Source organism: Borostomias antarcticus (genome assembly GCF_949987555.1).
Source record: "Borostomias antarcticus genome assembly, chromosome: 1".
NCBI lineage: Eukaryota > Metazoa > Chordata > Actinopteri > Stomiiformes > Stomiidae > Borostomias > Borostomias antarcticus.
The window spans coordinates 19265179-19337267 of NC_140234.1; the positions used below are offsets into that span (position 1 = coordinate 19265179).

Here is a 72089-nt window from a genome sequence, read left to right on the forward strand (position 1 = left end):
TAGGTTTGATAGTAGCATAGTTGGGATGTACAGTAGCTAGCACATTGGTTTATAGTAGCATAGTTGGGATGGACAGTAGCTAGCACATTGGTTTGATAGTAGCATAGTTGGGATGTACAGTAGCTAGCACATTGGTTTGATAGTAGCATAGTTGGGATGTACAGCAGCTAGCACATTGATTTGATAGTAGCATAGTTGGGATGTACAGTAGCTAGCACATTGGTTTCATAGTAGCATAGTTGGGATGTAGCTAGCACATAGGTTTGATAGTAGCATAGTTGGGATGTACAGCAGCTAGCACATTGGTTTGATAGTAGCATAGTTGGGATGTACAGTAGCTAGCACATATGTTTGATAGTAGCATAGTTGGGAAGTACAGCAGCTAGCACATTGATTTGATAGTAGCATAGTTGGGATGTAGCTAGCACATAGGTTTGATAGTAGCATAGTTGGGATGGACAGTAGCTAGCACATTGGTTTGATAGTAGCATAGTTGGGATGTAGCTAGCACATAGGTTTGATAGTAGCATAGTTGGGATGTACAGTAGCTAGCACATAGGTTTGATAGTAGCATAGTTGGGATGTACAGTAGCTAGCACATTGGATTTATAGTAGCATCTTTGGGATGTACAGAAGCTAGCACATAGGTTTGATAGTAGCATAGTTGGGATGTAGCTAGCACATAGGTTTGATAGTAGCATAGTTGGGATGTACAGTAGCTAGCACATAGGTTTGATAGTAGCATAGTTGGGATGTACAGCAGCTAGCACATTGATTTGATAGTAGCATAGTTGGGATGTAGCTAGCACATAGGTTTGATAGTAGCATAGTTGGGATGGACAGTAGCTAGCACATTGGTTTGATAGTAGCATAGTTGGGATGTAGCTAGCACATAGGTTTGATAGTAGCATAGTTGGGATGTACAGTAGCTAGCACATAGGTTTGATAGTAGCATAGTTGGGATGTACAGTAGCTAGCACATTGGATTTATAGTAGCATCTTTGGGATGTACAGAAGCTAGCACATAGGTTTGATAGTAGCATAGTTGGGATGTAGCTAGCACATAGGTTTGATAGTAGCATAGTTGGGATGCACAGTAGCTAGCACATAGGTTTGATAGTAGCATAGTTGGGATGTACAGTAGCTAGCACATATGTTTGATAGTAGCATAGTTGGGAAGTACAGCAGCTAGCACATTGATTTGATAGTAGCATAGTTGGGATGTAGCTAGCACATAGGTTTGATAGTAGCATAGTTGGGATGGACAGTAGCTAGCACATTGGTTTGAAAGTATCATAGTTGGGATGTAGCTAGCACATAGGTTTGATAGTAGCATAGTTGGGATGTACAGTAGCTAGCACATAGGTTTGATAGTAGCATAGTTGGGATGTACAGTAGCTAGCACATTGGATTTATAGTAGCATCTTTGGGATGTACAGAAGCTAGCACATAGGTTTGATAGTAGCATAGTTGGGATGTAGCTAGCACATAGGTTTGATAGTAGCATAGTTGGGATGTACAGTAGCTAGCACATATGTTTGATAGTAGCATAGTAGGGATGTACAGTAGCTAGCACATAGGTTTGATAGTAGCATAGTTGGGATGTACAGCAGCTAGCACATTGATTTGATAGTAGCATAGTTGGGATGTAGCTAGCACATAGGTTTGATAGTAGCATAGTTGGGATGGACAGTAGCTAGCACATTGGTTTGATAGTAGCATAGTTGGGATGTAGCTAGCACATAGGTTTGATAGTAGCATAGTTGGGATGGACAGTAGCTAGCACATTGGTTTGATAGTAGCATAGTTGGGATGTAGCTAGCACATAGGTTTGATAGTAGCATAGTTGGGATGTACAGTAGCTAGCACATAGGTGTGATAGTAGCATAGTTGGGATGTACAGTAGCTAGCACATTGGATTTATAGTAGCATCTTTGGGATGTACAGAAGCTAGCACATAGGTTTGATAGTAGCATAGTTGGGATGTACAGTAGCTAGCACATTGGTTTGACAGTAGTTGTGATGTACAGTAGCTAGCACATTGGTTTGATAGTAGCATAGTTGGGATGTACAGTAGCTAGCACATTGGTTTGATAGTAGCATAGTTGGGATGGACAGTAGCTAGCACATTGGTTTCATAGTAGCATAGTTGGGATGTACAGTAGCTAGCACATAGGTTTGATAGTAGCATAGTTGGGATGTAGCTAGCACATAGGTTTGATAGTAGCATAGTTGGGATGTACAGTAGCTAGCACATAGGTTTGATAGTAGCATAGTTGGGATGTACAGTAACTAGCATATTGGATTGATAGTAGCATAGTTGGGATGTACAGTAGCTAGCACATTGGTTTGATAGTAGCATAGTTGGGATGTAACTAGCACATAGGTTTGATAGTAGCATAGTTGGGATGTACAGTAGCTAGCACATTGGTTTATAGTAGCATAGTTGGGATGGACAGTAGCTAGCACATTGGTTTGATAGTAGCATAGTTGGGATGTACAGTAGCTAGCACATTGGTTTGATAGTAGCATAGTTGGGATGTACAGCAGCTAGCACATTGATTTGATAGTAGCATAGTTGGGATGTACAGTAGCTAGCACATTGGTTTCATAGTAGCATAGTTGGGATGTAGCTAGCACATAGGTTTGATAGTAGCATAGTTGGGATGTACAGCAGCTAGCACATTGGTTTGATAGTAGCATAGTTGGGATGTACAGTAGCTAGCACATATGTTTGATAGTAGCATAGTTGGGAAGTACAGCAGCTAGCACATTGATTTGATAGTAGCATAGTTGGGATGTAGCTAGCACATAGGTTTGATAGTAGCATAGTTGGGATGGACAGTAGCTAGCACATTGGATTTATAGTAGCATCTTTGGGATGTACAGAAGCTAGCACATAGGTTTGATAGTAGCATAGTTGGGATGTACAGAAGCTAGCACATAGGTTTGATAGTAGCATAGTTGGGATGTACAGTAGCTAGCACATAGGTTTGATAGTAGCATAGTTGGGATGTACAGCAGCTAGCACATTGATTTGATAGTAGCATAGTTGGGATGTAGCTAGCACATAGGTTTGATAGTAGCATAGTTGGGATGGACAGTAGCTAGCACATTGGTTTGATAGTAGCATAGTTGGGATGTAGCTAGCAGATAGGTTTGATAGTAGCATAGTTGGGATGTACAGTAGCTAGCACATAGGTTTGATAATAGCATAGTTGGGATGTACAGTAGCTAGCACATTGGATTTATAGTAGCATCTTTGGGATGTACAGAAGCTAGCACATAGGTTTGATAGTAGCATAGTTGGGATGTAGCTAGCACATAGGTTTGATAGTAGCATAGTTGGGATGTACAGTAGCTAGCACATAGGTTTGATAGTAGCATAGTTGGGATGTACAGTAGCTAGCACATAGGTTTGATAGTAGCATAGTTGGGAAGTACAGCAGCTAGCACATTGATTTGATAGTAGCATAGTTGGGATGTAGCTAGCACATAGGTTTGATAGTAGCATAGTTGGGATGGACAGTAGCTAGCACATTGGTTTGATAGTATCATAGTTGGGATGTAGCTAGCACATAGGTTTGATAGTAGCATAGTTGGGATGTACAGTAGCTAGCACATAGGTTTGATAGTAGCATAGTTGGGATGTACAGTAGCTAGCACATTGGATTTATAGTAGCATCTTTGGGATGTACAGAAGCTAGCACATAGGTTTGATAGTAGCATAGTTGGGATGTAGCTAGCACATAGGTTTGATAGTAGCATAGTTGGGATGTACAGTAGCTAGCACATAGGTTTGATAGTAGCATAGTTGGGATGTACAGTAGCTAGCACATAGGTTTGATAGTAGCATAGTTGGGATGTACAGCAGCTAGCACATTGATTTGATAGTAGCATAGTTGGGATGTACAGTAGCTAGCACATTGGTTTGATAGTAGCATAGTTGGGATGGACAGTAGCTAGCACATTGGTTTGATAGTAGCATAGTTGGGATGTAGCTAGCACATAGGTTTGATAGTAGCATAGTTGGGATGTAGCTAGCACATTGGTTTGATAGTAGCATAGTTGGGATGTAGCTAGCACATAGGTTTGATAGTAGCATAGTTGGGATGTACAGTAGCTAGCACATAGGTGTGATAGTAGCATAGTTGGGATGTACAGTAGCTAGCACATTGGATTTATAGTAGCATCTTTGGGATGTACAGAAGCTAGCACATAGGTTTGATAGTAGCATAGTTGGGATGTACAGTAGCTAGCACATTGGTTTGACAGTAGTTGGGATGTACAGTAGCTAGCACATTGGTTTGATAGTAGCATAGTTGGGATGTACAGTAGCTAGCACATTGGTTTGATAGTAGCATAGTTGGGATGGACAGTAGCTAGCACATTGGTTTCATAGTAGCATAGTTGGGATGTAGCTAGCACATATGTTTGATAGTAGCATAGTTGGGATGTAGCTAGCACATAGGTTTGATAGTAGCATAGTTGGGATGTACAGTAGCTAGCACATAGGTTTGATAGTAGCATAGTTGGGATGTACAGTAACTAGCATATTGGATTGATAGTAGCATAGTTGGGATGTACAGTAGCTAGCACATTGGTTTGATAGTAGCATAGTTGGGATGTAACTAGCACATAGGTTTGATAGTAGCATAGTTGGGATGTACAGTAGCTAGCACATTGGTTTGATAGTAGCATAGTTGGGATGGACAGTAGCTAGCACATTGGTTTGATAGTAGCATAGTTGGGATGTACAGTAGCTAGCACATTGGTTTGATAGTAGCATAGTTGGGATGTACAGCAGCTAGCACATTGATTTGATAGTAGCATAGTTGGGATGTAGCTAGCACATTGGTTTGATAGTAGCATAGTTGTGATGGACAGTAGCTAGCACATTGGTTTGATAGTAGCATAGTTGGGATGTAGCTAGCACATAGGTTTGATACTAGCATAGTTGGGATGTACAGTAGCTAGCACATAGGTTTGATAGTAGCATAGTTGGGATGTACAGCAGCTAGCACATTGGTTTAAAAGTAGCATAGTTGGGATGTAGCTAGCACATAGGTTTGATAGTAGCATAGTTGGGATGTACAGTAGCTAGCACATTGGTTTGATAGTAGCATAGTTGGGATGGACAGTAGCTAGCACATTGGTTTGATAGTAGCATAGTTGGGATGTACAGTAGCTAGCACATAGGTTTGATAGTAGCATAGTTGGGATGTACAGTAGCTAGCACATTGGTTTGACAGTAGCATAGTTGGAATGTACAGTAGCTAGCACATTGGATTGATAGTAGCATAGTTGGGATGTACAGTAGCCAGCACATTGGTTTGATAGTAGCATAGTTGGGATGTACAGTAGCTAGCACATAGGTTTGATAGAAGCATAGTTGGGATGTACAGTAGCTAGCACATTGATGTTTTAGAGGAATGGCTAGCCAGCTACTAGCTTGATGTTTTAGTAAAGAGGAATGGCTAGCCAGCTAGTAGCTTGATGTTTTAGTAAAGAGGAATGGCTAGCCAGCCACTAGCTTGATGTTTTAGTAAAGAGGAATGGCTAGCCAGCCATTCGCTTGATGTTTTAGTAAAGAGGAATGGCTAGCCAGCTACTAGCTTGGTGTTTTAGTAAAGAGGAATGGCTAGTCAGCCACTAGCTTGATGTTTTAGTGAAGCGGAATGGCTAGCCAGCTACTAGCTTGATGTCTAGCCAGTCACTAGCTTGATGTTTTGGTAAAGAGGAATGGCTAGCCAGCTACTAGCTTGATGTTTTAGTAAAGAGGAAAGGCTAGCCAGCCACTAGCTTGATGTCTTAGTAAAGAGGAATGGCTAGCCAGCCACTAGCTTGATGTTTTAGTAAAGAGGAATGGCTAGCCAGCTACTAGCTTTATGTTTTAGTAAAGAGGAATGGCTAGCCAGCTAGTAGCTTGATGTTTTAGTAAAGAGGAAAGGCTAGCCAGCCACTAGCTTGATGTTTTAGTAAAGAGGAATGGCTAGCCAGCTACTAGCTTGATGTTTTAGTAAAGAGGAATGGCTAGCCAGCTAGTAGCTTGATGTTTTAGTAAAGAGGAATGGCTAGCCAGCAACTAGCTTGATGTTTTACTAAAGAGGAATGGCTAGCCAGCTACTAGCTTGATGTTTTAGTTGAGAGGAATGGCTAGCCAGCCACTAGCTTGATGTTTTAGTGAAGAGGAATGGCTAGCCAGCCACTAGCTTGATGTTTGAGTGAAGAGGAATGGCTAGCCAGATAGTAGCTTGATGTTTTAGTAAAGAGGAAAGGCTAGCCAGCCACTAGCTTGATTTTTTAGTAAAGAGGAATGGCTAGCCAGCTACTAGCTTGATGTTTTAGTAAAGAGGAATGGTTAGCCAGCTAGTAGCTTGATGATTTAGTAAAGAGGAATGGCTAGTCAGCCACTAGCTTGATGTTTTATTAAAGAGGAATGGCTAGCCAGCTACTAGCTTGATGTCTAGCCAGTCACTGGATTGATGTTTTAGTAAAGAGGAATGGCTAGCCAACTACTAGCTTGATGTAAAGCCAGCCACTAGCTTGATGTTTTAGTAAAGAGGAATGGCTAGTCAGCCACTAGCTTGTTGTTTTAGTAAAGAGGAATGGCTAGCCAGCTACTAGCTTGATGTCTAGCCAGTCACTAGCTTGATGTTTTAGTAAAGAGGAATGGCTAACCAGCTACTAGCTTGATGTTTTAGTAAAGAGGAAAGGCTAGCCAGCCACTAGCTTGATGTTTTAGTAAAGACGAATGGCTAGCCAGCTAGTAGCTTGATGTTTTACTAAAGAGGAATGGCTAGCCAGCCACTAGCTTGATGTTTAAGTAAAGAGGAATGGCTAGACAGCTAGAAGCTTGATGTTTTAGTAAAGAGGAATGGCTAGCCAGCTACTAGCTTGATGTTTTAGTGAAGAGGAATGGCTAGCCAGCTACTAGCTTGATGATTTAGTAAAGAGGAATGGCTAGCCAGCTACTAGCTTGATGTTTTAGTGAAGACGAATGGCTAGTCAGCCACTAGCTTGATGTTTTAGTGAAGAGGAATGGCTAGCCAGCTACTAGCTTGATGTCTAGCCAGTCACTAGCTTGATGTTTTAGTAAAGAGGAATGGCTAGCCAGCTACTAGCTTGATGTTTCAGCGAAGAGTAAAGGCTAGCCAGCCACTAGCTTGATGTTTTAGTAAAGAGGAATGGCTAGCCAGCCACTAGCTTGATGTTTTAGTAAAGAGGAATGGCTAGCCAGCCACTAGCTTGATGTTTTAGTAAAGAGGAATGGCTAGCCAGCTACTAGCTTGATGTTTTAGTGAAGAGGAATGGCTAGCCAGCCACTAGCTTGATGTTTTAGTAAAGAGGAATGGCTAGCCAGCCACTAGCTTGATGTTTTAGTGAAGAGGAATGGCTAGCCAGCTACTAGCTCCATGTAAAGCCAGCCACTAGCTTGATGTTTTAGTAAAGAGGAATGGCTAGCCAGCTACTAGCTTGATGTTTTAGTAAAGAGGAATGGCTAGCCAGCTACTAGCTCCATGTAAAGCCAGCCACTAGCTTGATGTTTTAGTAAAGAGGAATGGCTAGCCAGCTACTAGCTTGATGTTTTAGTAAAGAGGAATAGCCAGCTACTAGCTTGATGTTTTAGTAAAGATGAATGGCTAGTCAGCCACTAGCTTGATGTTTTAGTGAAGAGGAATGGCTAGCCAGCTACTAGCTTGATGTTTTAGTGAAGAGGAAAGGCTAGCCAGCAACTAGCTTGATGTTTTAGTAAAGAGGAATGGCTAGCCAGCCACTAGCTTGATGTTTTAGTAAAGAGGAATGGCTAGCCAGCTACTAGCAGGAGGGAGCTTTTGACTGGACTTGTGCACTAGTTAGTACGTTGTGACCATTGGCCTCACTTTATTTTTCACAGTTTTTATAGGTGGAATTCTGATGGGACTTCTAATGGGAACCATTAGTCAGGGCTGTGATTATAAATCAGATTATCTATTCCCATCGCACAAAGTCACAATCCGCAGTTGGTGAAACAGCACTCCGTAGGCCCAGCTAACAGCTTCCAGAATGAGCAATGTCATGTGAGGGCATGTGTTGTTATTAGGTGTTAAAACTTGTGATATTCCCACTATTTCTTTCTTTCTTTCTTTCTTTCTTTCTTTCTTTCTTTCTTTCTTTCTTTATTATTATTCTCCCCACTTTTTTGAACCTTAACTAGTTCTTCATACTTTGTCCTAGAAACTTCATTCAAACTTTAAAATGTTCATAATGTTTAGCTCTTGAACGGATCCATTCAGATTTTTGATATTTGTTATAGTTTTTAAGAAATTTAACTTTTAAAACAATTTTTTGTCCCATTGAAATTGCTTGAAACTGCTTTTGGAATGTTCAGAAACTTTGTTTTTAGAGTGGTGGCAGCAGTTGCTTTGAAAATATTCACACATTTTGTAAACTGCTGGCACTCCTACAGTTTTGAAAGCTCACACACATATTATACATCAAAATGTTCACACAACTGTGCTGATTCGTACGATGTAAATATCTAAGCAGTGTGACTTATAGTTTTCGCTGTATGACGATTTGTTCGGCAACTGCGCTCCTCATTGAAACGTATGGCAACGCACTCTAGCTTTTGAGCTGCTAATTTTGCATTTTTACTCTTTTTCTAACTTGTCGCTATGCCTACAGTTTTAACATCTCATACACATATTATATATCGAAACATTCCCATAACTGTGCTGATTCGTACAATGTAAGTATCTAAGCCGTGTGACTTATAGTTTTCGCTGTATGACGATTTGTTCGGCAACTGCGCTCTCCATTGAAACGTATGGTCCCACGCTATACCTTTTGAGCTGCTAATTTTGCATTTTTACCCTTTTTCTAACTCGTCGCCATGCCTACAGTTTTTAAGCTACACGGACATATCATAGCCTAAAATGTTCAGCATTTTCTCAGGATTCCTACGGTGTCAATATCTAGGCTGTGACCTTTATACTTTTTGAGAGAGAGCTGTCTGAAGCCAACATGCCTTTCCATTGAAGTGAATGAGAGGATGCTCACAGTGTCAGTTGGGATTTGAATTTGGGGACACATGCAGGCTCTCTGTACAGGCACCCTTTTATGACTACTGTGGTAGCATTCATATTCATTCATTCATTCCTTCTATCTTTCCTTCCTTCCATCCATCTTTCCTTCCTTCCTTCTTTCCTTCCATCCTTACTTCCTTTCTTTCTTTCCTTCCTTCCTTCCTTCCTTCCTTCTTTCCATCCTTCCTTTCTTTCCTTCCTTCCATCCTTCTTTCCTTCCTTTCTTTTTCCTTCCTTCCTTCCTTCCTTCCTTCCTTCCATCCTTCCTTCCATCCTTCCTTCCTTCCTTCCTTCTTTCCTTCCATCCATCCTTACTTCCTTCCATTCTTCCATTCTTTCTTTCTTTCTTTCTTTCTCTTTCTTTCTCTTTCTTTCTTTCTTTCTTTCTTTCTTTCTTTCTTTCTTCCATCCATCCATCCATCCATCCATCTTTCTTTCTTTCTTTCTTTCTTTCTTTCTTTCTTTCTTTCTTTCTTTCTTTCTTTCTTTCTTTCATCCATCCATCCATCCATCCATCTTGGTCTCCAATGAGGGGTGCATGAGGATGGCCTGGCAATCACTGACCTGCCCCCCACAACCTCTGACCTGCCCCCCACAACCTCTGACCTGAGGGGGGCGGAGTCTCGCCAACACGCCACTATCCACGCCACCGTCCCCACATCTCAGACCCTGAGTTGGCTAAAGACGCAGTTTTCACGGTTGGGTGCATGTGGGTGGTCCGGGGAGCACTACACTGTCCTAGACCGGCTCTGACCCGAGGGGGCGTAGTCTCCTCACAACGCCACTATCCACGCCACTGTCCCCACATCTCAGCTCCTGAGTGAGCTACAGACACACGGTCTTCACTGTTGGGTGCATGGAGATTGCCCGGATGTCAGTACACTGCCCCCGACCTGCTCTGACCGGAGTGGGCGGAGTCTCGCCATCACGCCACTATCCACGCCACGGACCTCACAACACAGCCTCTGAGGTGGCTAGAGACACACAGTCTTCACTGGTGAAGGCAGGTGGGTAGCCCGGCATGGCCTACACTGTCCACGACCGGCTCTGACCCAAGGGGGCGGAGTCTCGCCACCACGCCACTGAACATGCTACGGACACCACAACTCAGCCCTTGAGTGGGCTGGAGACACACGGTCTTCACTGGTGAAGGAAGGTGGTTAGCCCGGTGCGGCCTACACTGTTCACACCTGGCTCTGAACCAAGCGTGCGGAGTCTCGCCACCATGCCACAGACCCCACAACTCAGCCCCTGATTGAGCTAGAGACACCAGTGGGTGCAAGGAGACTGCCCGGAGGTCTTCATGGTGGAGTCAGGTAGGTGGCCCGGAGAGGGGTACACTGTCCCCGACTGGCTCTGACCTGAGGGGGTGGAGTCTCACCACCACGCCACTATCCACGCCACGGGCCCCACAACTCAACCCCTGAGTGGGCTAGAGACACACAGTCTTCATTGGTGGATGCATGGAAATCACCCAGAGGTCACTGTACTGTCCCCGACTAGCTGTGACCCAAGGGGGCGGGGCCTAACCAGCACGCCACTATCCACGCCACGGGCCCCACAACTCAGCCCCTGAGTGGGCTAGAGACACACGGTCTTCACCGGTTGAGTCAGGTAGGTGGCCCAGAGAGGGGTACACTGTCCCTGACTGGCTCTGACCTGAGGGGGCGGAGTCTCACCCTCACGCCACTATCCACGCCACAGCCCCACAACTCAGCCCCTGAGTGGGCTAGAGTCACACGGTCTTCACCGGTGTGGGCGGATAGTTGGCCCAGAGAGAGGTGTACACTGTCCTCGACCAGCTCTGAACTGAGGGGGCGGAGTCTCACCACCATGCCACTATCTACGCCACGGGCCCCTCAACTCAGCCCGATTGGGCTAGAGACACATGGTCTTCACCGGTGCGGGCGGGTAGGTGGCCCGGAGAGGGGTACACTGTCCTCGACCAGCTCTGACCTGAGGGGGCGGAGTCTCACCACCATGCCACTGTCCACACCACAGACCCCACAACTCAGCCCCTGATTGGGCTAGAGACGCAGGGTCTTCGCCGGTGGGTGCATGGAGATTGCCTGGTCCGTAGTAGTTCTAGCAGTAGCTGTTACATACAACTACAGCAGCTAGCCCACCTCACATTTTCTCCAGGAAATGTACTTTCTAGTTGTTATTGTTGTTGTTGTTGCTGTGCTACTGGGATTGGGACAGTCATGCAAACTGCTGATAAAGACTAAGCAGCCTAAAGCTGTTTTTTTTAATCTATTTTTTTATTGACTAATTTCTCCTCCGGGATCAATAAAGTATGTATCTAATCTTTTGCTTCCATACCATTATAGAAAGCCCCCTGATGGCGAGCGTTTGGCGGAGCCTGCTTAGGGGGGTGGCAGAGGGCAGCGGAGGAACGGTAGCTGGAGATATGGAGAGGATAAGAGGGAGGTGTGTTATGTTGCACTTCTCAGATTCTTGCTTTGGAGAAGGAGGGAGCTGGATCTAGCTTTTTTGGGAACCTGAGCTGGTTGTCGAGGGTAACCAGATCCACTTGGGAAAGTGACTAGGATCCCTCTGAGGGAGCGAGACAATGAGGAAGAGAGGGGGGTTCTCTCTCTCTCCCTCCCCCTGACCCCCTTTCCTCGCCCTCCTTGCCTCTGCACACACACAACCTTGCCTTAGCCTGCCTCTCTCTCTCTACCAAGCCCACGCCATTCTCTCTCGTGTAACCAGGCCATCTCCTGCACACCCTGCTGGCGCTGTTCAGCGGTCTAGGGAAGGATAGGGGTGACCAGAGGTGAGCCAGGGGCTCCTGATATGCTCCAGTGTGGAATTTGGTGTGGCACCACCAATGCACGAGGCGCAGAGCTTTTTCTGCCGATGGAGCGTGCTGAGGTGGTACACACACACACACACACACACACACACACACACACTGCCTATGTTTACACATAAATGTGTGAAAATCAATGGCTGACTGAGTAATGTCCAGGCAGGAAAGAGAATCGCTGTTTCTGCTGAGCACATGGACTGCTTCCCAGACGTAACGCTGTCTCTTGAAACCGCATTGCGCATCAAGGCCGAGGAAGCGGGGCGATCGAGGGCGCAGCAGAGTGAGTGCGCTTGGAATGGGTTTTTTGGGACAGTATTTCTGGGGCTTTTTCGTGACATGCATATTATCTAATGTTCCATGCGGTTCTGCCAGGTATGGGAATATTTTGGCACACAGCGCAGCATGGCCGTAGATGGACCCTGGGACAAACAATCTCAAGATTCGTAAAAGGGATCGTATATAAGCCTGAACAATGGCTAAGGGTTAGATTGATTAACAAAAAGATTTGATTTTAGTTTTATTTCCCGTGTACTGAATAATGCGCAGTTCTGCATTGGGCCTTTAAAAGCCCATTAGCCTACTTGCTCCACACCTGCAGCCCCGATCCAGGTGAGCGTAAACACGAGTACTACAGTAGTGGGTGTGGTGTAGCTCTGGTATGGTCTGCTACATATAGGCTATGGCGAAGTGGTAAGGTAAGGAAGCTTTTCGTGTACACAAAGGTTGGAGCAGAAGTGGTACGGACCACAGTTTCCAGCGTCCCGCGTATCAGAAAGTGAGGGATAAAGGGCCGGCTCCTTATCGGAGAGGTGAGTTGGTATCCCAGTCATATCTTTATCAAGATATATCTCTCTCTAAGAGCTATGGCAAGACTTTAGGCCAGTATGGCAAAATATGGGAGACAGAATATTATGTTTTTCATTAATAGCTTCATTAGGCTATAATTATTGTTATTATTATTGTTATTATTATTATTAGGCTACTGAAATATCCTACTGGCACATTAATTATTATTGTGTAACAGACCACAAGCCTTCCTTAAACACTCAATTGGCTCCCATTTATCAGGTAGACTATACTGGGAATGATGTCTGTTATATTATAGGCTATAGACAAATTGGATAAAGTGGATGTTTTACATTATCATCTCAAAAGTTAAACATTAGATTCTTGGTTAATGGGCTTAAATGCCAAGAGTGTAGCATGCGAAAATACCATCATAGTTTCCATAGGTTTTTTGTCCACAAGCCATGTTTAGTGATAAACATGCCCCGTGCACCTCATGCATTTTCTGTGGTTGTCACTTTCAAGGTGCAAGAAGCAGGCATATGCACCTGCTCCTGTTAGCCCCGCCCACTGTCACAGCGCTACAGGAGCAGAGTCGTTCGACTTTAATCATACTGAATATGAAATACTGAAACGGCATAACAGATATTATATGTCGTTTTGAATTTAAAAAGAATCACATAATCAAGTATGTTTCATATCTATTGTACGGTGAGTTTTTGTGTGTATTGCATTGAGAAAAAAATAAAAAATGTGGATTTCTTTCTGTTTGTATGAGACTTTATTCAGTATTTCAGTGCAGGGTCATATGAACTTTGCACACGTGATGTTATTGTTGTTGTTGTGTGTGTGTGTGCGAGCACGTGTGTTTGTGCGTGTGTGTGTGTGTGTGTGTGTGTGTGTGTGTGTTTGACTGTATGTTAACAGTGTCACTCTGGCCCCTGGAGGCCCTTGGACGGGATGATTGCCCCCTCAGGGCTGCACCCTCAGCAGAGCTCAACTCTGCCCTTAATTCCCCATCAGACCTCCTCATTATAAACACAGGCCTATATCATTTTTTTTCTTCCTATGATCATTTTCCATGGTATAGATGATGTTATTCCCAGAGTCCTGGTGTCCAGTGGGTGTTTTCATGGTATAGATGCACTGAGAGCAGGTAATCAACCTGATGTAGTTGGGATTATGTATTAGTCTGAAACAGGATTGGTGGAAGATCTGGGCTTAAAGTCAACATAGTTCTGGCATTGCTTATTAGTAATGAGCCATGGACTGTTTCATGTTTTAGGATTTTTTCTAAAACAAACACGCACGCACGCACACACACACACAAACACACACACACACACACACACACACACACACACACACACACACAGGGTAGGTGCACTTCACACCTGTGTTTGCCCTGTTGGCAATGCTATTGCCTCTTGGGAAAATAGGGGTAGTCTAACTAGTGTGATCTTTTAGGCTTGTTTGTTTACCTAAACGTTAATCAGTTTGATTAAGAAAATGTACATGGCAGCTGTGCTATGCAGGCTTCCCGGAGTACAACATATCTCTTCACATGAGTGATTCTGTTGTCTGTTCGTGTGTGTGTCTGGTTTGTTGTTTGTGACCCTGACACATCACATCACCCCCCTGCTCTCTTTCTCCCTCTCTCTCTCTCTCTCTCTCTCTCTCTCCTCCCTCTCTCTATCCTCTGCCCTCCTGTCTCTCCTGCTATCCCTTCTCTACCCCCTCTCTTGTTCTGCTGCTCTGTCCATCTTTCTGATCCCCCACTGACCCCTGACCCCTGGGTGTTCCTCAGCTGCAGGATGTTCTTTAAGAGCCTGACGGCGTACCTGGGTTGGCTCTATTACCAGTACCTGCTCATCACTGGCATCTACGTGCTGGAACCCTGGGAGAAGTCCATCTTCAACTCTGTCCTGTTCTCCGCCATCGCCATGGTGATGTACACCTCCTACGTCTTCGTGCCCATCCACGTGCGCCTGGCACTGAAGTTCTTCTACGGGCTCTTTGGGGGCGAGCCGGAGAGCACCATGGCCCTCATGACCTAAAGAGAAAGGATGGATGGATGGATGGATGGATGGGGTATAGAGGAGAGGGAGGGTGGAGGGAGTAAACGGGGGAGCCTCAAGACCTTCAGCTGAGCTCTAAGCTGATTCTATGACCTCACCCCCCCCCAACCCCACCCCTACCCTCCTATCCCACACTCCCTCCAGAGTCAGGATGCTGTATCTATTGTGTGGTAGGAGACTCACCCTTCTGTCTCACCCGCTACCGTAGCCCCATCCCTACTACTCACCCTTCACTTTGATGTGAAACATCTTGCTGTTGTTTATGATATGATGACTGTGATTAACTGCAAAGTTGTGGGCTCCTGTGTGAGTGCATATCACTTCCTGTGTGAGTGTTCTGCATGATAGGACCTGTCTGTCCAAAAACAGCCTGTATATTTGTGTGCGGGTGTAAATCAAAGTGCTTTGCCAACCCTGTGTGTCCCTGTTCCCCGGAGCATGTGCGTGTGGCCGCGCAAGTGTGTGTGTGTGTGTGTGTGTGTGTGTGTGTGTGTGTATTTGCAGGTAATGCCAGTGATTATCCTTGGCTGTTGACGGCTGTCTGATAAACATGGAGGCACTACTGGTCCCAACACATTCACATGCACTTTACTTCACTGACTGAGCAATACATATGACTGACTGGCTGATTACTGCAGCGCAGTACAAACGCTGTCACACGGCTGATTACTGCAGCGCAGTACAAACGCTGTCACACAGTTAACCTCTCACAGAGTCTGACCCCAGCCATGCACATACATCTGTTCCAGCAACAATAACAGAGCTACAGTCTGTAATGTTCATCACATCCCTCATCTATCAGATTATTGCTCAATCCTTAGGATAAAATGAAACAATAGTATCTGTGTGTGCTCAGTCCTGTCTCTGACGTCTCCAGTTGGATCTATGGGCAGGGCAGGACGTTTCCCACCCTGAACCTGAGCAAATATTGATAGTCTTATTTTGAGTTTGCAGCTCAACTGAGTTCAACAGAATAGTTTGAAGCCCCTTACACTGAATCACTGAACTCAAAGTGGCCTGAATGAAAAGCGACGTCTTTGATTGGCTGAACACTCCCCTTCCCAGAGATCATTTATGATTATAACTTGTACCTGAGTCTGGGTTAAAGGGCTTCCTGATTTACGTTTTACATGATGATTTGTATGTAAACTTTATTTATATTGAGATATTATACAGTATATTTATACACAACTGGTAAAGCTTGGCTGGTTACAATGTCAATTACCAAAACTGTTAGCGTTTATTTATGTCTGTTTTCTCTTGTGGTCGTACGCAATATTGCATCTATTATTTTTCTCAGATTGAAAATGATTTAAAAAATATATAGATATCAACGTTGCCTAATCAACTGTTGACACATCTCAGCCTGAACTCTGATGGGGGCCCTGAGAGCTTCGTCAATGAATTTACCTCACGGTTTTTCCTCAGTCATGAATATGTATGGTTTATTTACATAATACCCATCACTGTATTCTTCATAAATAAAGTAATTTTACAAATATGACTGAAAGTTGTGTTCATGATAACTAGCCCGGCATGCAAAAATTTAGAAAATCATTCAGTGACTCAGAAAATCATTCAATTTCACAATCGATCAATGACTAAGCATTCATTAGTACTTGAATTTATTGTGTGTGTGTGTGTGTGTGTGTGTGTGCCTGCGTGCATGCGTGTGTTCCTGTGTGTGTACCAGCGAAAGCTTTTCTGTGACATCTTTCATTCATCTTTCAAGGCGCATACCAAGTCTTTCATGTGCAGTGGTGAAGCAGAGTGCATCAGAATCAGAATTGGATTCATTTTTACCAGGTAGGTTTTCACACAGACTAGGAATTTGTCCTGGACTGTTGGTGTGTAACGCCAATGAATAGACAACAATAGACTGGGTGCAAGGACCAAAGACGAGAGGAAACAGGATCCGGGCAGGGTGGCTCATTCTTGTCGCTACGTGCGGTCCACTGCATTTAGAGGCTGCACAATCAGAGATGGAGCCATCAAACCAGTTCTCCCATGTGAAGAGGAATAGGTGCCCTTTCTACGTCTGCAGTACACCTGGCCTCCTCCTGCAGCTGCCCAGTAGTAGCCTACTACAGTATCTTCAAAAACGTCAATACCACGATGCTCTCATCTGACGTGTGAACACAAGTGAGCCTAGATTCAGTACTGCACTGAGAAATGGACAGTGGAAATAAACGTTATTATTCATCAGTCCGATGATGAAATATCTGATGGAGGTATTGTTTTATTTGACTGAAATTAGGATTGTTTCATCGACTGTAAAGTGATGATGGGAGCGCTGCAAACTGTCTGTTGGAAAGATGCCTGTTGTACACAGGTTCTGCTACTGTTTATATGTAACTGGACACCGCCATTTCAGTTTTTCCAGGAAGTTCACAATAACCACAATAGACCTGCATTCCATTTTCTACTGTATACCTCTCATCTCCCTCTCTCCATTTGAACAATCACCTTTACAACATGATAAATGGAGCTTGTAGTGTATAAAAACCTGCCCCCTGTTTGATGTTGACATGTTTGTCATAGATGGTTGCCTCTCAATGAATGGTAACACAGAAGGCTGACCTGTGCTGATCTTCAGTCTCATGATAAAGTGTAAACAAACAAAGCTATCTGTCCCCGGTTGAACGCACACACTGGACGCAACGGCTTAGTAACGGTCTGTTTGCAGACCGTGTCACCTTGCTGTGCTGCTATTTCTCACAAGTCTGGAGGCACTGAGATAGAACAATTAATGCATGCAGACACACACACACACAAACACACATACACACTCGCACACCTAAGCACGCACGCACATATATAGGCTTCACACAAACACCCGCCTAAGCACACACACATACATAAGCACACACATACATAAGCGTGCGCACACACATACATAAGCGCGCGCACACACACACATACGCGCGCACACACACACACACACACACACACACACACACACACACACACACACACATAAAGGTTTCAGTTTACAAGAAATTGTAAACTGTACATTAGGCTCAATCTACAGAGAGGACACCCCAAACAGTAAATGTGTAATTTGAACCTAGTAGATATACTGTCACACACACACTGTCAATATTATCTTTAATCCTATGGCAGTGTGCCCTACACCCCTAGGCACCAACATCTTTCTTACAGTATTGTTCTGCTGTAGTGTACTGCAGATTGCAAACACTGTCCCCATGATAATGAAGGCTGTGATGAATAGACCACAATGACTCAGCCCACAATGACTGAACAAGATGAACAAGACCACAATGACTCAAGTTAAACTAATTAATGTAAAGTCCAGTCATGATGGCTGCAAAGACACAGTCCATCCACGTGAACAGTACCTTCTCCTCTCCTATCACCGCACTGATCTAAAACATTCAGCAGCGGAGCAAGCTTACCCAACGCAAACACGGCACACATATATACCAAGCGCACACGTGTAGGCTAAACACACATACACACACGCGTACACGCACACGCGCGCGCGCACGCACACACACACACACACACACACAGTGAACACAGTATTTTTGTTTAGTGGGTAGTCTGTAGGCAATGTTTGTTTAGGGGGTAGTCTGTTGTCAGAGCTGGGTTGGGTGGTGAAGTCAGAGCTCATATGAGGACATGTGAAATAGGTGTGTATGTGTGTGTGTGTACGCGTGTGACTGTTTTGAATGGCTTTTGTTAATGAGCACCTGCCACCGACCACACCTCCCTTGCTGCCCTCCGCCTCTCCCTGCACCTCCATGGGGTAAATGGACAAGCCAGCCGTTGAGCTTGTAGAATTCTTTCACGCCTCCTGAGCAAACTCAACCTAATCCCTACTGGGTCACGGTTAGTTCAGGGAGGTGGGAGTGTGTGGCACGCAAGGAAAAGGTTCCAAACAGCGGACGGTGGGAAGTTAAGATTTGCAGCAATAGTAATGGAAATACATGATGTTGACACTTACAGACACGTGTTTGATTATCTTCCATCTTCCAGGTAGAATAAAGATAATGACAATAGATGCTCACAATACCGTATGCTGAGAAAATGTCTGCTTCGCCGTGAACATTAACCCATTAACGTAATTTAAAAGAGAGTGATGATATCACCACATCTAGACAATAAGACAGCATGAACTGCCAAAAAGCTATTATCTAGATAATAAGACAGCAGGAAGCGTCAAAACAGCTCGGAGGTTGAGCAGCGCTGGTCTACGGTCTTTTCAGAACAAACGCTGGGATTTGAAAGTTGGCAGAGTGGAACATCGGCAGTGCTTCACATCCCGGGCCCAGTGCCGACAGACCTGATGGTGTCATTCATCGATAAACAGGAGCGGCAGTTCTGATACGCTCTGGCCCTGGTGGGTAAACAGAAAGCTGGCTTTACAGCCACTGGCACACGAACCATAATGCACTTGCGTGGGACCTGATTTGCGCCAGATGGTTATATAGAGAGGTCATGCTGTTACCTCACTGCTGTTCTCCTCACTTATATTCTGGGGTAGGCAATCTGGGATTTAAAATTGCTGCCTTTTTGACATCATCTAGTTTAAAATTCATCAAAACACAGTGGCTTAATAAAAGGACCTCTAGCCTAGCTCTTTTGAATCAACTCTGCCACCTAGTGGTTCAACGCACTATCACGCTTGTTCGTTCTATAACGTAATTTAAGCGTGATAGTGCGTTGAGTGGTTAGCAGTGCTACAAGAACGAGAATGTGACAGGATTCTGAGCGAGGGAGGGAGAGAGAGAGAGCGAGAGAGAGAGAGAGAGGGGAGGGGAAAGTGAGGTGACTCTTCTAAAAAGTCTTTTCTAATGGTTCTTGGAAGACTTTAAATCTGTCCTTTCTTCATGGGGTCATGGAGAAGTCCATTAGGAGAGCTACACCTGAGCACAGTCTGGGCTACTCAACCCCTGAGGGACGAGGTGGGAGGGGAGGGGAGAGAAGGCAGGGGCTCTGAGGTGGTAGGAGGAGGACAAGTAAGCTGAGGTTCTGTGTGTGTGTGTGTGTGTGTGTGTGTGTGTGTGTGTGTGTGTGTGTGTGTGTGTGTGTGTGTGTGTGTGTGGAGAGGGTAGGCCAGGTGAAGGAGAGAGAGAACAGGTGGGTGGTAGTACTCAAGGGAACAGCAGTGGGGGGGGGGGGGCTGCTCACATAGCCATGACCCATTTCTCTACTCCCTCTTTACTCCCACCCACCCACCCACACACACACACACACACACACACACACACACACACTTGTGTCCTCCAAGTATCCCCGACCCACACTGATGACAACCATGACTGGCCCTCTTGACCTCATTTGCCCTCCCTACTCCCTAGTCCTAAGCCGACATTACATTACAGTAATTTTACATTACATTACATTTTACATTACATTCACACATACATTACATTAGGCATTAAGCAGATGTTTTTTTTTATCCAAAGCGACTTACAATAATTGCATTTAACGTAGGAAAAGCCAATGTACTACTACTTGCCAGAACTCACAAGTGCATCTCCTTTCTAAAACATGTGACTAAGAGCATAATCTAGTGCTGAGGGCAAAGTGCAAGAATAGCAATCTAAACATACAAAAGGTGATGAAGAGAGAGGATTGTGGTAGTACGTCTTGCATAGAAGAGTTTTGAGCCTGCGGTGAAAGATGGGCAGCGACTCTACTGTCCTGACGTCAGTGGGCAGTTCATTCCACCACTGGCCAGGACAGAAAAGAGCCGTGACCGTGTCGATCGACCGCAGGGTTCCTCATCCCACTGAGATCGTCATTCCTTCCCTGGTCCAAACCAGCCCCAACCCAGCTCCAACCCTAGCCATAGCCCTAGCCACAACCCCAAGCCCAGGCCCAATCCCAGCCCCAACCCTCGTCTTAGCCCTAGCCACAATGCTAACCACAGTCCAACCCCCATCCCCAGCCCAGCCCAGCCACAACCCCAGCCCCAGGGTTCAGTCTTCTGGGGTGTCAGTCTACACAGACACCCCTCTGTGTCTCAGGGGAGTCTGGCTGGATCTCTGATACTCCTGCAATACCCCGGTCTCCCCTGCAAGACAAGCAGGCTCTGTATCTGAGTGAAAGAAAGCATGTTTATGCCCACAGAACAATTTTGAATCAAGCAGTCTCTGTAATGCCGAACAGGACACTTCACACATGAATAGTCTATGATGTTGGGAACACTCGCAGGTCCAACAGAGATTAAAAGACAGACTATTTCCATTTCTTCAAAAACATTTCTCTTCCTTAAAATCTATGAAATTGTGTCAGATGAACGTCCTAGATCTCACTACCCAGGAGTTGTATTCGTTGCCAGCTTTTTTGTTGCCAAAGTCATTAGTTGCTAATTCCTAGGGATCTAGATTTCACTTGATAAAGGCTGCAGGGGAGAACAAGAAGCAGTCTATGCACCAGGCGGATGATGACAGGGGAAATGGTGTCTTGGTTGATGGAACACTTTAATTTAGAAAGTAACAGTGTAGACAATGGTTTAGTTAATTGTTTGTTACACACACACACACACACACACACACACACTCACTGACATGGCATCACACAGTTGTCTATGGGGACGAGTTAATATCCTGTAACATGAGTAGGGCCATCCGCGCATCGTCCTGCTCCAGTCCCTTCACTAGCGCTCCTGAGGAGTCAGTGAACTCTTCAATGCTCCCTGCGTGGACTTACGGGGAATATTGTTCCCGCGCGGCCTCTGCTACAGTGTGTTCTGGGAGAATATGGTTCCACTGTGCCCCCTGGAGTCAGCGACGGTGCCAGTGTTAAGTGAATGGGAAGGTGTGTGGGCACCTGGCTCCCACGTAAGCTGACCGCTGCTGTTGTCTGGTCTGAAACTCGGGGGGGGGGGGGGGGGGGGCGAGAGGTTCAAGTTGGGCCTAGAACCCGTCCCCCGCCCAGAGGAACCTGTCTCTCAGCTCTGAGATGCAGATAAGAGCATATCTGACCGTGATTCTAGTCCCTCTTCCTCCACCCTCTTCTCTATGGAGCCTCCACACTGGGCCTGGGACACCTCCACACTGGGCCTGGGACACCTCCACACTGGGCCTGGGACACCTCCACACTGGGCCTGGGACACCTCCACACTGGGCCTGGGACACCTCCACACTGGGCCTGGGACACTTCCACACTGGGCCTGGGACACCGCGGGGCCAGGTCACCTCCAGTCTTCTGGGAAGGAGTACGAGGAAGAGAGGGAGGGAGGGAGGGAGGGAGGGAGAAAGGTAAGAAAGGTAAGAAAAGAGATGAGGGAGGAAACAATGCAGAAAGGAACAGGGGCTTGAGTGCATCCAGCAGCTGAAGAGACAGGCGGGGAACAGGAAAAGCAGGTGAGGAGTCAGACAGTATAATATTCTTATATTCACATCACATTTCCCCCCAAGGCCTCGGCCTGAGCCCCTCTCACTGACCACCTCTCCATCTCTCACTCTATCTCTCACTTTCACTATTCACCCTCCTTTCCCCCCATCTCTCCTTCACCTCTCCTCTCTCGTTCCCTCTCTTATTTCCCCTCTTCCTGCTCATTCCTAGCTGGTCATGGATCCCTCAGCGAGGTGGAGGTCTTGGACCAGTGAGGCGTGTCCCCCTGGGGCTACTTCTGTTGCAGCTCCTTCACCCCCCCTACCCCCCTACCCCCCCCCCCTAGGCCAGCCTGCTACCATACAGGCACATACAGTATCACACTAAACACAGACTGATGTGCTGACCAGCTGTGTTGTACGGCCTTTTCCTAGACTCGGTCTTCTTCGCGTTGGTCGAGGTGACCGCGTTGGGGTGGCTGTGTTTTCACGTTCACCTGTGCGGAAGATAAGAGAGATAAGCTGTTTCCTTTGACCACAGCTTAGGTTTAGTAACTGTTAAGTGACAGAAAGAGATTATCGGTGCTCTTTAGGCTAAAGCTTTCCCTGGACATTTCCCAAGTACATGGGAATGATATACGAAGATCCCTGTTCTGCGCTCTGGTTCGGAGTCACAGTTTAGGGTAGAACCCAGTTCTGGGAAAGAGGCTTTGGGCCGATGAGAGAACATTACAGGCGTCATCTGACCGCCGCTCTGCCCAATGGTAAAAACAGACGCCGAATTCATCCATTGGATGAGTAAAACACCTGGTGAACGATATGTAAAACATCCCAGTGCCGCTCCACCGGCCCGGCTGCAGGGTGTAGAGAGCGTGCAGCGCTGCCCTGTCTCGCCGAGCCCCGTCTGCCTGGCTCCGGTCCCGGCACAAGAGCAGGGCAGCGTGGGCATCTGGGCCGATGGGCCGCTGGGCGCTGCAAGGCATTCCTCCAGTATCAGGTGACCCGGCGCCCCTCGCCGGTGGCCCGGCCCACACCGACGGGGGGCGGGGATGCTTCTGGCGGGCGCTGTATCCCATGTCACAAAAGCGCCTTACACAACGGGGGTACTGAGAACTGACCGTGGCAGCAGCAGACTCTGCTTGGTCCTGCTCCAGCCCGCCCTAGATTAGCACGTGGTTGGGTTTCAGACCCCCCGCCTGCCGCCCCCGCCCCCAGAGCACCCTCATTGGTGGGGACGGCGTGGAGATATGAGAGACACCCCCGGGCTTCGGCCGCAGTCGCCACGGTAACTGCTAGAGAACGGTGGACGACCAAAACTGGCTGACCACAACAGGGTGAGTGTCAATACTGATTTATTGATTTTTTTTGTGTGTGCCTGGTTTCATCGGATGAAATCTTTTGAAGCGCGCGGATCTGATGGTGGCGTGTGGAAGTGGACAGGTGGGCTCCAGGTGATCGTGCGTGATGAGGTCATGTTTTTGTTACGCATCTCAGTAGTGAGTCGTTTAAATCAACATAGGCAAGAGTCAGGGTTTTTTAAACCTAAAAGATAGATGGGAGATACAAAGCAACAGAGAGTGAGAGAACGTTTGTGTGTGTGTGTGTGTGTGTGTGTGTGTGTGTGTGTGTGTGTGTGTGTGTGTGTGTGTGTGTGTGAGAGAGAGAGAGAGATAGAGAGAGAGAAAAATGTTATGCTTTATGTGCCTGTCCTAGAACAACTCTAATATTAACTGAAAGGCCATGCAAAGATCGTGTACTCTCCCACCCTCAGATCCCAGCCAATCATGAGGATGTTCTTCTATCCCTCCGCCCTCTTCGCTATCGCCGTGGTTACGCTCACAGTGGTCAGCACGTTGGCTAAGACCACGCAGCGGCCAAAGTACCAGTACACTAAGAAGCCTGCCCCCTTCCGCGAGCAGCCACAGACCACCCTGCACACTGCTCTGACCACCAGAATCCCCAAGACACACAAGGCTGTGGAGACTTCAGCTCCCATGAACACCCTGCTGGCCACCACGGACAATCACGTCTCCCCAGAGTACTACACCGAGAGCACAGGGCCCCCAGGTGGTGGACACGAGAACTACACCTTGGATTATAACGAGTGCTACTTCAATTTCTGCGAGTGCTGTCCACCTGAGAGAGGGCCCAAGGGGCCCAGGGGTGACAGAGGACTACCAGGTACTGTACACACATCACTAACTACATATGACATAGACTGTAACTCTATAATGTATAGTCCTGTATGTTTGTTTATGGTCACACACAACCATTTTCATAGGCCTTTAAAAAGAAAGAAGATGGATTCTTATCGATGTGATGATGCAGAAAACATCAAGGTGTTTTTTCTGGCAGGTGCACCTGGAGAAAAGGGGGAGCTAGGACCCAGGGGATTACCTGGACCGGCGGGTCTGAATGGAACCATGGGGTTAAAGGGAGACAGGGGTAAGGACAAAAATGAATAATAGCACAGGCATCATAAAAATGATATCTGTGATATAATGACATAAAATGCTATCCATCTCTCTCCCAGGAGATAAAGGTGACCGAGGGAGCAATGGAGTAGCAGGAGCTCCAGGACACCCAGGGAAACACGGAGAGAAAGGTAAAGAAGCACACGGTGATGATTCCCAGCAGTGCAAACTCTTTGACCTCCTGTTGTACTGTAACTCTAATCTGACTGTGATCTTTACACCGGCAGGTGGAACTGGCTCCAAAGGCGAGAAAGGTCAATTTGGCTCCCCCGGGGTCAAAGGTGAGCGAGGAGAGAAGGGGGAACCCGGTCGGAATGGGACTAACGGTGAGAATGGGGAACCAGGAAAGGACGGGCCAACGGGCCGGGCGGGGCCGGCTGGGGTACCGGGCCTGAAAGGGGACAAGGGAGACAAAGGGGAGTGTGGAACGTTTGGGGAGAGAGGACCCAAGGGGGAGAGAGGGGACCCCGGGCCGGCAGGTGCCCAGGGAAGGGCGGGTCCTCCCGGGGTGGACGGTAAGCCGGGCCCCCCTGGTGTCGTGGGCGTCCAGGGTAACCCAGGACCACCGGGGGTCCAGGGAGAGCCAGGGGTGCGAGGGACGCCCGGTCTCCCGGGGGGAAGGGGGATGTTCGGGCAAAAGGGCGACCGAGGCGCCCCGGGGATGAGAGGGGACCGGGGCCCCCGCGGGATGAAGGGGGCCAAAGGCTCGGCGGGGCCCCAGAAACACTCGGCGTTCAGCGTGGGCCTCACCCCCAGCAAATCCTTCCCCCCCTCCGGCTTCCCCATCCGCTTCGACAAGATCTTCTACAACGAAGAGGACCACTACAACGTCTCGTCCAGCAGCTTCACCTGCGCCCACTCCGGCGTCTACGTCTTCTCCTTCCAGCTCACGGTGCGGAACCGGCCCCTGCGCGCCGCCCTGGTGGTGAACGGGGTCCGCCGCGTGCGGACGAGGGACTCGCTGTACGGCCAGGACATCGACCAGGCGTCCGGTCTGGTGGTGCTCCGGCTGGTGGCCGGGGACCAGGTGTGGCTGGAGACCCTGAGGGACTGGAACGGCGCCTACGCCAGTAACGACGACGACAGCGTCTTCTCTGGCTTCCTGCTGTACCCGGACAAGCCCTGAGAGTCCGTATACGCGCACGCAGACACACACTCGCACACACAAACGCACACACTCCCTCCTCACTCGCAGGGTTGCTCACGTCGGCCCTTTAAAACACTTATACGTGAAGTGCCGTCATTACTCCGTTACTAGTTCCGCCGCCGCTGTTAGAGAAGCGTGGACGCAGCTGTGGTACCGGACTCCTCCTTTCCAACACTGACCGCTACGTTCCACTGCACTGCTGTGGTCATGTTTGCATTCTACCGGGAGAAATGAGACTCTACTGGGCACGTTGCCTGTTAGGATATACAGTAATATACATTTGGTAGAATTATCTTTTCCTTGTTGTGTAATGCCAATATACTGTGTGAATCAGAAAGCACTGGAGAATATCAATGTTTTATGTCCGTTTTGTGTCATTCTTAGTGTTTCAAACTCAAGTGTAGGCTAAATGAATCATAAACGATGTGGTAGTTTTGTCTAAATGAGCTTGAAATAAATTCAAGTAGTTCTCGAGTAGTATTCTTTATTCATAACTTAAAAAGTTATCACCACAAAGAAATTGATTGATTAACAGCACAGTTCACATAAAACTGTATTTTCCCTCTACCTGAAAGTTTTAAAATGGTTCATCTGATAATAACACCACAAACACACCAAGCCTTTGTATCTGATCTGTCTCTCATTCAGGTTTCTTCACGTGGATTTCTCTGAGCATAAGGGACTATCAATCTGAGGGAGGGTTTGTGTGTGTGTGTGTGTGTGGGGGGGGGCATGTGTGTGTGTGTGTGTGTGTGTGTGTGAAACAGGACTCAGTCTGAACCTGAGGCCTCCTCAACAGGTGGAAGGTTGTATGTAGGGTGGGGCTGCATGGATGGCTCTGCAGCCCACGGCAGGAAGGAGGGGTGAATCGTCTGAAGAGGAGGGGGTGACGAAGCAGGGCCAGGCTGGAGTCGGCGGGGGGTCGGATCTGGTCTCTTAGCAGGCTGTAGGGTGGCCACAGCTTCAGGCTGAGGAAGGGGAGCTGCTTCCCCTATAAGACAGAGAGGTCAGGTTTACTATACAGCAGGTGCTTCATTTGTTGAATTTCAAAAAGACTGGGTGTCAAACACTGATTCTATAATTGTTACTCTCACTCGGCAGTGGGTCCGAGTTTTGGAGAGAAATAAAACAGCACTACTTTGGGAAACCCTACTCCAGACACAGGTGACTCCCCAACCTCTGTGACAGTGTGGATCTGGATATAGGCAAGAGCTTACTTACCCTTCTCTGTTTTGGGCTTGCTCCATCTCTCCAGGTTTCGGGCTTTCACAGAAGCCCTGCAGGTGAACACTCCAGGGGAGTCCCGGACTATAAACGTGTCCACTGTGAGGTACCCCGAAATCCTTTTCCCGTCCTTGTAGAAGTAGTAAACCAAGGATGGGGCAGGCAGGCGAGGTCTGTACACCACCTTACAGGTCAGCTGCAGGTGCTGGTTGGGAAGGTCAGAACCACGTCTCACCCACAGCTCTGGCTCCGTCAGGGTCTCTGGGGAGTCAGAGGGCATTTACATGACATAATGATGACAACGCCGTGCTGTCACTGATGGCTCACTGAGATCACACCCGTCTTAACGCACGCGGTCTCTCTTGCAAAAGATACCTTGACTTTGATGTGACCTGTGTATGTAAATAAGCGCTAAAAAAAACACACACACACACGCGCACACACACACACACAAACACACACGCACACACACGCGCACACACACACACACACACACACAATACTAATGGGTCTAAGAGCAAATATAATGCTCTAAGAGCAAATGTCTATGCAGTCACTTTACAGATCGTGTATTATTACAGCACGCATGTCTCAATGCCTTGGTAGAGAAATCTGAATCAACAACTTCCGCCAGGCAACACGGCGGTGCTGATCTTACCTACGACAGACATCTTGACGGGCTTGGAGCGAGCAGACTGCCACCCCGTGGTACTGTCCCACAATGCCCTGCACCAGTAGGACCCTGTGTCCTGGAGGGTGAGACCGGCCAGGCTCATGTCTGCGCTGGGACCTCTCTGTGTCAGAACCTTCTGCCCGTCCTTGTAGAGAATCACCTCATCCAGTAGGGGATTGTCACGGACGAGGCACGTCATGCGCGGCGTCTCGCCGACCCTCACAACCTCCTCCAGGCGCAGGATGGCCCACCCGCCTGCGCGCAGACGGCAGTGTGAGGGCAACTGTGGACGTACTTAACCCAATGCCTTTTTGTCCTCTGTATCAGTTGAAGTCTACCTTATACAGTATCATATCAGTTACAGTGAAAAGCCTTCCTCTACTCTACACAGCCCAAATTCAGCACATTCAGTATTGTCCAATAGCATGGGAAGCCAAGCACGCTTATTTTGTGTCTAAGTGCCTCGCTCAAGAGGTCTAACTACGAAAGTAGAGGGATAACAGCTGAAGAGAGAGACCTGATCCTGGAGGGGCTTACCGTCCACGTCTAACACAAAGCCCTTGCTGATGAGGGTGTAGATGGGCCCCCTGCTGGTCACCCTTCTCCCCTTGCAAGAGTACGTCCCACTGGCATCTGGCGTGACCCGCCACAGGCTCAGGTCCTGGGTTTTGTTGCCCGGCAGCTGCTGAGCGTTTCTGTACCACTCGACCTCCGACCAGTCGGTGCTAACGCCATCGACGAGGACACACTTCAGAATGACAGTGTCCCCTGTGAAGACCCACTGGGCGCCCGAGACCAGCTGGACCTCAAACTGGTCCGCTGTAGATAAAGGTACACCAGACACATTTCCTAGCTTCATATCTTAAGTAATACTTGTGTAATTTGTTTTGTTGTAAACATCGTATGTTTGTTGTATGTAACATTGTTATTTGCGCTGCAGCCTGTCTTGGCCAGGTCTCTCTTGGAAGAGGTTTTTAATCTCAAGGAGACTTTTCCTGGTTAAATAAAGGTTAAATAAAAATATATTAAAAATCCAATCCAGCATACAGTATGACCACCAAATCAACAATCCAATTAGCAAATCACTCCTCAGCTCTCTATGGCTGTTGATGAGTGATCGTTGCTGTAGAGCCCATCGCCAGCAGAGCCTCACCCAGATGGCAGCTGAACATTATTAGTGGATGAGGTCAGCTTTTCAAAAATCATTAAACAGAATCATGAAAACACAAACTATCATGAAAACATGAACTACTTTATAGTCCTGCATTACATAAACTGCATTATATCACATAACTTACTTATACATTACCACATAACACTGCTTGGTGATACTTGATGTAATCTGAATTGTTCCTTACCTGAATACACGCCCCAGTGTGCTGCAAAGACTGAAACAAGCAAGGCATAGTTAGTTAACCTATTACACACCATGACCATGTTTACACACACAGCATCAGCAATATGAATGTGTCAAAGTGGTAACGCACGGAGGAGACTCAGGAACAGCTCCATCTCAGACTGTGGTTCTTTTACTCACGTTGAGGGCTGCACCTTTTATATTATGTATCGGCGCATATTTCCCTCATAGGTTTCCAGTGAAAACAGGACATCTTCCCTGAATCATTTCTTCATCTTTAACCTCTAAATGGGAGCACCACCTTCCGGGGTCATTTTTTTTGCTTAGCTTTTCCCATAACTTGCAAAATTTGAAAAACCATAAACAACGGAAGGGGGAAAAAAGATGACCAAGTACAAAAAGAACAATACAGTACTACAAAAATGAAAGTGCACCACCAAGAGAAACACTTGTACCAAAACATGCTCACACAGCAGGTCAATTACTGAAGTTTGCCACACTTTGTATAACTTCACATTATGCATCTTTTTGACCTTGCCTGAGTTCCCCCCTTCACGACAAACAGTTGTATGTTCCTGCATTGGGCTTTGCTTCAATCCACCTGACAGTTTTCCTGTGCTAAAGATATTGGCAGACACCGCTATACTTTTGATTTGCTTTTTTTTTTATTCACAAACACAAACCCATGGGATATTTTAAAACAACATTGCCTCAATAACTTACATTTAAATACAAGACGGTGCTGAGAGTCACTCCTTCATGATACAATAACAAAACCATAAGTTCGCAGGGATGCATTTTACATACAGGTAGCCTTCAAAGGACAACTGATCAGTGCACAATTGTGATTCTAACTAGTTGTTATGGTCGTACGTTGTTGTTTTTTTGGCAAATGGGTTTGGCTAGCACCTGCACACTGATTCCACAGGTACAAAAGCGGACACATGATTAGGTCTATATTCAACATGATAGAGAAAACAGAAAACATACTGTACTAGTTGCAGGTTAGGCCATTCTAAGGTCTAAATCCTGCTATTGCAATTATTGCTGTTCCTTCTGTTTTATTAATGAAGGGTTTGTTGATTCTGTCTGGCAACAGAGCACAGCACACTCCAGACTGTCCTCCGCCCCTACCCCCAGTCAACTCACACAAAGACCGACAGAGGAAATATCCTACATCAAAGTGCTCATTACGACTCCAACTCATAAAGTAGTAAGAGTGTTTGTCTTGCTCTATGTGAGCATACCATAGGGGATATCAATAACAAGCATTCTACTTCAGAACAGCCCTAAATTAGGCCTAGGGGAGGAGGACAAAGTTATATGCTGTCTGACCAGGCATAGCTTAGACAGAACAGGGAAACCATCACAGGTGATTATTGTCTACATACACAGACGTAATTAAAAGGAAATAAAAGTCAAGCATTGGAAATCATACAAACCCCAACAAGCATATAAACACCTCTTTATGTATATATGCATCCTATATTCTTTAGCATGAGTTACTGTCGATATTACAGGAAAATGTCTTTAATTGCATCCATAATACTTAATATCTACTCCATACAAAAATAAAAGTCACGCCACTTCAGGGGAATTTCTGCTGTGGTTGATGCATCATAAATATCTGAACATGCGCGTGCAAACACAAACACACCTATACACTGCACCCCCCCCCCCCCCCGCCCACCCACCCACCCACCCACCCACCCACCCACCCACACCCACACACACACACACACACACACACACACACACACACACACACACACACACACACACACACACACACACACACACCGCTCACCACCACCCACCCAATCAGAGACCGCAAACATTTTTCAAGGGCTTCGATGTTCTCAGATTTCAGTTCAGGGGACTTCCATGGAGCCCAAGGGATACATGTACCAGATAGTCTCCGAAAGGCTTCCTCCCACGCCTCTTCAGAGCACTGTTACGTAACGGACAAAAGATGACCTTGGTAAATGGAGTGCTTTGTAGAGTTATGATGTTCTTGGTTCGAGCCACGCCCCGTCACCCCCCTGGCTTTTTTTTGTATAAGAGGGACATAGTGATGGAGACCGAGGGGGGGTCTGTATGTGCACAAGGACAAGATGCAGGCACTAGACTCTCGGAGCGGAGGGGGCGGGTCCAAACGCCCGGAGCTTCCCGGGTCATCCAGCGAACACCTGGGGCTGGAGTGGCGGTGGCAGGAGGTCGCTCTCCGCGTTGTCCGAGTCGATGGCGGAGGAGGTGGCGGCGGCGGCGGTGGCAGCCGGGGGCGGCTGCGTCTCCAGCGGGAACCTCCCCAGGGCGTCCTGCACCCGGTGCTCCACGCCGTCCGTCCAGTCGATGAGGTCGCTCTCTAGCCGGCGGGCCCCCGCCAGGACGCGCTCCTGTCGGACCCCCAGCCCCGTCAGCAGGTCCAGCCTCTCGTGGACCTGGCTGAGGGCCGCGGAGGAGGAGGAGGAGGAGGAAGGGGGGGGGGCAGTAGAGGAGGAGACCGCCGGGTGCTGGGGGGACGCCTGGCCTGACATGTAAAGCTCAAAGTCCTCTGAGCTCAGGTTGAGAGACTGACCGTCCAGCTTCTCTATGAAGGCCACGGCGCAGCACTGCCCAGGGTCAGCGAGGACGGGGGGGGGGGGGGGGGGGGAGGGAGGCACACATGGTGGAAGACGTGATTGGCTTGGTACAGCAAGAAGGGTTTTAAAAAGAACGCACATCCAAATGTGATCAACTCTAGGTGCTGGACTGAAGAACAAGGAGGTTGGAAAAATAGAATCCGCACACTAGATATGTCTGAAGTATGAAGAAATAAATGTTCATGGGAGCATATAGTGTGTGGATTCGATTTTTCCAATCTGTTTTGGTACAGCCCTCTCAGATTTTATTTTTAATACATGCAGCCAAACCGACAAGACAGAGGCAGACTGACAGGCATACGGACAGAGGCAGACTGACAGGCATACGGACAGAAAGACATGAAGCAGACTGACAGGCATATGAGCAGATAGACAGTCAGACAGACAGACAGATCAGACAGACAGACAGGTAGACTGGTCAGACAGACAGACAGACAGGTCAGACGTGTGCCTGTCCTCTCACCAGGTTGGTGAAGTAGTATCCGTCCTCTCCAGACATCAGCCTGCTGGGGAGGCAGAAGCGCGTGATGTACTGGATGTTGGACTGCAGCCGCGGGGGGTTGGCCTTCAGCACGATGTAGATGAGGGTGGGCAGGAAGTCGTCGGCAGACGCCGGCTCGTTCTTGGTGGTCTTGATGGCGCTGAAGATGTGCTTGCTGCAGCGCGTGATGCAGGCCAGCTTGTCCTTGGGCACGCGCTTCGCGTCCATCTCGATCACGTCTACGGGAGGACACATGGGGAGTTCTTTCGCTGATACACTACGCGAGCTAAGACTCTATTATGTAGCATGCGGAGCAAAGCGATTCAACGTAATAAAGTGAGTCTGGAGAGAGACTTAAGCTGTGTTCGAAATGGTTCACTCACTCCCTATTCCCTATGTAGTGTTACCCATATAGTGAATTACCTCCATAGGGAACGATTAAACGGTTTTCGGACACTACATAAAACGTCATTCCGTTGGATATTCATGGACGCAAGCAAGCAGACACGCCCACTATCACGTAAACAAACCGAGCACCGATGGCAACAGGTTGAAATGTACTCAGGTAGTATTCAGTTTCCATGTTCAGTTTTAAATGTTAAAGGACCATACCGGTCTAAATATGATGTGATCTCCTAAAACTACTCACCGAACGTTTATCACATTACCGCAATCCATTTTCCGAAGTAAAGCTCACGCAAAAAGATATTTGCATTTTCGTGTTTTACTTACATTTCAAAAGTTGAACGTGATGGCTTCAAAACGTATTTTTAAATTGTTCCCTTGTTGTGCTGACAAACTCGTCCCGGTTAGTTTCAAATAATTTTCACTAGTTATTATTTTCCCACGCCAACGGTCTGTCTTCTTCCTGTTTACATGGCAGCCGTTGCTAGGAGCGCTGGGTAGAGAATCTAGCGTAGGTGGATTAGAGAATATAGCGCAGGAGTTCAACGAATTTGAACGAAAATAATATAACATGAAAACTACTGAAAATTATTTGAAACTAATTGGGACAAGTTTGTCAGTGCAACGAGGGAACAATTGAAAAATATGTTTTAAAGCCATCATGTTCAACTTTTGAAATGTAAGTAAAACATGAAAATGCAAACATCTTTTAACATGAGCTTTACTTCGGAAAATGGATTGCGGTAATGTGATATACGTTGGGTGACTAGTTTAAGGAGATCAAATCCTATTTAGACCGGTATGGTCCTTTAAATCCCAAATAAATTGTTGAAATTCTAATGATGTGCAAGTGTGGTTACTCATGAGAAAAACACTGTGCTTTGCGTCAGATTGCTCCCATCGGTATGAGATGAATGGTTGCAAATTCTACTCATTTCCAAGAGATCCCAAAGAGCTGGAAAGATGGATACGAATAATAAGTTGAGTTGAATTGCAAATGGACAGTGCTACGTTGTGAAATGTCATAACCAAAGCCTCCTATTAACGTGAGCTGGTTAGGATGGCATTAGCTGGTCAGACAGGTCTTAGCTGGTCTGATCTGCAGGTGCGCCTGGCTATTCTTACTGGTCCGTAACCCTAACCTTAACCCCTAACCGTAATAGGCTCACTTATGATGCTAATTCACCATAATATGATATGACCGGTCCTTCATGCTAGCCCTGACAACACCTAACAGCTCCCCCTGCGAATAGCGGCATTATTCTACATGGCCAGATCTAAAATGATTGTCAGCACGTGGGATGCACTTCTTGTTATTGCTGAAGTATTCTGCCAGCCATGCAATGCATATCGGCATTTTCGTAGGTGTACTGTAATTTGTAATTTGGTTGTATTGTGTTAAATGTTAGCTGGTAGAGTCGGCAAGCTCGCAGAGGCGCACAAAATGACGTCATGTAGTTCTTTACCACCTCGTTACAAAAAATATATACATAATTCGGATTGTGATTGAAAATTAAGTATGATCACCAGAATCAATAAAGTTTGTCTCCAAGTATATCATATTTAATGCATTCTACTAACTTTTCGATGTAGACCGAGATATAATTTTTCTGAAAATGTGCTATGAGAAATCCCATTCATTCTCTCGGCATTTGGAACACTACCGCTAAGGGGCGATGAGATTATTTCGCCTCCCTATAGCAAGCTGTAAAGTTGCACAATAAGACCGGGATAGCCAGTTAGCTCACAACAACAGCTTCTATAACATCAACGGTAGCTGTCGGTGGATAAAGCAGTTAGCTAACATTACAACAATGATTCCTGTAGCTATTTTGATGCTGTTGGTTCAACTTCTGTTTCTCATAAACGGAGGCAAACTCAAACTCGCATTAGCAGCAAAACAGCTACAGGAATCATCGTAGAGATGTAACGATAACTGGTTTAGTGATAAACTGTGATAAAATGTGATTAAATTTATAGCGATAAAATGATCACTAAAACTGTGTTTGATTACCATAATACCATAGGCCTATGTAAATACTGTCCAGCATCAACCAAAACTAGTCTCCCAGACGCATTATTTTAATGTTTACACAAACAAAAAGTGCAGTGCTGCTAATTTTATTTGTGGTTTTCAATATAAAACTTGGTGAAACGATTTCAGTGTGTATCAGTAGTTTTTGAACATTTTCAGCACATTTTAACAGTACCACGATAATACTGATAACCGTGATCATTTTGATCGCTCTAATCTTGATGTGAAATTTTCATACCGTTACATCTCTAAATCATTGTACCGTTAGCTAACTGCTTTAGCCACCGATAGTTACCGTCTTATTCACGTCGTCTCCTTCGGTAAAACATGACAGCGTTGCATTGTGGTATACGGGAGAAATTGTAAGGTACATCCTCTGTTCACTAGAAATCAACGTGAATTGTGGGTATTTTGTAGTGGACTATATAGTGAATGAAATTAACTGTTGCGAATTTTAACACTAGCTTTAACACAGCTTAAAAGTTAGCAGTAGACGTCTGCGCCAGCTAATCGTGGCGCCGTGATCGGGCGCGTTCATCAGGAGGGGTGTGGGACGGTCCATCTATATCCAGGGAGATGGACACAGCGTCTCGATGGCTGTGCTGGTCTCACCTGTGATGGCTTTGACCACGCTGTCGGAAACCTCCGGGATCTCCTCCTCCACAGGGACACACAGCATCTCAATGGTCACCCAGTGCAAGGCCCTGACATGGGTACATAGATGCATGAAATAAGTCAAGACAGTCATACAACTAAACAGCGTAGTAGCAATGTAGGTTTCAGTCCATGTGTGTGTGTGTGTGTGTGTGTGTGTGTTTGTCCCGCTCTACCTGATTCTCTTCTGGATGGCCAGGTCTTTCTTCTCATCATCGGTGGTCTCAGGACAGAAGACCTCCTCGTAGAGACGGGTCATCATATACCTCTCTACCTCGTCCATCACACTCTCTACACGCTCTGAAGACCCTGGAGTCACACACACACACACACACACACACACACACACACACACACACACACACACAAACACAAACACACACACGGTTAGACACACATACACAAACACAAGAGTACCTTTGGAGAAAAGAAGCATTCTCAAATGTCCTCTGAGTTCTAGACAAACCCGGATAGCTCAACACAGCTGTGCAGAGTGGTACCTTTAAAGTGTGTTTGCAGGCGTTCTGAGAGGTTCTGGTAGAAGTCCTGGACACACTCAGACAGCTCATCAGCCCCCAGGTCCTGTAGAACCGGGTCAGGTTTAGCCTCACCATGCTAACGCTCACATAGAGTACACGCACGCACGCACACAAGACACATCCCCATTGCAGCTCACCCTCTTGTAGACCATGCTCTCAGTGAAGGCACGGCACTGCTTGAAGATCTCCCTGCCGGGTTTCAGTGTCTTGAGGAAGTCTATGAACTCCCGTGTGGTGCGGTCCGTGTCGGGCTGGCGCCTGGACGAGGGGCTGGGGCTGGACTGAACCTCCGCTGGGCCTTGGTCTGAGAGATAAGATCATTATTGGACTGAGGGGAGGGGTCGTGTTATTTCGAGGTTTTCTTTTTAAGAGCTCAGGCTTTAAAAACATTTCGCTCTCTAGACCATGACTTCGACATCATCATCATCTCTCTCTCATATACAATATCTTGTTAGTAGCCATCTTTGGCATCATTCTGCCCTGGCACCAGTGCATGGCTGTGTGCTAACCTCTTCAGATGTGGTTTATCTCAAATTATCGAAATATGGCCTTCTTCTTTGCGCTTTGTTGGCTAGGAATCTCCACTACAGCGGACCCGGATTGTGGGGAGAAGAACAGGATGTATTCTTACAAGTCTCAGTATGCTCTCCTGTGAAATGTATCGCAATCCGAATGTTTTTACATTTGGAGATAAGCATTCCCCTGGCGCTTGTTTTCACTGTTCTAAAAATATTTGGATTGCGATACATTTCACAGGAGAGCATACTGACACTGGTAAGATTACACCCTGTGCTTCCCGTCCCAGAGAAGCACATTTATCATAGTTTTTCCAACACATTTACATATGCCCAATTGACTTCCATTGTAGCCCAGCGAGAGCCTGCATAAAAACTGCAGCTAGCTCAATACTAGAACGATCAGTGAAATTATGGTCTCTATGTTTCAGGTTCATGGTAGACAGACCACAAATAGGGCTAAATGTCCAAAATAGCACACTACCCCGTCAATTTGGAAATCTTTTATATAAACTGAATCCATATCAGTACCTTTCTTAGGTGGTGTCTTTGTCGAGGGTGTGAAAAACTTTGTCACTGTGTTGACCTTCCGGGACTTCTCCTTGGTTTTCCTCTCCTCAAACTTGCTGAAGGGTGTGATGGCAGGCTGGGGCAGCGCCCCCTGGTGGCTGCTGGCATAAGCAGCCTCCTCCTCCCTCTGTAACCTGGGAGAGGGGCTGTACTGTCACAACCAGGCAACACATAGATCATAGAGACACTAGCAGGTAGACAGATGATAAGCAAGAGGGAGATACACATACACGCGCGCACGCACATGTGCACACGCACAAACACACACACACACACACACACACACACACACACACACACACACACACACACACACACACACACACACACACACACACACACACAACCTTTCAGCAAGTGCCCAGTCCTCCTGGATCTGTGTTTGCCTGGAATGTTGATACTCCTCCCTCCAGCACTTGGAGCACAGACCCTGCCAAGCCGCGTTGCCGTAGAAACCGCATCCCTTCGTACACAGCAGCTCCGACTGGTCCACATGGAACCCTCTGCGTTCTGATCGCTGGTTCATCATCCCTTACAACTGGCCGTTTGCCTGGGAATACTGTTGAGAATGCCAGGGGACATCATTCAGGGGTATAGTCTACAATCTGATTCAATGCACTGTCTTTAGAGGGTCAACAATAACGTCTATCACATTGTGATCATGTCTATCAAACCAATCTTCTAGGTGATTTTTACCTCAGAGAATCATACAAGGGCAAAGGGACCTAGACCTAGATAATGATCTCAAGAACGCATGACAACACAGTAGAACGATGTCTCTTCTCAGGAATACGTGACAGCAGGAAACGTCTGTGTACCGTCTCGTACCTTTTTCTTGCCCAAAAATCACATACAAAATGAATGAAATATTTGCGGCAACAAAAAATCTGCCAAATACAACTTCATAAGACATACAAAATAGCTGGATAGCTAGCTAACTGTGATTTAGCTTGCCAGTTAGCTAGCAAAGTTAGACAACCCTATTGCTAAATAACTTCACTGGTTATAATAGACATTTAACATGAGCACTTATTTCTTCATGTGAACAGCTTTCGGCCAAATAGATCGCCTATGTCTAAAGTTAGCTAATGTCATGGATTCCCTAACGTTAGTTGACGTGAGAGGTGGTTAAAATACATTCGCCAGATTCCAAGTTAGCTAGCTAAGTTACCACCAAGTCACGCTACTTGTTATGGCTATGCTAGCTAGCCAGCTGGCTAGCCAACGTTATGAGTAGCTAGTGCCTAGCAGGTTCAGTTCAATTAGGACCTAACGTTGTTGCGTTCAACTTCTACCCACGTTCAACTTCTACCCTTACCTTTTCACAAGCTAGCTAAAACTTGTGCAGATCGGTCGTAGTTGTGGTGTAACGTTAACACCCTCATTTGTAAATTAGCTGGCTAGCTAGGGGTGATCAATCCAACATGGCGTGAGTTTGTTTACGTAGATAGCTCTCAGCTCTGACTACCGCTGGCTGGTTGACTCACTTCCTTCCCGTGTTATTTCTCACTGCTCTGCCTCGCTCTCGGATTGCTATAGATACTAGGTAGGCTAGATCTTAATTCAATTTCTAAATTAAATAAGATTAGATTAGATAAAATAGATTAGACAGACAGACAGAGAGAGAGAGAGAAAGAGAGATAGAGAGAGATAGAATACTGGAAATTCCTTTGACATAACCAAGCCAGGTCCAGCCTGGCTTATTTACGTGGCTGGCTTGTTTCTGTTCAGGACTGGTAGGACGGAAGCTAGTCATGCCACTGAAATAACTGAATTGAAATTACATGAAATAATGTCTGATAAATGAAGATGGGTCTTGTCGCCTGGACACATCAGTTCCAATGCTTCCAATGCTAATCCTGCACAATAAGAGCGAGATAGTCAGTTAGCTCATGAGCTCACAACAACTAGCAGCAGCTTCCATAACATTAATGGTAGCGGTCAGTGGCTAAAGCAGTTACACTGATGATTCCTGTAACGTTAGCTATTTTGCTGCAATTGGTTCAACTTCCGTTTCTGGACAAAGGTTAGGGATAAACCCAGATAACACAAGGCTAACGGACCTACAGCGGGTCCCTGATGGACGCGTTGGCGGACCTCCGGCGGAATATAACACAAGGCTAGTGGACCTACAGCGGGTCCCCGATGGATGCTCCACCACCATTCCACCGGTAGTTAATTGTCTATATCCTAGGCCATTGGCCGTGGGGTCCGTGGCGTGGTGGCGAGACTCCGCCCCCTCGCGTCAGAGCGGTTCGGGTGTAGTGCAGTTACTTCCGGGCAATCTCCATACACCCACTGGTGACAGTGTACCTCTCTCCGGGCCACCCACCTGCCCCCACCAGTGAAGACCCTTTATCTCTAGCCCACTCGAGGGCTGAGTTGTGGGGAACATGGTGTGGTGGCGAGACTCCGCCCCCTGGCGTCATATTGGGTCAGGGGCAGTGGAGCCCAGTTTCTTAAGTGAGAGGAGCATGCACGCTTTCCTCAGTATTGTGACAGTATTACTACTTTTTAAACCCTTTATACACATTATTTGACCTTTCAATTCTCTTCACTTACATAAACAGACAGTGAGTCTGTGGTCTCTGAAATAATAAAGAAATATAATGTATAACTAACAGAAATACTTACACAAATAAACTAAATAGCCTAACTCAAATACTCATTGAATTGCTGAAACTGAACAAGGAACAGTCTATCTAAGCCTGTTGCTGCCCACTGAACAAGGAACACAGTCTATCTAAGCCTGTTGCTGCCCTCCTGTGGCCGAAAATTAGTTAAATGCTCTTGTGGTAGCAACATAGAACTGCAGGTTCTGGGACCACTGCCTCTTGTGGTAGCAACATAGAACTGCAGGTCAACAACGGGACGGAAGCACATGGGGAAGGACAACTACTGGACATTTGCTATCCTAGGTGCGCTGGCTTACAGCCATGCACAAAAACACACAACACAGTAAAAAACCAGGCCAGGTCCAGCCTGGCTTATGTGCGTGGTTGGCTTGTTTCTGTTCAGGACTGGTAGAACGGAAGCTAGTCATGCCACTAAAATAGCTGTGAAATGAAATGACATGAAATAATGTCTGATAAATTAAGATAGCTCATGAGCTGACAACAACTAGCAGCAGCTTCCATAACATTAATGGTAGCGGTCAGTGGCTTTTTTGTGCATGGCTGGAAGCTAGTGCATCATAGATAACATTTGTCACTTCTTCCCTCCCTCCTTCCTTCCCTCCTCCTTCCCTCCCTCCGTCTTGTTGTTGACCTGCAGTTCTATGTTGCCACCACAAGAGGCAGTGGTCCCAGAACACCAAAATAAAACCACTATAACATCACACAGTATCAAGTTCCTCAGTAGTATAGTGGATAGGTTGTCAACCTCCCATGCCAAAGGTCAGGGGTTCAAGGCCTGGTGGGGAAGATTTTGTTTCGTCACTGGATGTTATAGAAGCTATTAGTGTTGCACGATATACCGGTACCAAAGGTCTACCGCGGTGCCAAAACGTGACGGTGCCAACTATACTATAAGCTCTATACAACGGTACTACCGTGGAATACGGTACTACCGCGGAATACGGTACTACCGTTGAACACAGCAGGGGGACAATGTTACCTCTCTTCCCAAATTCACTGGTTTCTGCTAATGAGCAGACTGGCTCGCGACACCGTTGTGCAGCTCCCAATTTGTTGATTCGCGCACACATCTCCGCAGTCACTGGCTCGCAACACCGTTGTGGCAGCTCCCAATGTGTTGGCTCACGCATGCATCTCCGCAGTCACAATATATATTGACGTTATCTGTGTATGTCTGGGCGCGAGCCAGTCTGGTTCTCAGTAGGCTATCGTAATGTCAGAAGCGTTCCCTAGCTCTGAGTCCGCACCATCAAATGTAACATTATTGAAGAAACATAACTCTAAAAGTTTAATATGGAACTACAGTATTTGGGTTTTAAACCAGATGAACAAGGAAACGCTATAGATGATGGCCGTCCGTTGTGCAGGCGATGCGGCAATGCCGTATAGGCAAAAGAAGTCAACACATCAAACTTAATAAAGCATCTACAATCTCGTCATCCAGACCTTGCACTGGAATACAGACGAGTTAATGAAGTTGGTAACACTGTGGCAGTGTTCTTGCCATTAGCTAATATTACAAAAATGAATGAATAAACCTCTTAGCTAAAGCGTGTGCTGCTGTTGCTAGCTAGCCAGCCAAAGCTAGCCAGCTGGCTAGCTAATGAAGTAACGTTAGCCTACCTGCTGTCATCATGCACAGCTGTTGAATTGAAATTTGTCCTCTTATTCCAACTCCAAACTCCCTAAAATAATTTGAGCTAGATTATGTTGGCTGAGACGAATCCAATGATAATCCAATTATATCCACCTCTTGACATTTGGTCATTTGATCTGGTTTAGACTTTGAAACGAAAGTGAAAGCTAGATAAAGCGTCACTGCCATCAACCAAAACCCAGTGACCCTCCGCTGACCTTTACTGGTGGTTTGTGATACTACACTTGTGTGTATACATGGCTGATTCAGTAGTTGTTTTAGATGTGTTTTAAATATTTAATATTATACATAATATTATATAATAATTCATAATATGCATAGTATCTTTTTACTTACCTATAGAGCTACAATGTAATGCATTAAATGCATCTTATTCATGCACCACTCGTATAAAGTGATTACACTGTACTGTAATGTACTGTAAATACATTGCACCTTCATAAAAATAACAATTTTAAAATTACAAATTTTAATGCTTCGGTATCGTGATACTACTTGGTATCGTGATACTTTGGCTGGTATAGTATCGCAGGTCAAATATTGGTATCGTGACAACACTAGAAGCTATGTAAAATTTTACCTGGTGGTGCTATGTCAGTTATTGAATGTATGTGCAGTAATTGAACATTTGAAATACTCCTGTTTTGAAATTATACCTAAAGTATAGGTGTCTTAGTAATTACCCATTATATATTAGGCTATACTTTGCATGCATTTACCAGGTAAATATTTAGTAATTGGGGGGCTATGAAAGGAAGGGTTACCCAAAAGATGTTCAGAGTAAATTAATTTAGCAATAGAAATCCATAAGCCTAGGGCCAATGGGCCTAGGATATAGACCAGGGGTCATCAATTAAAAAAATATATTATTACTTTCACTTTCATATGAAAGTAAACTGTAACTAAATACTATTTTTCAGTAACTTGCCCAACAGTGGTGTGTACAGACTCCTAAGACCTATACATTAAGCACCCCAGTGCTTAATTTATAAATCAGGAAGTCCCGGAACACAGCCTATACACACAGCCAAGCGCGCGCATGCACGAACTCCGCGAAGCGCGAATCATGCCCACCATTTCACAGCCCAAATGGCCACTTGCTTAGCTGTGGGGCTTACAGTAATGTAATAATTATGCCAAAATGACACCAAAAAGCATTAAACCGCTGGCCAGCATACTAGGCTACTTGTAAATTCCCCCATCAAAGACTCCTCACCATCTCCGTAGCCTTCTCACGTCCTCGTCTCCACCTCTCCCTGATTCCAGGTTCTCCTCGTCATCCCTTCTTATTCTAGCAATCTGTTTCTTTGATTCATGCTGGCAATTGCTTTTGCTATCCGTTGTCGCCACCCTGTTCCGCCGAAATGACTTTGGCCTGCTTTAGTGCTTAGAAGCCACTGTGAACCTGTTCCGTTGTAAGGACTCTTGAAAGCAACATTTAGCCTACTGTCATTGTGCAAGTGAAAAATGAAATGAAACGAAATGTCAAACAAGAGCATATAAGTAAAATGAAATGTTAAATGAGAGTTAGCCTATGAGTTGTCCATATTCTTGCATGAAGATAGGCTACTGCACAATTCATTCTACCGCTATTCACAAACAGCGAAGCAAGCACAACTTTACGAGTGAGCCTGTCTTAATTTCTTGCATCGGGTTATGTAGGCTAGGCTACTGGCTAATAATAATATAACATATCCTTTAGAACCCACTGTCAAAACCACATATTTGGGGTCGATAAATCATTCCTAATGAAATTATTTTGATCACGACTATATTTGGTGTTGCTTCAATATTGGAAGATTTTTTTTTTTTGATATTCAAAATACTTCTGAGGGCCGGATGGGAAGCTTTGGGGGGCCGGATTTGGTCCACGGGCCGCCAGTTGACGATGCCTGATATAGACAATAAACTACCGGTGGAATGGTGGTGGAGCAATAGAGGGAGAATTTCGGATTACTAGCGGATTGCTGTCCCTGACGCTAATAATCCACCAGAGATCTGCTTGCCATTCGATGTACAAATGGCCAGGAACCCACCAGCGGATTCGGCTGGAGGTCCGCCAGCTCGTCCATCGGGGACCCGCGGTAGGTCCGCAATGGCTATCCCACTCTTATTGTGCTGGATTAGCATTGGAAGCATTGGAACTGATGTGTCCAGGCCTATCTTAATTTATCAGACATTATTTCATGTCATTTCAATTCACAGCTAATTCAGTGGCATGACTAGCTTCCGTCCTACCAGTCCTGAACAGAAACAAGCCAGCCATGTGCATATGCCAGGCTGGATCTGGCCTGGTTTCTTATCGCATGCCACTGTGTGGGAGGGGCCCCATGGTCCGCGCCACTGGATGGTTAGTGAAATAAGAAGTTGTTTGTTGAAACAAGCCCAGTGAACATCACACTACTGTACAGTTCCAGAAGTATATTTGATAGGGCGAAAACTCATCATCTGAAGAATGGCAGGTAAACTTTTTTTATAGCCTACCACATTTCTTACACAGAGGGAGCACAGTGCGCTTAAAAGGGGAGGGGGGGGGGGGTCTAGCCTACCTTGACACTCATTTTCCAGAGGAAAAAAAACTGTTAATTTGAGCCGAAAGAAAGAGAAATCTTTTATGTCAGTTCTCATTGTTCTTACATGATTTATGTTTGTAACCATCTCTTTTTATGTAAAGCATTATGTGCTACATTGATTTGTATGAATGGTGCTATAGAAATAAAATGTCATTGACATTGAGAAAGAGATACCATTCTGACTAGTCTCACAATAAGAAGTAAATGCAGCCTACACTATTTTATAGTAGGCTACCGCGACGATCCGGTTAAAGATATTGAATTTGATCGCATTATTTGTACACCAAAATTATTTTACTTTCACTTTCACTTTGGGCGCGAACTCTCCGAGCCAGGCCCCTTTAGGTCCTGTTGGGGAGGCTACCGCCAGTGTTGTGCAAGTTCACTTCAACTTTACATGAGCTAGTACGTTTAGTTCACACATTTAAAAATTAGTTCAAGTTCATAGTTCACAATTAACATTTTTGAACAAAGTTTACAGTCCATAGTCAGTGTTATCCCACTATCCCTGGGATATTAGCCTACAGTCAGTTCATTTTTTATTTTAATGCGCTGCTCCGAGATATTTTCTCAAGCTCTCTTAACCATCCATCCCCCCCAATCATTGCCACAGCCCATTACAGAATCAATTCAGTTTTACTACTGAAGAAATATGTTAGAAGTGTCTTTATTATGCAGAAAGTGAAACCAGAGGTGCGGCAAAGGTATACTGTAGATGCAAGTGTAAATTTTATTTGTACTGCATGAATCAAATAATTTTGCAGCAGTTGAAAAACATAAAACAGATGCTTCGTGAAGGGGGTTAGGATCCTATACCAATATGGGCAAGAATTGGAAGGAAGGAACCAGGCTGAGGTAGGTTGTACCTATAGTCATGAAAGTTTTTTCCGTATGGATTAGAAGTTATCTTTTCGTAAAATTCGTTCAAATATTCACATGAATATGCAGCCTTCACTATTCATCCTAAGTGGATCATATAGAGGTTGGCGCGAGAGTAGACAGAGGAGAGTGGGGTGATGATCTCTGCTCTTTTAAGACATATCACTAAAGTTATGAAAACAAACCCAACAATCCTTATGCAGTACAATTCCATACTATTACACTTGATACACTTGTGAGTTCTGGGACCTCATTTATAAGTAGTAGCCTTTATTTAAACTCATGAGGTTTTCACCTCATTTTCAAGTGCGTTGAGTTGACAAATAAACACATATACTAAGCAATAAACAACAACAAAAATATATAAAGCTGAGCGGAGAATCCACGTTACTAAGCTTTCTTACTTAAAGTCCAGGTTAACCCAGTTCAAATTTTTGTTATGAGCTTTACACACCACAGGAAAACATGTCATTAACCACCCAGCCAAATCTGAGTGATTAAAAATGTCGCTAAGTATATAAAATAAGGCTTCAAAATCGGTTAAAAATCAGCAGCATTCTCTGGTCTGAGACTGTGTCTGCTGAAGGCACCGAAGCCACACCCAATTGCGTGGGGAGGGGGTGTGGAGGGAAGAACCTGTTAAACCGTTCTCTGGTCTGCATATTGTCACACTGGCACGCCGTCTCTTTTGTGGTAGGAAGGCACAGCTTTGTGAAAACAGAGAGGAGTTGAAATTACACTTGTCTAATGAGTCAAACGCACAGATGCTTCCTCCTAACCTACCTCCTGACAAACAACACAGGTAAAACTGTAGCTACTCTATACCAACGCGCCAGTGTTACTGCCCTTAGATGCAAAATACAAAAACAGGCAACGAGGAATGTATGAGTCTGTCCCTATTTTCTCCCTGCCACCTCCGGACCCATTCCTATCCCTCCCAGGCGATCCTGTCGTCCCTTGGGATCAATGGAAAAAGTTGTTTAAAATGTACCTTTTAGTCACTGTCTTGAACAGCGCTGATAGCGCGAAGAAGCGTACACTACCGGAGTTGATAATCGGGACAGACTCATCCACTCTCGTTGGCAATGTTATGTGTGAGAATAACGAGCACTCGGCTTCAACTTTCCCGCAACATATCCAACAGAACTGGAATGTTCAGCCAGTAGCCGCCGAGCACCGCTTCACTGGGAGAGGGTGCGTCTTTCTCCAGCTGCAGCTGGTCTACCTAACCATCCCCCTCGCTCCCGCCTCCCGGTCTCCCGCTGGACAAATATACTGTAACCATTACCGGTGTACCCATACGCACATCAGGTGCCACAAATATGGCAGGCAGTTTCTGTATAGTTAACGCTTATAGTCATAATATATCATCCGTAACGTTATTTGGTGGGTGGTCGCCCGGTCGGTGCTGCTAGCTATGTTAGCTAGACTAAGGTTATATACACACTCCCATCTGCAACAAGCTACATAGCTAATGTTAGCTATAATTCCTCCTAAGATTACATATAATTCATCATAGCTGACATTACCAAATAAACGTCAAGACACGTTTTGTAGATTAACGTAGCAGTGTATTTTCCTATTGCTTACGTTACCTAGCTAACGTTATAACGTTAATTAGCTATAAGCACACAAGGCAGCGGTGTCGGCACCAAAGGTTGATGCGACAGGAGGAGAATGGAGGCCGGGGAGGGAGATGGTTGGCTCCGCCGAATTCACCAGGACCAGTCGTGAGTCCGTGAAACCCAAAAGCCTCATATTATAATTGCAGAAGCTTTCGGGAGTGAAATGTTTGCTGCAGAGGCGGGCTCTAGCGGTGACAGACTCCTCTGTAACACCATGGCTCTTCAAAAATGCTAACCATTTGCTTCTCATTTCAGCTTTACTCAGGAGTGAAAGAAGGAGACCTTATCATCCCATTCCTGCTGGCATCCAGGAAGGATGCATTTTCGTTTAGTTTTATGCATAGGCATTGCTGACTAAGAAAAACTAGCTAATTCTAGACTGTTGGTTAAAACTAGCTAATTCTAGACTCAAGATTGAGCAGGAGAACCGAAGATTCAAATCCGTTCTAGCTTTATATAGTGTTAGGGCGGGGATATGCTAAGAACACCGCTCTACGTCATCCGGTACCGTTTTAAACCCGCCCAGAAAATCCAGAAATCAAAACTGGTCAAAAACACAAAACTGGTCTAACTTCACAATTCAGTACTACGCATGGTTCATCCCATTTTTACATGTTATCAGCAATGCATCACTAACACATAGAATGTGTTTTCAAGCAAATCTCTGATTTTGGTTAACTGGGACTTTGAAGGACAATGCTCGTTTTTGACAACCTGGACCTTATTTACGACATATTATAAGACGTTTGACTCACCGAGATCACTTTGGTGTAGTTCGGAGGCCTGTAGAAGAAATGTAAAATCCAGCGCGAGCCAGTATATCCATGTAATGGCGGTGATCGGGGCAACGAGAATGCAGCTTCTAAAAAATCTATTTTCTGCCGCGAAACGGTTGTTTTCATCAATCTGTCTAGATGAATCGCTAGTTGTGCTTACATAGAGAGCATAGCCCTACTAACACACGCAGGTTGCGCAAACGTTCTACATACGGCCGCTATAGGTGACGATTCATCTGCGCCACGTGCGGAAATTACGCGTCCATTTACGGAAACGCGAGATCTGCCGATTAGTAGCCGCTACGTTAGAACGACACGTAATTCAGAAGTTGCGGCCGCGTGCAAAGAACGTACGTGATCTCGTGGGCAGGAACTTCCGTTATAAACTCACTTGGCTGACACTAGATTTACAGGTATTTATATGACTTGGTCTGCACGTCTTTTTCGCACGGTGCAAATATGGTTGCGGCAGCGTGCAAAAAACGTGGGCAGGAACTTCCGTAATAAACTCACTTGGCTGACACTAGATTTACAGGTATTTATATGACTTGGTTTGCACGTCTTTTTCGCACGGTGCAAATATGGTCACTTACTTACTAAACCCTGACCACTGGCTATATTTAGCATTTGCAGTACCACTGGCTATATTTAGCATTTACCAGTACAAAAACGAATTAATGCTATATGGGGATATAGCAGCAAGCATTATGATACAAACCAATATAAGACTGAACACCATTAACAGTTTAGAACATTTTATTACACAAAGTACATTACAAATTAAAAGTATACATATTTACAAGGATGAGGTTTACGGTCTGTCACATTACGCATAGCCAGAAAAGCAAAAAAAAGTATGTACAAGCTCTGGCTAGCAACCCATTATCTGACAATTGCAAAAGTTCTAAAAACAAAAATGAAACAAAGTGCGCATTCTGTGGCAGGCAGACCGGGAACAGACCGTTGTATCCCACAAAAAAAAAAGAGTTAAAATTTACAAAAACATTTTACAAAAAAGGCATCCATCCTGGCAGGCTGGAAAGGCAGGTTTAGGGAGACGGGCTGGGCTGGAGGTCACCCTCATCTGAATCGAGGGTCTGGGCTGAAGAGGTCATCCTCATCTGAATACTCCACTGTGGTCAGGGCTGGAGCTGCGGTCAGGGGCTGGGCTGGGGAGGTCAGCTGGGCTGGAGCAGATGCCTAAGGACATAATGAAATGGCTGTAAAAGCAAGTCGCATACGTTCATTGGAAGCGTGCCATGTCACTGGATATGAGAAAATTAACTGCCTGACATCACATACCTTTTTGCATCGAGCAGGGGCATGTTTCAGCATCTCCTGCAGCTGGGCAGACACCTCCGTCACAGTGGTGCTTGGCTTACAGGCCATAACTGCACCTTTTAACCAAAAAGGGAATGGTTTCAATGCACATGGCATGAAGCAAAGACAATGTATTATTTTGCGAAAATATGAACAATCCCTTACGTAATATGACATTGTAGAGGGTCATATTCTTCAGAGGCTTCTTCCCCCTCTTCCCATGGACGCTGTAGACACACCACACTCTGTGTATGGCAATGGCTGACAGCACCCGCCGGACCACATCTGGCAGATCTTTGCCGCCAATGGAACTCAGATATCGTGTCTGCAAAACATAAAGACATCATTTACTTTTACATTTCCTTAACACTTCCCTGCAAAAATAAGGAACAAAGTTACTCACCATCTTCCTTTGATGATCCTTGTCCTTCAGCTGCTCCTCCAAGACCAGCAGCTCCTCCTCCGTTTTAGCAGGGTGCAGGTCATCCAGTACTGCTCCCCGCTAGCTGTCTGCAGACTCGCCGGACAGTCTCTGCTCCAGCCTCTGCTCCAGCCTCATCATTGTCTGTGCCATCTCCCTCAGACTTTGCATGACGCTGGAGAACTGCTGACACATCATCCTCTGGAAGTCTGGATATTAAACACAGATGTGGCTATAAGTAATTGTACGGTCCCATAATGGATATTCAACTCAAAGTATATCCCTACATGCAGCATGAAGTAGTTCACAAAATTCAGCATACCAGCATCTGCAGAGCTTGATGGCAACACTGCTGGAGCTGTTGGTCTCACAGGCGATGGCATCAGAGAACTACCTGAAAACCAGAGGATAAAGGGATGAGCAGGAAACTATGGTGCTGGCGGCGTAGTGATTCTGGCATAAGGGGAAGAATCAACTCGACATGAGACATGTCAGACCCTGACCTGGTCTGGCCGGGGTGCTAATCGCTGATGCATGCTGCTCGTGCCTGGACGTCTGAAGGGCTGAAGGGCCTGGGCTCACAGCGCCTTGGCTCAAAGGACCCGGGCGATGAACATCTACTGCCGAGTAGTGAGATGTGAGATGAGCGAATTAGTGAACTGAGTACATGAGTCTTCAGAAAGTCCTGAGTTAACTGTCAGTGTGCAAATATGCATAGACATTTCACCAACACAAACATGCATGGATACCTGCATTGATAACTGGCAGAGCAGGCCTTCCGGCTCTGGCACCTGGCATAGCTGGTCTGGTCTGAGTTCTGCCGACCGGCTGCCTGGGCACTGGAACATATAGTAGAGGTAAATTAGCTCAGATTAGTCAACTCAAGTAGTACTCTTTTGGGACTGTTGAATGCACTTTATTATATTACCTTCGTCACTGGAGTCATAGCGCGTGTTGCGCTGTCTCTGCCTTGTGTCTTGGGAGTTAATCCATTGATGACTGCTGCTCAAACACCTTCGCCAAGGCACTGGCTACTTCATAATGCTCTGTGTGTTCCTCAGCAGAGACAGAGGTTGTCATGGCTCCTCTTGATGTGCTTGTGGAGGTAGATCTGGGAGGTATAGGAGAATGGGCACTCAGAGCAGGAGAACACCCAAGTCTTGCACAACTCTAACATCACAGCTAGGAGAGAGAATGAGAGAGACCATTAAAAAGGATTCTCTCACCTGTAGTACAAGTTCAAATATAGAGTGATTATACGTCATTGTAAATGAGAGCTTACTCTCAATTGATTCACAAGGTTAAATAAAGATTGAATGAATATGTAGCTAGTGGGGGGTAACAACCACACAACTGTGGAGAGAGAATGAGACACTTGGTTCCCTCCTCTACTGGTGTTCATGGCCATGGCCACACACCTGGAATACTCCAACCCTGATTTAAAGGCATAAAAGTGGGGAACACATTCTTGAGACGGTTCCTAAAACTGGAGGGAAAAAAAACGGGAAAATTATCTTCCCTCTCCTCATCACTCACTTCTGCATGGGGCTGAGCTCTACCCTGTCAGCAGTGGCAATACATGGGATAGCGGCTCAGCACACAGGAGAACTGCACAGAGAGGAAGGAGGAGAGAGAAAACCAACAAAAAAGGCAAGAAGGGTTAATAACTGAGCGAATCTTGCAAGTTTGCACTACAGGGAAGCAATTGCTCAATTTCCCTGATATTGTGGCGTCACTGGCGTCAGTGATGAGTCTTATGAATCTCACATGTCTACTGCTAACATTAACTCAATATCAATATTCCCATTTGTTTATCCCGTCTATGGAAACGTATGTGCATTTGTACTTACGTGTGCCTGCCTATATTGATGATCAGGTGTTTCTCCACCTAAGGGCTGGCCAGACAGAACCATCAGAGACCATTGGGCTGAGCTGAGGAGAGAGCGACATGTTAGAGTGTATGTGTGCATATGTATATGGTGCTCTTCTGTTAATACTCATGAGGGCATTCAACTGAACAAGACTCACAGAGCCTGTGGTGCTGTCCCAGGACTGCCCCTGGCCACGCCTGTCCCCGTCTTAGCGCCTCTTCCTGTCCCGCTCACCTGCTTCTTGCTCAGTTCAAACAAGAACTGGGAGGTTGGCAACTGAGAGCATGGGAGGGGAGAGAGGGAGAGAGAGAGAGAGTGGGTGGGTGACCCTGTCGTTGGCTGACATGCACACTCCACAGGACCACGTGATTTCTGACACGTTTAGAGGAACAGGGCAACATGTCTACCACCCTTCACACTCAGTAATTAAATAGATTTTGCAAGACACTATATTAGTAGTCCACATCATGAGTACCTATTATGCAAAATTTGGATTTGTATGTGAGTGAAAACGTAGTACACAATTCTTTACCCGTTTGACAGCATGAGCAACCATTTCAACAGTTAAGAGTAACATGAAATCACATCCCAAAACCACCAAGATGGCTGCTGTAACCAAAAAAGCCAAGATGGCTACTATAACAAATCCTGCTAGCTAGCCTAGCTCCGTTGTTGGGGCTTCTAGTATTCTGTTAACGTTAACTTCGGAAAAATGAATGCCTAAAAACAAACACATACTAACGGTGTCGTGGGTTAATGCGAAATCAATGAGTAAGCTAATTATCGCATTTTATTCCAAGCGATGAAACAGTACGAACGTGCAGGAGCTCGCGCGAGCCTGCTAGACTCGAGAAGACTCCACCATTGCCCGTAATTAGGAAACAATGGCCCACGACAACACTTCATAAAAGTTATAGTTTACACAACTGAAATATTCTCAAGTTGCCAAGCCAACATTATAATTTAAGCTACAATTACACAAAAGCGAAAGTTATAACAATAATTGCGACAGAGTAATTTTACGTAGGCTACTTAGCTAGCCATGATGTACAGAAAAAGGCTAATCACGTTAGCTGGCTAGCTAGTTAGCTAACATTGGAAAGAGAGCATCTGCATATAGATAATCATTACAAAAGGGTAGCTTGCACATAACGTTGGTGTTTTATCTGGGACGATACCAAAATACATAGCTAGCTATGTATACATTGAAATTGAGATACTTACAGGATCTGTGTTGTCGCGGGGACAAAGACAGCGTGTTGGTCTTTCTCAATCGTTTCTGTTTCAAACGGAACGGAAATGTAACCCGTCGTCGTCGTCTTCTTCTTCGCTGGGTTTAGTGGCGGATCGCAAACAACTTTAATGTGCATACAGCCACCTACTGTACCAGAGTGTGTAACTTGTTTGTCTAGTTCTTCAATTGTGTCACCTAAGAAAGTAGCCCAATGCCTTGCATTCTTTGTTTTACGTTCACTGCTCAGCGTTCATTGCTCACATTTAGGTAGCAAAATTAGGACTTTATTCATAGGCATATTTTTTATCATTATTTTTATTAGGCCTAGACTGCAAATCTTTAGTGTTAATATTAACTGTAAATGAGAAATTACACACAAAACAGACATGCAGGATTTCTCCTCATTATTACAATTCTGTAACTGTATGACTTCAAAATTTATTTTAAAACCTAAGTAATTTACAAATGTTCTGACCCACTGTGACACATTTCCAATAAAGTCAGATTGGGACTGTGATGTAACCACGTTGTCACGTTATTTAATTACATCGTAGTTACGGATTTAAGCAGCAGTGGCGGCTACGTTCCCTTACAGTGTCCTTGAGGACGGCTATTTTGGTTATTTTGCGACTGAAAAGGCAAGTGTCAGCTAGGTGTCAGCTAGGTCCGCTGCTGGTACCGTCGCAAAGTTACCACCATACCACCAATGTGTCCCGTCAGTTTTACTACTGTGTTAGTAGGGAGGCCTGTTGTGGTATTTCCCATGCCTCTGTAATATGATCTTTAGAAACGTCGTTAGACACGAAATAGCTTCCTCACTTGCTCCAGCACGCATGTGCACAGCGTGCTGGAGCAACGATTGCGCGCTGTGCGCATTAGTGCTGGAGCAAGTGAGGAAGCTATTTCCTTTCGAAAGACGTTTCTAAAGATCATGGCATGTGAAAACCACAACAGTTATGCTCTATGTAAGCACAACTAGCGATTCATCCAGATAGATTGATGAAAACAACCGTTTCGCGGCAGAAAATAGATTTTTAGATGCTGCATTCTTGTTGCCCCGATCACCGCCATTACATGGATATACTGGCTCGCGCTGGACTTTACATTTCTTCTACAGGCCTCCGAACTACACCAAAGTGATCTCGGTGAGTCAAACGTCTTATAATATGTCGTAAATAAAGTCCAGGTTGTCAAAAACGAGCATTGTCCTTTAAGCAAGTTATAAAAAATATGCACAAAAAATCAACAGTGCATATCGCGTCCCACGTTGGTGTACGGTAGCAGCAGTTCAACGCTAGTTTCCCATGATTAGAATCAGAATCCGTTTATTGACATGCACTTTTACAATGTAGGCTACTAGGAATTTGCTTTCAGGCAAGGTGCATGACATTTAGACAACAAGACAAATGCAAAGGGCAAGTACAAAAAGCTAGTGCAAAAAAAGATAAGCTAAAGAAAAGAACAATGTACAAAAAGTAGTGCAGTCAAATGTATATACAGTGAGAATGCAGTGAAAAGTGTAGGTGAGTGTGTGTATGTGTATAGTATACAGTGGACACTGGGGTGTCATTCAGTGTGAAGTCTAGTCATCTCCACTTCACAAATCACAATCAACGCTAAACTTGACGCACGTGAGCGTGCATCTTGGCTACACACTAATTAAAATGGTAGATTTTGCCCTATTTGTGGTCTGTCTACCATGAAACTGAAACATAGACACCATCATTTCACTGATCATTCCAGTATTGAGCTAGCTGCAGTTTTCTGCAGGCTCTCGCTGGGCTACAATGGAAGTCAATTGGGCATATGTAAATGCATTGGAAAAACTATGATACATTTGCTTTTCCGTGACTTGAAACACAGGGTGTAATCTAAAATGTATCGCAATTCGAATATTTTTACGTGCTTGGCATGACTTGCACATAGTCCTCCATGGGAGCAGTGAAAACAAGCGCCAGGGGAATGCTTATGTCCAAGCCATGCCAAACATATAAAAAATATTTGTATTGCGATACATTTCACTGAAGAGCATAATGAGACATAATGAGACTTCTTCGTCGTGCGGGTTAGGTGTTATGTCCTATATATGAGACTAGTAAGGTTACCCCCTGTGCTTCCCCTCGGAAAGGTTGGCGTTGCTAATAAATATTTTAAATAATTTTCGAATTTTTAACTTTTGCCAAAGTGGTAAACAGAAAAAATGGCCGGTCTTCTTCTTCGTTTGTGCTACAGTATGGGTGGCCAATCACAGTGCTCGCTATGGCATACAAACACAGAAGAAGATGGCTCACTACTTTCACCAAAGTCAAGGATTATTTCAGAAAATATTTAAATATATTATTAGCAACGGCAAGCTTTTTGCAGATCGTCGCTGTAGCCTACTATAGAATATAAGTTTTGCACCGCACAGCACTTAATTTAGTGTAAATGTAGTCTGAGTGGTATTTTCAGCAAAAAAATATTGAAGGACATGTTTTGGAGACCCCCAACCTATACAGTATATAACCTGTTGAAAAGCAGTATAATAGGGGACTTTTACCTGCTTTACAATTCACCATGTAGGCAAAGGCTATAGGGCAGGCAAGATCTCAGCTCTCTAACCACATCAGTGTCAATTGTCTTTTCCAGCGGAGCTCAATAACGTTCGGATACAGTTCATAAAAGGAGCATCAAATAAAGTAATCATTGGCCTCCTTGACGACCTTCTGGAGGACAAGGTGCTGAACAATGGAGAGGTTGAGGATGTAGCTGAAGACAAGAGCACGAGGGAGGACAAGGCGCGGTGCCTTATTGACATGGTGATGAGGAAAGGAGACCGTGCCAGCCAGAAAATTACTGCACGTCTTTTGGCAAGAGATCCTGAACTTCACTTTAAACTGGGTCTGTCAACTGAATGTGGACAGCCCGACCAGCCAGGTGAGTGAAGTGAACCCTCAAAGTGCGTCTCTCAGTGGAGATGATCAAAGTCCCAAACACTTCTCTTGGGAGAGATGAGTTGTCACTAATCCTTTAGCTGCTACAACTGCCTGAGACATTAACACAGTTAACACAGTGAGCTCTCTGTCTGTGTCCTGTACAGCGCCACAGCCCCCTCAGCAGAAGGCTCTTCCTGCAGCCGCCCCGCCCACTCACCAGCCCCCGCAGGAGGAGCACTGTCGGAGTGGAGTGTCGCCTGTCGTCGATCTGAAGTAGTTTTGTGCTGTATAAACAGAAGTCACTATTGCTAACCTAGATGCTATTTCAATACATGATTGCTGTCTTCTACAATAACCTGATATGTCACTCCCTCCCTCTGGTAACGTTGTCAAGACCTACTTAAAGGGGAATTCACTATGGAAGCTTAGCTTAGCTGATGCTTCCTCACGCTCTCGCATCCACTCTGTGCCACGCAACAATGTAGTGTATGTCCTCTGCCTTAAGTCTTGAGCTCAAGGCTATTGCTTTATTGTAAGCTATAGAATGCTTATTGTTTAATAAACACCAGCGTCTTTGAGGCTTCTGGAAACATCTGTCTGGAACTGAATCTATTTACATCAAAAACATAGCGTCTAATAGCATATGTCATAGCTAACTATTCCTAACTATGGATATCATGCGTTTTTTAGCTCAATGATATCATGGCGGAGATGAGAAAACCGAAGCGAAACATCACAAAGGAAGCCAGAAAAAGAAAAAGACAATAACTTTGATAACTGATAACTTTACGACAGCACGACAGTGCACTTACTCGCAGAGCCTGTGGGGGCGCAGTTCTGAGAAAACCGGAGAAAACGCTATGTATTGCTTTAATTAGTATTTTTGAAGGTTTCATTTGAACTTTTCGAAACTCATTTTATTCTAATTTCATTCATCACAACACCATGAAACTATGAGAGAGACACGCTTGGAGAGAAAATCAATGACTATATGAGAAATTGGAAAAATCTGTTGATACCTATTGAGTGACTGGAAATGTAATTAGGAAAATGTTGTATCACACCTGTTGTCTTAACCTTTGTGATAATGGCCAAATAATTAGTTAATCTGTTATGTTTAAGTCTCTGTGTGCAGCAGAAACACTAACACAAACACAATTTGGAAACACACCAGCCGTGCAGCAGTGAAGTTCAGGATACCATCATGACAGTACATGTCGGTACGGTAATGTTACAACCCGTTGGGTTCAGTAATCATTAGTGGCATTATTGTAATTACTGTATTTTTATTTTCATCTTGAGCATACTATACTGTTGTGTTAAATTAGTTTTGCCTTTGTGTGACTAGATCGTTTAGTATTACTGTAGAGTAAAAGTTAAAGAAACGCGCTGGTCAAGAAATTATCTGCACTAAATAAGAAACAAGGTCATTGCAAATTTGTTTGTCCCTGCTGATCACCAACGTCCACTTTGATGATGTGAATATGCAGAGGCGAGGGGCTGAGAAGGATGAGGAGAACATGGCTGCTCAAAGCTCTGGGGTACGAGGTGGTCAAACACAGGGACCGCTCTGCACAGGTAATGTACTTGGCATGCTCTGGTTGATTATGACTACAATGACCCCTGATAATATACAGTAATAAAACGTTTTTTCAACAGATCCCTCCATAGAGTGGATATTGTATGAAGTAAGATAATGCCTGTTTCACGAGTTAAAGACTGACTTAGTTTATCCTGCTCTGCAGGAGATGGCCGAGGCTGTGAAAGCGTTCTCTCAGCGCGAGGAGCACCGCAGGGCAGACAGCACCTTTGTGGTCATCATGTCCCCATGGGAAACGGGGACAGAATGTGGGCGTCCACTCAGACGTGTTTCCAATTAACAAAATCTTCACCCACCTGAACACGGCAAACTGCAAAGCCCTTCAGGACAAGCTCAAGATCATCATCATCCAGGCCTGTCAGGGAGGGGAGATACTCAGCTTCTCAGTAGCACTGCTGAGCTGTATGTCTCGATATTAGTTTTTGTGCGGCTGCAGCATGAAAAACAGTGATTGATGTGCGTGGCAACTTTAGTTATCATAGTGATTTAACCTTGCTCTTTTTCTCTTCTTCCTTGGGGGCTTTACATTTGGTACAGGACAATAATATAGAAATAATACATTCTAAAGATGGTTTTCATCAAATTTCAGTTGAAAAAGGGTCGGTGTCTGCGAGTGACGGGCATTCTGATGCGGTGTTGGCGGTGTTGGGGTCACATGGTCTGGACTTGGAGGATGATGCCATCGGACACAAGGAAAAGGACTTCGCCCTCTTTCTTCACCCCAGGTCTCATGCACATAGGCATAACCTATAAATCATCTGAGCCATCTTTGTCCTAGTGGAAATTGATTACTAAGGAATGGTAACCATACATTTACAGTATAGATAGTATATTAAATTCAAGTACAAAGCAGAGGAATAGATTTCAACAGTCCTGTACATACGGTTACACACAATGTTTGATACCTCAGTGTCACCAGCCCCTAAATGCTCTACTTCTCCAGACACTGTCCTACAGAGATCCAGTGAATGGCTCCTTAATGATCCAGTACATCGGGGAGGAATTCAACACTCATGCCTGTGTTCAACCAATTTTTGAACTGTTCATGAAGGTAAGTAGTGCGTCTGGAGACAGCTTAGATGCTTCTAAGGAATACCTGTCTTTATAACTGAATTACAACGTCTGCACTGTGAAATTAACCATTTATCGTTTTATCCACAAAGGTTATGAACCGCTTTGAAAATGTGAACATACCTGTAAAAAAAAAGAAGAGAGAAGACAGATGCCTTGCATAGAGAGATACTCTGTTGATCTCTTCCCAGGCCTCTGAGAGACCAGCCCATATTCAAGCTGCAATCCATTAAAGGGGCATTCCACCAAATTAATTTTTTACATGTAATCCATTACTTGTTAATTAACAGGTTTATATGTGCCATAGTAAATGAGAAACAATACAATAACTAGTTCCTAGTATCCAGAGAATATTTCTATGCTAGAAGAATATTATATGTGTAGTCTTCTGTAACTAGTTCTGCATGGAACTTGATGATAAGGGACTTTCTTTTATTAAGGGACCAAACTTTCTTTTTATTAATGATGATGAATTTTATTTTTTCACTTTTGACAATAAATAAAGGGTTAAAGGCTTGTATGTGTTCTTATATTATATTATTATCTTCTATATTGGGTGTATGGTGCTCATGTATTTTATTGCAATGGCCCAAAGACAGGGGGAGGAACAAATCATGCCAGCAAAGTTTTTATGCTTTCATTGGATTCGTTGGATATAAAGTATCATATACAGTTGTGGTCAAAAGTTTACATACACTTGTAAAGAACATGTCATGGCAGTCTTGTGTTTCCAATAATTTCTTCAACTCTTTTCTACAATAATTTTCTGTGATAGTGTGATTGGAACACATGCTTCTTTGTTACAAAAAAAAATCTTTTATGAATTTTTTATGGGTCTTCTGAAAATGTGACCAAATCTCCTGGGTGAAAAAAATATATACAGCAATGCTAATATTTGTCCCTTGGCCATTTTCACCTCAATTAGGTGCTTTTGGTAGCCATCCAGCTTCTGGCAAGGTGACAGGATTGTTCCTTGGGGGGCACCTGTGTTGCTCATGACCGGACAAGCAGCCCTGCAGACGGACATACTGCGGCCTGCCAGTGAGGTAGTCCGTGATCCAGGCCACCGTGTAGTGGTCTACCCGCATAGCTAGGAGCTGGAGGGGAAGGATGGTGTTAAAAGCACTGGAAATGTCCAAGAGCATGACTCTTACTTAGCTTCCCAGCCCCTCCAGGTGTGAGTAGGCTCCGTGGAGCAGGTAGATGATGGCATCGTCCACGCTGATTCAGGCCTGGTATGCGAACTGCAGGGGGTCCAGGGAATCGCTCACCATGGGCCTCAGGCGCTGCAGAACTCGTATCGATTAGAATAATTGAACTGAATGTTTGTTCTTAAGATGTTCCACAATATTTCCTGGGACATAGACTAGTAACCTAGCAACAGGTAAGCCTTTCTATCCTCCTCACATGCACACAGATGAAGGGAGGGAGGAGAAGAGAGGAGGAGAGAAGGAAAGAAGAAACTTGAGAAACTTGTCTCTCTGGTCCCTCAGCGTTTGTTGTTGTTCTTTGCTGTAAGATGTGACTCCTGGGAGGGGAGGGGGGGTGGGAGTGGAAGGGAGAGAGGGATGTAGAGGAGAGGGTACTATCTGATGATGTCTGGGCCCTTGTTTTGGAGAGAGGAAGCTCCTACACAATGTGTCAGCAAACCATTAAGCACAGACTTCCACCCATGAATGCATGTCATGGCTCTGTGCAAGCAGTACATGTCTGGTATTCCATCCATCCATTGTCATCCGCTTATCCGGGGTCTGGTCGCGGAGGCAGCAGTTCCAGCAGGGGCCCCCAGACATTCCTTTCCCTAGCAGCAGAATCTTTAGCCGCTCCCAGGCCAGTGCAGAGATGTAGTCCCGCCACCTGGTCCTGGGTCTACCCCGCGGCCTCCTCCCAGCCAGACATGCCTGGAACACCTCCCTAGGGAGGCGCCCAGAAGGCATCCTCACTAGATGCCCGAACCACCTCAACTGGCTCCTTTTGACGCAAAGGAGCAGCGGCTCTACTCTGAGTCTCTCCCAGATGACTGAACTTCTCACCCGATCTCTCAGGGAGACCCCAGCCACCATCCATCAATCCATCCATCCATCTGCGTCCTATGTGTCCTTGCTGGCACACGCCGCACAGTATGACGCAAGCCACTGGAAACGCCACTGGCGGTTGACACATGCCACTATAAACGCCACAAACGCCACTGGCGGCTGGCACATGCCACTCTGATCGACGCATGCCACAAAAGACAAAGGCGCCAATGGCCACTAGATGGCGCCGATGGCGCGTGAATGCCTCGCCAGTGGCGTATGTCGGGTTTGCCAGTGGGAAGCTTCGGCGCCACAAAATGTTCTCGCTGGCCCTCGCATTTTTTATTCGGTTTGGGCTTTTAAACCTATTTATTTTTAAATACTGCATGGTGATGGGATGATTAACTGCAGGTGTGTATGAGCAGGTGGAGTGAATGATGTAATCTGGATAGCGCTGGAGCCTGAAGCCACAACCACACACATAAACAGACAGACAGACAGACAGACAGACAGACAGACAGACAGACAGACAGACAGAGAGGCCCAGTCCCAATGTACACCTTTACGAACTCTCAGCTGCCAGGGGAGATAGAGAGCCTGGCCACAGGAGGGCGTAACTGGGGGCACAGTCCAAAACGATGTTAATGAGTAATCTGCCACTGGGTGGAGTGAGTGTCACATCTTGATCTACCTCCACACCAGCAACATACTATACCAAGCCTCGCTGATAGTCATTTCTAAGCAAAAAACTGAAAGGACTATTTGTAGACCTGATAACCTCAGACCATGGCAGGTAAGAACCATGTCCAATGTTATGAATATTGCAAGGCCTGCATGAATATGTGAGTAAAACTAGCTAGTCATTTCAGGCAGTACCTGAAACACTGAGATGTTTTTACAGTGCATATCACTTCCTGCATCATGCCGTCAGTAGGCCTGTATCTGTTAGAAATTGAGAACTTGAAAGTACAGTGTTCCATTTAGTTAGACTAATAACACATTTATGAATACTTTTATTTTACTCTTGTGACAAGCTGGTCTGTTTCAAGTTATGGTGCAGCTGAAAGCGCCACTTGGTAGAAAAATAAAGTATACAAAATAAAATACAATAAACTATACTAACTAATCAAAGCAAAATCTAAATGTCTAATTAATCATAAAATATCTCTTCTTCTTTAATTTGGTGACTGAGCAGAAAAGCAGCTACGTGACAAGAGGAAGTTGTTTGTGAACGGAGCATCTGAGCCGCTTCTGAAAGATCTGCTAGATGAACTTCTTCAGAAGAAAGTGATAAATGAGGGCGAGAAAGAGGAAGTGATGGAGAGATACCCTGTGAAGAGAGACAAGGCTCGCGAGGTGATAGATATGGTCATGAAAAAAGGCGAAAATGCCAGTAAAATCATGATTGATCTCCTTAATGAACTAGATCGTGAGCTCTTCCAAAAAATGGCGCTCATGTTAACAACGGAGCAACCAAGAGGCAACCTAGGAGAAGTTGCAGAACAAATGGAGCTTGGTGAGTATGCATGTTATTGTAAGTTAATTATTATAAGTCAGTTATTATAAGTTATTATTATTATTATTATTATTATTATTAATAATATTATTATTACGTGTTAATATAATTTGATAATTCATCATTGCAACTTGATGTTTATTTATTTCAGATTTTTAAAATTTATTTTTATAGATGGACATATTTGTTGAAGATGAACGAAGTCGAATGTCATATGAGCTTTGGAAGTTTAAAAGATTAATAAATGTATATGCTTGCTGAAATCAGTCATTCTGAGTTGTTTTGGTAACACTTTACAATAAAGTAGGCTACACAAAAAAACGAGGAGTCACTGAGTAACTAATGAGGTATCGTATATTTTGACCATAGTAATCACAGGTATATTGTAGTGAATTTCAAATGCACACACATACTGTCTGTGACCGGTGTTTCAACTTTTGTCCATTTCTACTGTAACGCACATACGGTAGGAGTGAAAGCACGGGCCTAAATTGGCTTCAAGCCAGGACGCTTGTATGTACATGTAGGCCTATGTTTCAGTTCAGTTCATGCTAGACAATTGGAGAGTGAACTCATCACAACTGTAGTGTGATTTTGATGCCAGAGATTCCAGAGAAGTGTTGAAACTTGCATCGACGGATCTGATTCTTCTTCCTTACGACCAGAAACCAAAAAGTCACCACAGAGGAACCAATGGTTAGTTAAGGAATAGTTACTGGCGAGATTAGTTAATGAGTAGGCTAGTTACTGATGGGGACTACTATAGTAGTTACTGAGGAACCAGTGATTAGTTAATGAGTAGGCTAGTTACTGATGGGGACTACTATAGGCTACTAGTTACTGAGGAACCAGTGATTAGTTAATGAGTAGTTACTGATTGTTTTCTATCTGTGACTCAATGTACCATTTACCTCATATCCTGAGAAATATAGGCTAGAGTATACCTTGATGAAATGTATACTTTGCAGGTGCACAGCTGAGAAACGTGTTACTGTGGGAAATGTAATCTCAGGGGAAAGAAACCTCTTCTGAGAGATTTTGCTTTTATTCTATTGTCTCTCTCCAACATGCATAGTCTAATTAATAAAGACCGTCACAAAGAGTGAAGGCTGAGTTTTCTTCCACATATTCAAAGTGTGTGCTTCAGTAGGCTACATCTGAAAGAAACTGACCATTAGGTACGATTAGACTGATGAACTTATGTTAGAAATCCCGTGCCACGGTTCACGTTACAACTGAGCTCACGAGAGCCGAGTAGCCTGGCCTATACAGCGCCTCCTCCTCCTCACTCACACAGCACTCACGCCGCCAGTCTGACTAGATTGACTAGAGCTCCGCGGTGCAGCCAGCTGCAGCAGTCAGCGGACACCGTGACCGCTCTGAGCAAGACCTGCCTGCCGGGCGTTCGTGCAGCTTAGGCTACTTTAAAAAAAAGAAAAGAACAAAAGCTAACGTTTTATGGCAACAAAAATATGTTTGTAAATACGTAGGCCTACATTAGTCTAGGGGCCAATAGGTCTACAGATATTTTCACAAATTGCTACAACCCAATGTGACCAAAGGGATGTGCACAGATAGACACGAGGTGGTGCTAGAGCACCTGCCCTTTGCCCTCTGGACAAGGCAAGTGCCCCTTTGAAAGTTACTTTTTTTATTTGTATTTTTTACAGTGTAGGTCTACTGTATGTGGCCCATGGTGACATCGATCAATTCTCCATTAAAAGCGTGTAATAATGCCCCAAAATGCGTTGTAATTCCCCCCCCACGCACACACACACGTGCCCGCGGCACAGCCGTGCCCCTCCCCTCCCTCTCTTCCTTTGTCAACTGTAAACGCAAAAAGCGGACACAAACGGAGGCGCGCTGCACACAGCACACACATCTCCTCCCCTGCCCTTTCCCTATCCAGAGTGCCCGAGTGATGACAACTAACCAGCCAGGTAACACATAAACCAAACGAGTGTATTGTTTGCCCCCTAAGCCTCAGTTGCCAAACTATAACTTGCATTTATTTGTCTCTGAAGTAGCCTAAGTCTCATACAGCGCCAAACAGCTGAGCCTAAATTAGCCGACTGCCCACCTGCGTAACAAGCTAGCTAATCATAATCATTTAATGGTAATCGGTAGAATTTGTTGTTGGTATACTTAAGCTGAATATTTAATATTATGTAGTAGGCCTAACCTTAGGGGCTGCCAAGACACGCGCGTTCAGCCTCTTCTCACGCTGACAGCTATAAGTAAACTGACTCATATTTCGTTCATACATTACAAAATATAGTGCCATACAAACATTCAATAATCAGGGTTCGAGTATACAGGAGCATTCCTCAAGGTGAGCTTTGCTTTTTATTAAAATAAATGTTGTAGGATCTTAAAATAACATCTAGACTAGCCTGACGGCTACGTTACTAATCCGCTATCTATCACTGCGAATAACTAGCTAGCTAATCTAACTGCTATTAAACATATTGTTACACATAGCTACTGCTTTATTACACACTTTCAAACACTTAGCCTACACATTCAAATCAACATTATGATGAAATTCTCGCAGTTTACATGTTTGTACATTAATACCAACCCAGGGCACCGCATATGCTGTTTTTACCTACCTAAAATCGGTTTCTGGGGTCTCAGAAAAGTGAATTTTAATGTCCTATGCAGTTAAAAACTCACATTTCGCCAAGACACTGTAAGACACGGGCTGTATTATAAAATGTTACATACAGAACAAGAGAGATGAATCTACATAGCGAGGAAGCACGGGGTGTGTGCATCATGGGAACTGTAGTCAGTTTACACCCAGCGTTCCAAAACCTGCTGTAAAACGTTTTATTATTCTGTCGTTAACTGCACACATATAATCATAATCCATCACCGATGACTCAATGTAAGTGTCTTACAAACGATGTGAATAATTACTCAATGCAGCTCAAATTTTTTATTAAAGACCACTAGAGGGCGCGTCATCACTTTACATCTCCCCTTGCTTTTATGACGTCAGAGTAGACGTTGCTGACGCAGACACTTAAATAGTCAGTGATCGATTCCACCTCATCAGAGTAGCTAGTGACTTCTGGATTTGACACACGAATTTAGAGAAAACAAGTAAGTCCATAATAGGGATAGAATTTAGAGTTGGAATTTTCTAAAACTATTCTGTATTGCTGTCTTTGACAAAAACACCTCCAATTGAAGACAGAATACAGTACATAATTCTCTCAGAACTTTGTTTAACCAGGTTAGAAATTATTTCCAGGTTGAGAGCGATACTGGTTGATTACAGGACTAGCTGTGATCAGTGATCTGGGTAATATGAGTTATTGGGTGAACCTCCTCTTCATCAGTGATTTAATACTAACAATAATGATACTAATAATAATTTTTGATTATTCTGCTTGCTGTTTTGTAAAGTGTTATCTAAATATAGGCCAACTGTGCTGCTAGGCTACTGTAGGTATACTAAAGGCCGAACTGTTCTAGCTAGAAGTTTGGCCTACAGTAGCTAGGTTGTTGTAAAGTGTTCTACAGCTATAGGTGTGCTGTGTTGTAAAGTACTTGTATACAGCTACAGTGGGTTAATGTCTACTGCTGTATGTTGTAAGGTTCTGTACAGCTAGATATAGGCCTAATGTTCTGTGTTGTAAAGTGCTGTATAGCTACAGTATGCTTACTGTAATATAAAGTGGTATATAACCTATTGAAGGAGCACAGTAGCCTACTGTATTGCTCTGCTATTGATGCAGTAGCCAATAGGGGTGTGCCCCAACGGTATTCGGATGAGTACAAATAGTAGCTTTTTCCCGAATAGTAAATTCGTACGAATATTGGAAAAAAAAAATATTCGGGAGGGGGAGAACAGTCAAATACTGTATGAGCGAGAGGTGCGCGCACGTTCTGTCTGCTTGTTGACATGACACGACGAGGGAGAGAGAGAGAGAGAGAGAGAGGGAGAGAGAGAGAGAGAGAGAGGGGGAGAGAGAGAGAGAGAGAGAGAGAGAGAGAGAGAGAGAGAGAGAGAGAGAGAGATCTCACACCTGCTGTCTGTCTAGACGTCTAGACAACGCGGAGAGGGAGAGAAAGCTTGGAGCGCGCTGATAGTAGGCACTAGGCAGCAACGAACGTAAGCAGCACCGAGGGCGTTTGTCCTTAGTTCACTGGTTTATTGAGACAGTTATTGGATTTTGTTTTCTTTTCGTAGTTTACCTGCTGCAATAGCCTATGTGAACTGTAGCGTTTGTTTGTGCAGTGGAGGACCGGTAGCTGTTAGCTCAGTGTAGTATATCTAGCTAACGCTCGCTATTTCAGCTACGCATGCTCAGCCTCTCACTAGCCTATACAATGTCCGGCGATTTTGAAATATGAAATATCCTAATTATGAAAGTATATTTTAACAACTGAAACACAAATGATCAAATGTTTGATCCATGTCGTTCAGTTATCAGCACAACAGAGTAGGTCCTAGTCTAGTGTAGGCCTAGGATAGGCTATTATCAAAGTCCTTATCTCTGATATAACAATAATAAACTATTTAAACAGATTAAAAAAATAAGAATAAGAATAAGAATAATTTCACTACAATACCCCACTTACCCATGGTTTAAGCACTGTTGAAAGTTGAGTAGGCTATAGGCCTACAATTAGGCCTAGTCATTTTCCTCGGCTTATTAGCCTAGGCTACATTTAATTTGGCTTTGTCATATTTGCTGTGCAAATGCATGATTGGTTGAATATGTAGCTTATCAATTGAATATTTGGGTTGTTGGAATATTGTTTATTGAACATTTGTAATGTTATTTTCGTTCATAGTCCTAGCGCATAGGCCCGAACGCTTTTTTGAACCATTTAGGCCTACGCTTTATTGTAGTGGCTCACACATCCTAATTTGCATTGACCTATATAATTTGTGTTTAATGGTTGTGCTGAAGCAGTGACATGATATGACCCCTCCGATTTGTTTGGAAAAGGACATAGAAAGCAGAAACTTTGGATTACGGACTCGAGGATCCTGACAACTTTCTGAGTTATTTCTGGGTTAACAAGCACACAGTGTTTAAAAAGCCTTTAATCCATCGGGCTATATAGGCCTACAATAAAAACACCAACATGTTTCGGTTTTTATTATAGCCTACATATGGATTAAAGGCTTTTTAACCACTTTTCCACCCAATAAGTTAATCAATTTGACCGAGCGCGTTCTCACGTTCCGCAGATAAAATGCAACCGGGCCAAACTAACACAAACCCTACAACATAGGCATGTATTAGTTTAGAGTTTAGTTTATTGGTTTGAGTGTAAAATGTTTATCTTTTCAATTATATTTATAGTAATACATGTTTATTGCTGGGTTTGTGAAAACCATTACATCACGCTGCCTGTGTCACATGGTTGCAGATAATATATTAGATAGTATGACACGGGAGAAATAGGGCTACTATAGCTGTTCTAGCAAAGTTGCTATATTTTGATTTAGAAAAATGTTTTTCAGTTTCTAACTAAATGTAGAATGTCCCCCAGTGGTGGTGGTGGGGTTGTGACACTTCATAGTTTGTTAAAATAAAAACATACAGGATGATGAGGAGGAATTATACTTCATAATTAATGATAATAATAATATATAAACAGCAATTCTGATGTGTTAAGCACAGCAATTGCAATGCCAATTAATATTAGGCTAAAGAAATGACCTTTCCCCTCAGTTTAAACCGTTTTGAACCGACTTCCGGTTTAAGACCCGCCCACTTCCGAATCCGAATAATTAGTTGTCAAATACAGATACAAATACAAATAGTGGGCTCCCGGCACACCCCTAGTAGCCAGTGCACTGTGGCATCTTGTAAAACTGAATTTACTGTATGTGTAGGAGTACTGTACCATGATAGGAGTAGCCAGTGCACTGTGACATCTTGTAGCCTACCTTTTAGCCATATTATCATCCTACTGCTCAAATGTAGCATGTAAGTTCCATCTGAATGAGCTTGGTTTGACTTAGGAAACAAGCTAGCTAGCTACTATTGTGCACAATGGTAGGGTGGACAATAGAACGTGACCAATCTGACCAAATTTGCAGGACAAAACGGTAACGCTTCATAATACAGCCGGTGTCTTACCCGTGTCTTACAGTGTCATACCAGTGTCTTACCAGAGTCTTACCAGTGTCATACCAGTGTCTTACCCGTGTCTTACCCGTGTCTTACCAGAGTCTTACCAGTGTTTTACCTGTGTCTTACCCGTGTCTTACCTGTGTCATACCAGTGTCTTACCCGAGTCTTACCAGTGTCTTACCTGTGTCTTACCCGTGTCTTTAAGCGTCTCATCCGCGTCTTACCGAATACTTACATGTAGGTACGGGGTACTTTCCGGGTACTTACATGTAGGTACGGGTTACTTACTGGGTACGTACATGGCGTGCACAGTAGCATAGGTATTTTTACTTACAGGTAAGTACGGGGTTCTTACAGGTAGGTTTGGAGTATTACATGTAAGTACCCGGTAAGTAGGCTACCCCATAACTACCTGTAAGTACCCGGTACCCCGCACTTACATGTAAGTACTCGGTATGGGTAAGACACTGGTAAGAGAGTGTAAGACACGGGTATTACACTGGTAAGACACAGGCTGTATTATAAAGCGTTACCGACAGAACGAGACAGATTAATCTATTGACATAGCGAGGAAGCACGGGGTGTGTGCATCATATGAACTGTAGTCAGTTTACACCCAGTGTTCCAAAACCTATTGTAAAGCCTTTTATTCTGTCTTTAAACTGCAACATATAATCAAAATCAATAAACAGTGACTCAATGTGTCTCAGAAACTATGTGAATAATAACTCAATGCAGCCCAAAACATTTTTTATTTTATTTATTACTAATAAGAACCACTAGAGGGCGTTTCGTCACTCCCCTTGCTTTTATGACGTCATAGTAGACGTTACTGAGGCAGACACTTAAATAGTCAGTGATCCGTTTCCACCTCATCAGAGTAGCTAGTGACTTCTGGATTTGACACACTAATTTAGAGAAAAATATAGCTGCAAGCAGCGATGTGGGGGCCAAGCGGGACGCACGACCAGCGCATCAAAGACAACAAGCAAAACATGTCAAAAGTCAGACATGGTTGAACAGGATTCGATCTCTGTACCTGCTGCTTGCAAGGCCGACATGCTAACCACTGTGCTACGCAGGATGTTGCGAGGGTGAATCACCCTAGTCCACAAGGCATGTGAGCCTTCCCTAACCCCGTGAGTCTGAGTCCTGAGCACTTAATTAATGTCACCTGGTAGGGTTGCTTCCTCTCGGTAGAGTGAGAGGGGGGGGTGTCGTTGTTTAAATTGGCACACAGCGAAAAGTATACATAGCATAGCTCAACTATTTACTTCTTCAGAATCCAGACAATCACGCGAACATTTCCATGTATAAAATGTCCTTCGGTCTTCAGAAGTGTAGGAGAGGTGAAGAGTTAGAAACAGGTAGAGATTCTAGAGCGAAGAGAGATTTTCTAGAGCGTGGCTCCATTGATTTCAATGGAGGGGGGGGAGTCATTATTCGAACTGTCACAGAGTGAAAAATATACATCGAAGAGCTTAGCTTTTTTGATTCTATGAATCCCAAGAGTCGTGTGAACGTTTTGATATGTAAAATGTGTATGAGCTGTGAGAATTGGAAGAGAGATGGCAGTTTAGAAAATGTGTGACTTTTTCCAAAATGCGCCTTTCACCACTCTGAAACTGGTGAAATTGTGCAGAAGACAAAAAGTGTTCCTTTCATTCTGCAATCAAACAAATGAAGTAATAATGAAACCATGGGGTGTTTTGAACTCAGCATGAGCCAGGGAATCCATTGCTACCATAATTTTGAAGATTGGACATACAGTTCAAAAGTTACTGGCATAAACGCAACTCCAACTTTGACACGCTGGTGGCGCTAGAGTGCACGAGATGTCAACATGAGGCTTGGTGACAGATGTCATGGGTATGTCCCGAATGAGTGTGCCAAATGTGGTTTTGATAGATTAAAACATTACTGAGATATGACCCCAGTTCCTGTTTTGCAGCTTTTCTGCCAATTTTGATTGGCTGTCACATGCGAACACAATGGATAATCAAAAATCCCTGTACATCCTTTGTAGACATTGGTGTATAGATGACATCCACCGATGTTCATGCAAATTGGTGAAAGTTCCTAGGAGGAGATACATTTTAAGGGTTTTGCACATCATTCAAAATGGCGGAGAAGCCAAGATGGCCACAATGACGTCATAGAGTGCGTTGAATCCGGCTTGAGCCAAGGAATTGAAGGACACCTGAAGTTTGAAAATTGGACTTGCTGAAGAAAAGCTGCATGCATAAATGCACCTCCAACTTTGACACGTTGGTGGCGCTAGAGAGGGTGAGGTGTGGACATGAGACTTGGTGAGGAGGGTCAGGGCACTGTCCCGAATGAGTGTGCCATTTTTCATAACTTTCTACCATAAGCTTCTATGGGCTGCCATAGACTACAATGGCAGAGGAATAATAATAAAGAAAGAAAGAAAGAAAAAAGAGAAAAGGTAGAAACTTAATGGGTGCCTGCGCAGCTGCGCTGCTTGGCCCCCAACAAGTAAGTCCATAATAGGGATAGAATTTAGAGTTGGAATTTTCTAAAATCATTCTGTATTGCTGTCTTTGACAAAAACACCTCCAATTGAAGACAGAATACAGAACATTTCTCTCAGAACTTTGTTTAACCAGGTTAGAAATTATGTCCAGGTTGAGAGCGATACTGGTTGATTACAGGACTAACAGTGATGTGTCTGGGTAATATGAGTTCCTGGGTGAACCTCCTCTTCATTAGTGATTTAATAATAATAACAATAATGATAATAATAATTTTAGATTGTTTTGCTTGCTGTTTTGTAAAGTGTTATCTAGTTACAGTAGGCCTACTGTGCTGTGTTGTAAAATCCTGTATATCCAAATATAGGCTGTAGTATTGCTGTAATATAAAGTGGTATATTAACCTTTTGAAGGAGCATGGTACTGTATTGCCCTGCTATTCATGCAGTAGCCAGTGCACTGTGGCATCTTGTAAAACTGAAGTTACTGTATGTGTAGGAGTACTGTACCATGATAGGAGTAGCCTGTGCACTGTGCATCTTGTAGCCTACCTTTTAGCCATATTATCATCCTACTGCTCAAATGTAGCATGCTCAATCAAGTTAGTAGTCAAGTGGAAATGAAATAAGACCTATTAGGGGACTGGAGAGGGCATGCAGTGTATGCTGTGACAGAAATCATCAGCACTAGCCTACTATCTAGCCAACTATCTAGCCTACTATTTTCCCTGTAGCGTACCAGATAGCTACAGACACTCAAAACTGACCAGCAGACTGGTAGCTTTGACCAGCAGCTTTGCTACCTTCTCATCCTGTTCCTTTCTCTCCTCTTTTCTTGCTGCTGCCTTTATGTTTGCAATACATGATGACTGTTCACTCTGCGTGCAGCTTGTTAGTCTCTTGATGCTCAGACGCTTTATACCTAAACTACCTGTATACAGTAGCTAGGTATGGGCCCACTGTTCTGTGTATTAAAGTGCTGTATGACTACAGTATGCTTGCTGTAATGTAAATTGGTACATAACCTATAAGGAGCAGTACTATACTGTGATGTATTGTATTGCTCTGCTATTAATAGCAGTAGCCAGTTCACTGTGACATCTTGCAACACTGAAGCTATGTATAATCGTACTGTGCCATGCTAGGAGTAGCCAATGCACTGTGATATCTTATGATCACTGTACTACAGTGTATTGACTGCATGAATGTGACCCCGGTGTGACTGACTGGTTGTCCCTGTGCCCCCCTGACCCCCATAGCCTTTAGGAATGACAAAGCCCTGCGAGACTGTCTGGGTGGAGGAGCAGCTGCAGAACGTGGCCAGAGACATGGGCCGCCGGATGGCCAAGATGAAGAGGGAGTTGAGGGAGGAAGACGAGCGGAGGAGGAGGCAGGAGAAGGAGATGAGGAGGAGCGAGACAGCCAGGATGGTAGAGGAATACCTGAAGGACAGAGAGACGCAGAGCCAGGAGAGGGAGAGGGACCTCGTCGGCTCACAGATGCCCAGATTGAGGAGGCAGGCGTGGGTGGAAGATGAGGGGAGGGGGAGGCAGGAGGAGGAGAAGAGGAGACCCGGGAAGTCGGAGGAGATGGAGCGCATTCAGGTCCTCCTGACGAGATCGATGGATGACCGGATGACCGCGTTGAGGGTCGAGTTGAGGGAGGAAGATGAGGGGAGGAGGAGTAAGGAAGAGGAGAGGAGTAGGAACGAGATAGCCAAGATGGTTAATAAATGCCTGGAGGAGAGAGGGGAAAAGAACCAGGAGAGAGAGAAGTACCTCCTGATCAGGGAGTTGGACCAGCGGATGTCCAGGTTGAATGTGGAGTTGAGGGAGGAAGAAAAGGGGAGGAGGATTGAGACGGCCAGGATGATGAAGGAGAGAGAGGTAAAGAGCCAGAAAATGGAGCAGATGCAACTGGAGAACATGATGGCCGTCATGATCAGGGAGTTGGACCAGAGGATGAAAAGGTTGAGGACGGAGTTGAGGGAGGAAGATGAGGGGTGGAGGGGGGAGACAGCCAAGATGTCTGAAATTGCTGTTCAGTGTCCCTCTAGGGAGCTGGCGACCAGTGACCAGCGGCCATCTCAGACATCTGGGGGCATCTTTGCTCGCCTGAAAAAGATGTGGAGTGAATTTAAGATGAGACAGCAGGAAAAGAAAGAGAAGAGGAAGGCCAGGCAAGAGGAGGAGAAACAGAAAAAGAAAGAGGAGAAAGATAGAAAGCAGAAAGAAAAGGAACTGAAAGAGATGAAGCCTCTAGAGAAGCACCGGAAGAAAAACAAGAACTTCCTGACCTTCATAAGGTACATGGAAATGGTGGACAGCAAAGAGAAAGAGGAGAAGGATAGAAGGGAAATGGAAAAGCAGAAAGAGAAGATGGCTGTAAAGTACCGGGAGGAAACCGAGGACATGAAAAAGTGGAAAGAAGAGGAGGAGATGAAGAAGGCCAGGGGAGAGGAGGAGAAAGAGAAACAGAAAGAGGAGAAAGAGAAAGATGACGAAAAGGGAGAAACAGGAAAAGAAGGGAGAAACAGTAAAATAAGACGCAGGATCTGCTGGTAGAGGAAAAAGAACAACCATTGCAAAGGTGAGAGTATAGCCACATAGTATACC

At 44.9% G+C, this 72089-nt stretch overlaps 4 protein-coding genes and 1 long non-coding RNA gene across 7 annotated transcripts; 4 read left to right on the forward strand and 1 right to left on the reverse strand.

The window, feature by feature from the left end:
- Positions 1 to 14483: 14483 nt before the first annotated feature.
- On the forward strand, positions 14484 to 14726 carry sptssb (serine palmitoyltransferase, small subunit B; the record flags this gene model as incomplete). The annotated part of the gene is made up of 1 exon (XM_084442275.1): positions 14484 to 14726. The coding sequence occupies one exon, from the start codon at positions 14484 to 14486 to the stop codon at positions 14724 to 14726; it is 243 nt and encodes an 80-aa protein (XP_084298401.1).
- An 8575-nt stretch (positions 14727 to 23301) lies between these two features.
- otol1b (otolin 1b) lies at positions 23302 to 25654 on the forward strand (the record flags this gene model as incomplete). The annotated part of the gene is made up of 5 exons (XM_084445995.1): positions 23302 to 23339; positions 23826 to 24235; positions 24410 to 24499; positions 24588 to 24659; positions 24756 to 25654. The coding sequence occupies 5 exons, from the start codon at positions 23302 to 23304 to the stop codon at positions 25652 to 25654; spliced, it is 1509 nt and encodes a 502-aa protein (XP_084302121.1).
- A 5104-nt stretch (positions 25655 to 30758) lies between these two features.
- On the reverse strand, positions 30759 to 38186 carry rabgef1l (RAB guanine nucleotide exchange factor (GEF) 1, like). Of its 2 annotated transcripts, none has more exons than XM_084451932.1 (9): positions 38089 to 38186; positions 37118 to 37329; positions 36732 to 36904; positions 35823 to 35989; positions 35647 to 35728; positions 35323 to 35455; positions 35105 to 35196; positions 32035 to 32291; positions 30759 to 31541 (listed from the first exon to the last, which is right to left on the reverse strand). In XM_084451932.1, exons 2-9 carry the CDS (start codon positions 37297 to 37299, stop codon positions 31104 to 31106), a joined length of 1524 nt encoding a protein of 507 aa, XP_084308058.1. In that variant the 5' UTR covers positions 37300 to 37329; positions 38089 to 38186; the 3' UTR covers positions 30759 to 31103. The 2 variants fall into 2 exon arrangements, with proteins under 2 accessions (XP_084308058.1, XP_084308059.1); XM_084451933.1 differs by lacking the exon at positions 38089 to 38186 and adding an exon at positions 37467 to 37541.
- Positions 38187 to 43482: 5296 nt separating this feature from the next.
- On the forward strand, positions 43483 to 58661 carry LOC311315435 (caspase-1-like; the record flags this gene model as incomplete). The annotated part of the gene is given in 9 exon segments (XM_084446105.1): positions 43483 to 43525; positions 54391 to 54678; positions 54842 to 54950; positions 56104 to 56199; positions 56201 to 56255; positions 56423 to 56525; positions 56867 to 57002; positions 57235 to 57328; positions 58548 to 58661. Coding segments are annotated over 9 exon segments (1002 nt in total). The 5' UTR covers positions 43483 to 43518.
- Positions 58662 to 60049: 1388 nt separating this feature from the next.
- LOC311315151 lies at positions 60050 to 61148 on the forward strand. 2 transcript variants are annotated; one of them, XR_014630661.1, is made up of 3 exons: positions 60050 to 60156; positions 60559 to 60879; positions 61031 to 61148. It is a non-coding gene; the product is annotated as an uncharacterized lncRNA (long non-coding RNA). The 2 variants fall into 2 exon arrangements; XR_014630662.1 differs by having other exon boundaries at positions 61054 to 61148.
- The last annotated feature ends 10941 nt before the right edge of the window (positions 61149 to 72089 follow it).

Coding starts and splice junctions, on each gene's coding strand:
- rabgef1l (XM_084451932.1), bottom strand. CDS start 37,299: ATGATGAACCAGCGATCAGAACGCAGAGGGTTCCATGTGGACCAGTCG. Junction 35,197..35,322: donor GCCATCCAGAAGAGAATCAG/GTAGAGCGGGAC, acceptor TACCCATGTCAG/GGCCTTGCACTGGGTGACCA. Junction 32,292..35,104: donor CGTGGTCAAAGCCATCACAG/GTGAGACCAGCA, acceptor GTCCTCCCGTAG/ACGTGATCGAGATGGACGCG.